General features: G+C 39.7%; 1 protein-coding gene across 1 annotated transcript; it reads left to right on the forward strand.

Moving 5' to 3' along the window:
* Window positions 1–25,568: 25,568 nt before the first annotated feature.
* Window positions 25,569–56,532, forward strand: MARCHF11 (membrane associated ring-CH-type finger 11). Its single transcript, XM_086741997.1, has 4 exons — window positions 25,569–25,937; window positions 27,090–27,245; window positions 48,899–49,091; window positions 56,111–56,532. The coding sequence occupies exons 1-4, from the start codon at window positions 25,671–25,673 to the stop codon at window positions 56,431–56,433; spliced, it is 939 nt and encodes a 312-aa protein (XP_086598123.1). The 5' UTR covers window positions 25,569–25,670; the 3' UTR covers window positions 56,434–56,532.
* Window positions 56,533–57,034: the final 502 nt, after the last annotated feature.

Raw genomic sequence — 57,034 nt, forward strand, 5'->3', positions numbered from 1 at the left:
CATGCAGCATGCCTGCAGATCTACCATTGCATCAGACCAAGGAAAACCTCCATTTTGTCTTTCTTTAACTCTCCTAACTGAGGGTCTGATGTGAAGTTCACAGAAATCAATAACAGACTTCCCCATGACTTCAGAATAATCTGTATTAGACCTCTGTTCTTTGTTAGGGGCTATTAGGTTGCACAGATACCCACTTCATTAAGAAAAATACTTTTCTAATCTGTCAAGAACTGTGTGGCATGCTACTGAAGGTCCAAAACTGTTAACTGCTTCTCTCAGCAGTTACATCCAAGCTTGTATATGATGGCATAGCTCCAGTGAAATTGCTAAGATTCAGTGGCTTTTTGACTTCTAGGGGCTTTGAGTACCTCTGGAGAGATTCACAAGGCCTGACTTGAAAAGGGAGCTAAATAGATTTCCTCAGTTCATGTACATCTCTCTAGGGATGCATGAACCACAAGAGATGTAGAGATACAGATCAACCTCAGTGTTGCAACTGAAGTTCTCACAATCAGGAAATCTAGCTGGCAGATTAAGAAATCTTACGATAGTCTTTCAGTTTTGAGTAGGCTGGTGATATCTGCATTTTCAAATCCCTGCTTGCACTTGAAATCAGATATAACATTGCTCTGAAATTCCACCCTCAGAGGGCTACCAGATTTCACCATATGTAGAGCATGAAGGACGAGGATGCCTTTCTTATTCGAACTGACTCATCTTTCCTTAACACAAGGCTCTGAAGGAGTTAAAATCTCAGTCTAGTAAAGACTGAGGTCTTGCCAATCTTTTTTTTTTTTTTTGTAAGGTGCCAGACATAAAAATAAAGGAGATGTATCAGCATACTTCCTTCGAAGCTGAGCTTCCTCATTAAGAATAAATGCAGGATATACAGTGTATTTCATGCTGAAATGCATTCCCTGCTAGAATTTCATGAATACAATTAGCCATTAGAAACCTCTCTATGCACAGAGAGGACTCCGATCAGGAAATAATAGAAACAGCCACATACTGCTAAAATGAGGAGGGGGAGAAAACCACAAAACAAAAGCCAATTGTTGAGTAAGTATTGTCCTGATGCCGCTCCATTTCTGTCTCCAGTCAGGCTGAGGAGGGTGAATGAGCGATCCTGTTGTAAAACACCCAGCGGGAACTACGATGCAGCGGTTTTGTGCTCATCATTATTACTGTGCAGTGGTGATGTTTAACCCTGGAGTGCTGCATTTTACCAGTTTAACCCAGGATATCTATACGTCTTGCTTTTTAGGAGTGCCTCAAACATCCATGAATGAGAATGATTTCAGTGACAGAATTATTTTTTTTTTTTTTTTAAGTCTTAGTGCTACAAATACTGGTGACAAGACTGTGCTCTTAAACGTGAAACTTATTCTGAAGGTTTCCTGCATTTGGTGCTGCTTGGGGCCATCTCAGCATAAAGGAGATTTTTTGTTTGTTCGTTTGTTTCTTTTGTGATTTATTTTCCCTTGCAACATTTTGCTTGTTGGGCATAGGAAAGATTTCTGTTGGGCTGGCAAGTACAGCATTTGCATGTGTGCCTGGTTCTGATCTTCCCTCACCTGTTGCCTGCAGTGCAAATAGGAAACGCTTACTGCCTTTGCAGAATATTTACATCTATGGTGTGTAGAGAACCTGGCTGCTACCAGGTTTAAGACACAGATTCAGGCAATTAAGTGTGCTACAACACTTCCTCGCCCTAAATTCCAAAGAAGCATCTCCCAATACACTTATGATTTTTTTTTTTAATTGATTTAATTGTCCATGTTTCAGTGCTACAGCTGGTTCTTATGGCTGAGGAATTGTTTTCTTCTCCCACTGAGTCTAATTTCCTTAAAACTGAAACAAGTCATCTAATTGTCTCCATGATTGTGCTGCAATGATGTTGTCATATTTATTTTTATCTTCTCTTGAACAAGCCATATTAAATAGTGAATATCGTAAGGTTATTTAATTTAGACTTAACTGGCAGTCTGAAACCTACTGACATTTTTTTAACATTCATCACAATGACTTTAAGGTGTAGGTGTACTCTGCCTAAATGCTGGGTCCAGTAAATCAGGAACAGGGCATAGCTCTATGAACAGAAAGAGGCCTAAGGAGGAAAGTAAAAGCTCTAGGTAGAACTCGCTTGAGATCCAGCCATGTTCCTACAGCGAGGCAAGACTGGGAAGTTCATTCCTGAGTAATAAATTGCAATTTTCAGTTCTGAAAAAATCTCTGGTGGAGAGATCAGCTGAACAGACATTGGAAAAGAGAGTTTGTGGCTCGTATCAAGAAGGGAAAAAAAAATATGTTGCTGAGCAGGACTGTAAGGCGACCATATATTCTTAATGTGTCTTTTCTTTCTGTTTTCCTTGGTGAATGGCAAAATCCAAAACCGTACCTCTGTTTTCGTAGCTCAGTTAGGCTCAAGAGAGCATAATTATGCCAGCTGAGCTGGTAAAGCTGTATACAGGCTGGTAGTGCCATGCCAATGTGCACAAGAAAGAAAAAAACATCAAACAGGATACAAATTCTTCCATGGAAAACCTCTGGTTTATGATTTGTGCCCTGTGTGCCAGAATTGCCCCTTTGGAGTCAGCTTTTCTGACTTCACACCAGAGCTGAATGCTGTGCTTCCTATGCCAGTTCCTACTCGGACCTCAAGCCTTTGACCACTGGGCTTTCATCCTGATGCTCTCTTCAGAAAAGTAAATGCAGAGCTCAAGGCTCGCTGTGTAAAGCAATCATGCTTGCATCTTGAACAGGCACATCTTCTTGTTTAAATGTTCAAGATATTGTATGAACATGCAAGGCACAGAAATTGTCTCTCTCCCACCCCCAACTGAGATCAATGCATACCAGACTGGAGAAAAAGACTGTTTTTCTGAAGTTGAGGATTAAAATTGAGGTTTACTTCCATGTCTTAGTTGTCCTGGACTTGAACTATCAGATCCTTCCTTGGTTTGTAATTGACCCTAACATAAGTTCTCCTTGAGGATTTCTGAACTATATATATATATATATATAAAATGCAGTACATACACATTCTTAAAAGGAAAGAGAGAGAGAGGGTTAAAATATCTGATTTAAGCTGGCCTAAAGGAAGGCCATTGTGCTACCTATAGATTAACTGATACAATGCCTATTTAAATTATATATTTCACGGTTTACTATAGGACCCTAAGGCTCACACCCTTATCAACAGACTCTTTTTCAACTTCCTTCAGCAAGCAGCTTTTGCTTTAGTTTACTCAAAATCTGAAAACAGCATCAGGGGTTAGAAAAATCTGAAATTCATCATCTACAGCTCCTCAAGTGTGAATTTAATATGAGAGTAAATCTGACAGTATTATTGCTGCCAGGGTGCATGGCTCTGAAACCATTCAGCAGGACCAGAATGAATTAGGTTTCTATCTGAAAAGGATGCCTATTGACAAAAATGCTTCAGCCCATTTCTCAAGGGAAAATCAAAACCATTCTTTTCCAGGATTCACACACAGAGCTTTGGAAAGCAATTATTTTACAAACAAAACCAGACACATTGCTTCCTCTCTGTGCTGCACTCATCATCTCAATACTCTAGTAGATTTAACAAGAAGCACTAATCGAAACCATAGTTTGAGCTGAGAAAATGATTTACAATGAATAACTTACAAACTAGATTAATTTAGCCTCATTTCCCTTAAAGCAACTGGCTTCCCTATGGTGAGGTTTCACCTTACTTTGTAGGCGGTCTCATTGCTAACAACGAAAAAGCTGCTTTTCAGAATGGCTATGAGTGACCAACTCCATCAGAGTCACATTTAGAGAGAGTTATTCATCACAGTGCTTCCTCCTTCTTCCTATCGCTCTTGGAGGAGTTGCCTTAAAGTACTTGAGATTTTATTATCTGAAGTATGAGATCAGTTATAATTCATGTGAAATTGTTTGCTTCCTGGCAGGATGATGCCACGTCTGGAGATGTGGGTAAACTGATTGTGATGACTCTGTTTCTCCCTTTGGATGAGGAAAAGTTGGAAGAAAAGCTGAGGAAGACACATATGCTTTTATTTCCTCAGTAAATCGTGGCAATTTAAAGCCAGGTAGCAGAGAGAGTTACAGAGCCTAAACTAATAATATTTATTTTCATTTCTGGAACACACAGCCCCTCTCCAGAACATTGTTCTGGTAAAAATATTAGGCACCTGTCCCTATAGCTGGGCTTAGCAGAAGTATATGTGTTACTCTTAGACTGAATTAAGCAGGGTGACCTATAGCAAATACCTAGCAATAATTATATGGTTTACTAATTTTCACCATCACCACAGTTTTTCTTGTAATCTTAGACTTACTGAAGTTGCAAAGATTTAGCAGAGGCCCTATTATTGTCTTTTAAGCTTTTAGAAGATACTCTTGCATATCTCAGAGAGCACGTTTACATAGTTACATATATATGTTCCTGTCCATATTTTTGTAACTAAAAATCTTTTTATGCATTTTAAAGAAGCTGGATGAAAAAAAAAAAGACTATAGTAAAAAAGAACAAATTTATTTCTCCATTTGTGGGACAACGTGGTCAGGATCTACTGAGCTGTAATATGGAGACAGATAACTGCTGATCAAAGCAGCTTCAAAATTGCATGTAAGCCAGGAATCACAGTCTCAAGGACTCTGATATCGTTCATCTTTTATCTCCTCTGGATAAGCTGAGTAGTACCCGGGAGAGCATACTCTCAGATTGTACCCTCAGCAAGTCTGCTGATGACACAAACTGGGAGGAGTGGCTGACACACCAGAGGGCTGTGCTGCCATCCAGAGGGACCTGGACAGGCTGGAGAAATGAGCTGACAGGAACATCATGAGGTTCGATAAGGAGAAGTGCAAAGTCCTTCACCTGGGGACGAACAATATGCTGGCAGTCACCCAACTGGAAAGCAGTGTTGCAGAAAAGGACCTGGGGGTGCTGGTGGGCACCAGGTTGAACACAAGCCAGCAATGTACCCTTACCACAAAAGTGGCTGTTGTAGTTCAGCCCTGATTGGGACCAGACTACGCAGTCTCTTTCTCATTCCCCCCCCACCCCCGCCTGTGAGAAAATAGGGAGAGATAATATAAGAAAAAGGCTCGAGGTTTGAGATAAGGACAAGGAGAAAATTCTTAATGTTACTGTTACGGGCAAAACAGACTTGACTTGGGGAAAACTATTCATTTATTACTAAAATCAAAGCAGGATAATGAGACAGAAAACAAGATAACCTCCCCCCACCCCTCCCTCTTCCCAGGCTTAACATTATCTCTACCACCTTCCCCCCACCAAGCGGCACAGGGGGGAAGAGGGAATGGGGGTTACGTTGTTTTATGCCGCTCCTTCATCATTGGGGGAAGAACTCCTCACATTCCTTCCCTGCTCCATCGTGGGGTCCCTCCCACGGGCCACAGTCCTTCGTGAAACTGCTCTGGCGTGGGTCATCTCTTCCACGGGGTGCAGTCCCTCCAGAACAGCTGCCCCAGCAGGCCCTCCACAGGCCACAGCCTCCTTCAGGCACCCACCTGCCCACCTGCCCCAGCGTGGGGTCCTCCACGGGCTGCAGGTGGATCTCTGCTCCTCCGTGGACCTCCATGGGCTGCAGGGGGACAACCTGCTCCACCATGGGCTGCACCACGGGCTGCAGGGGAATCTTGGCCAGGAGCCGCATTACTCCTCCCCCTCCTTCTGAACTGACCTTGGCGTCTGCAGCCGTTCCTCTCACAAGGAAAACTCTTCACAACAGGCTGGCAGACGCCTCTCAGGATCTTTTTGCATCTCACTCACATCTCATCTCCTCTCCACTTCTTGCAGCCAGGCCGGACCGAGTCAGGCCCAGTCGGCTGCCCAGCGGGAGGCCAGAGGGTGAGGCCTGCAAGGCCAATGAGGCTGGCGCCTTCCCCTCTCTGCCCCCGCTCAGCTTCTTCTCTCTCTTTTTTTTTTTTTTTCTATTTTTCCCCTTCTTAAATACGTTGTCTCAGAGGTGTTATCATGGAACATTCTGCTACCAATTTGCTCAGCCTTGACCAGCAGCGGGTCCGCCCTAGGCCTGGCCAAGTCCCCTGGAGAAAGGGGAGCGACTTCTAGCAGCTTCTTACAGAAGCTACCACCATAGCCCCCCATCACTAAATAAAACAGTAGCTAATGGTATCCTGGGCTGCATTAGGCAGGGAATCCTGGTGAGGTGACATTGATGAAGTGACACCTGGAATGCTGTGTCCAGGTCTGTGCCCCTCAGTACAATTGGTACATAGACATGCTGGAGAGAATCCAGTGAAGGGCCAGGAATATGATGAAGGGACTGGAGCATCTCTCCTGTAAGGAAAAGCTGAGAGAGCTGGGGTTGTTCAGCCTGGAAAAGAGAAAGCTCAAGGGAGGATTTTATTAATGTGTATAAGTATGTGATGGGAGAGTGCAAAGAGGACAGAGCCAGGCTCGCTTTTCAGTGGTGCCCAGTGACAGGCCCAGAGGCGATGGGCACATAAGGAAATACAGGAGCTTTTGCCTGAACATCAGGAAACACTTCTTTACTGTGAGCGTGACCAAGCACTGGCACAGGTCACCCAGGAAGGTTGTGGACTCTCCCTCCTTGGAGATATTCAAAAGCCATCTGGACACAGGCCTGGGCAACCACTCAAGGTGGTCCTGCTTGAGCAGGTGGGGTTAGACCAAACAACCTCCAGAGGCCCTTTCCCACCTCAGCCATTCTGTGATTCTGTGAGGATCACAGGCCAGACGAACCTAGTTAGGATGCCAAGACAGCCCCTTGGCTACCATCTCATTTAAGCAGGTGACTTCTACTTGTGGGCCCACGCATGAAGGCAGAACTGGAGGGAGAAGGAGATCTAGGTCAGCATGAATGTCTATGTGTTTGAGATGCTAAGTGACCTGGCTCTAGGAGTGAGAATGAAAAGAGAAGGATCCTGGGAGAGATAACTGCCACGATAACTGCCAGCAGCTCCAAAGAGCAGACAAAAAGAACTGGGTAGAGCCTGCCCACAAGGCCTGTTGCTAAACCATATTCTCTCATGCGGGTGGTTCGGTGAGATCAGACACCACTTCTCTGTACCTTCCCAAACAGCACCATCTTGATGCTTGAGTGATCTCCTGGGGCTCACTGCCTTTAGACTTGCCATTTCTTAACTGTATGGATTATGGGCAAGTAATAAAGGGAGCAGCAAGTGCCAGAGAAATGAAAGACTTGTAGGTCATGCTGTAGAAGCAGCACTTGAAGGAGAAGGTGACAGCAGCTCACAGATCTTGAAAACATGAATGGGAGAGCTACAAGATTGTCTTTTGATTAAAAAAATCCAGTGTTGTACTGAGGACAAAAAAGCAAATCCAGCCCCAGGATCCTTCAAGGCAGCTGTTTCATGCTGATCTGAAACCATATTTAACAACACCAAATTTCAAAGGGTCATTGATATACGGGTGTCATTAAAAAGGTTCTGCAAACACATGAGAAGACCACATTCCAGTTGGATGATTAGGAGGAGTAAAATGAGAGGAGAAAAATTAAGTTTTTTTTATTTTGTCAAGAATATGAAAAGAAATTTTGCTGCAGACTTTCACTGCATTGCACCTTATTCTGCTGAAGTTAGGCTTAGATGTCTGGTAAAAGCATTTGATTTTAATTTCCATACTAATTTCCAGTATTGCTACAACTGGGAGAGAACTTCCCTGGTGAAACTGTTATGAGTACTGACCAAGTTTACTTTAGTCATCGCTGCCTGTGTAAAACTCTCTGGTCAGAAAGGTGGCTTTTATATCCAATTCTCTTGATATAAATGTGCCAAATGGGAAGAACTCATCCTCGAACTTTGACATTCCAAGATCTGTGTTTCAATTAGAATGTAATTTGACAGCACAACGTTCTTCTAGCGTTAATAAATGTTGTACCTTTGGTGTAACGTGAGATGATATTGCTAGTCACAATATGAAGGTTCTGCAAGTCTTTCTCTAATTGACAGAACAGAAAACATGCCAGTAAAGGTTTTGCAGCCCATGAATTTTGGGAGAGAACTGAAGGGAATTGGAGAGGGCCTATGAACTGCCTTTGGCAATTACATGATTAAATGAAGACACATGTCTTAGTTCTATATAGATTTTGTCAGTGTACAGAATAGCCTAGCAGACTGCATTTTCCACATTTTCACCACTCTTGCACATCTTTTTGCAATTAACACATGGTTCAAAGACTGGAATAAGAAATCATTGATACGTTATGTTTGTGTCAGCTGGCATTCATCCATCACTTCTCACTGGGTTACTCCGTGTTGTCTGGGAACACCATTTAACAACAGCAGTCTTCAAAGGGTTAGTGCTGCAGGAGCTGCGTAAAGCAGATTCTGCAAACTCTTACATGGGTAGTCCTGGTTTAGTCAGATGCTGATTAACAAGGAGAGCTGATCCAAAACAATTACAGTAAGATGTAATGTCTTTTTAATGATTTCAAGCCACTAGGCTGAAATACATGAGGTTGTGAAGCTCAGTGATGCAATGCCTAAAGAGTTAGGGGTCCATCCAGCAAAGCAGGATCTACAGTGCTCCCAACAGCCATGTCACACGTGCAGGAAAAGCACTTCTAACTGTAAGGGACACTTCCACAAAACTGCAGTGCCTAAGGGCATGGGAACAATGTAAACTTCAATTTTTCTTAATGTCAGTTATATGTAGGTTTTTAGTGTGTATCATCTTTAGAGAAATTCCATCTTGATACCAAATCTTGATTTAATTTTTTTTTCTTGTGAGCTTAGGTTTCTGACCAATTATAGTATGCCAGGTTCTGATATTCCTATGCCTGTTGAGTAATTTTTTTCCTGTCAGTATTACCAAACAAAACCATGAGAATGAAACCAAAGAGGACCATTCTCAAAGAAGGAGCTACTGATTGAAATAGTGGCAAAATTTGGCTCCTCAAAAAGAAATAAGTATTATTTATGCATTATTGAATGTTGTTACGATCATTATAACATTGTATTCTTGCAAGCAGGAAGGAATTTCTGGAACTTAAGGATGAGGGGTAATGATTTTAAAATAGGAAGAGGTAGATTCAGACTAGGCCTCAGGAAAAAATTGTTTACAGTGAGGGTGGTGGAACACTGGAACAGGTTGCCCAGAGAGGTGGTGGATGCCACCACCAGGAATGTTTCCCTGGAAACATTCAAGGCCAGGTTGGACGGGGCTCTGAGCAACGTGATCAAGCTGAAGATGTCACTGCTCCTTGCAGGGGGGTTGGACTAGATGACCTTTGAAGGTCCCTTCCAACCCTAACCATTCTATGATTCTATGATTCTATGATTCTATGATTGGGATTTGTAGGGGCAAGACTCAATGCCTCATCACTATAACAGCAAGCCTGTGACAGAAAATAATATCTAATGCATTATTAGAAATGATCTTTGAACAAATCCAACAGTAGATTTATTTTCATGCTACTTAGTTCTTTACTTCTGTAACGATTTGCAGGAACAGAAACATGTATAAGGGGTCAGACCAAAGGTCCACCTATCCCCGTAGCCTCTCTGCTAGTGATCAAATGCAGATGCTTTGTGAGGAGTGTAAGAATTGCTACGCTTATATGATACTTCTTAGTATTACTTTCAGCCTCTAACCATTTAAGAATCAGGGACTCCTAAAGCCAAGTGTGGCTCCTGTGTATTTAGTTGTCCTCAAGGGATTTCTCTTCCATGAAATAGACTTATTCTCACTTAAAGCAGTGGAAAAGCTTTAGCACCTGCACAATCCTGCAGGATGGAGCTCCACAGCCAGTGTAAATACTTGGTGTGAAGAACCACTGCCTTTTGTTTGCTCTGAAACTGTTACCCACCATTTTAATCTGATATTCCTTAATGTCTACCACAGAAAAGACAATGAACAATTGATCCTCCTTGCTACACGTGACTCCATTACATGAGCTGCTCTAGTCAACAGGTGGTCTAGTTATATTGTAGATTGGGAGAGACTCACTTGTGAGACACAAGAGTAAGAAATGCAAAGAATGAGATTGAAAAAATTAAGGACAATTTTAGCTGATAGTATGACATTTGTCATCAGGTGTGCACTAATGTTTCTTGAGAGGCTGAACAAACACAACACAAAGGAGGTTCTTTTCTTGCCAATCTGGGGTAAGTAGCAGCAACTCCAGCACCTCTGCCTGAAGTAAGTCATGCCTCTTTTACTCACTGTTTATGACAAGGTTTAAATAACTTCAGTGAAAGTATCAAGCAATAGGTTTTAAATCAAACAAAAGGAAATACTTTTTTTCACACACGACTAAACCATAGATTTCAATAATTCTGCATGGTGTCAGGTCAAAACTACAAGCAGGTTGATGAGAGCTTTGGAAAATCCATTAATGCATTAGGAGCTACTAGCTCTAGATGTAACCTCCAGGCTGAGAAACTCTTAAACAGGCCATAAACTGCTAACAGAATTTGGGAAACTGCAACAGAGGCATATATATAGACTACGCATTAGTTTGTATTTGCCTTGTTTCTTACGGTTAGAGTCAGAGCATTAAGCTAAATGAACCTTTAAGAGGGTCTGAGATGTATTTGCTCAGGTTCCTGAGTACCAAAACAACCAGTTAAAATGGATGTTAAGAGAGGTTACGATACTCAGCTTCTTATCTGTGTAGTTTTCAACATCCTTATTTTCTAGTTCGTTATTGAAAAGCTCTGTTAATGAGAATGCCACTGTCTTGAGAGGCATTTTGTATCTTTATCCTTACCCTTACCAGGAAAGATTTCCCAAGGAACTAATCTGCAGTATCTTGCTGCAGAATATGTCTTGAATATCACTGGATCCTCATGGAACCCATTCAATACAAACTTCACATTGACTGTGCCCCTCAGTAGCCTCTCTGTCTCTGAGGCTCTCTGACATTGGCTTTTCCAATGTGGGTTGTGTGTGTTCTCTTCTAGACTCATCTACATCATATTTTCTAATTTGCTAAGGAGAGTGTCATGAACAACAGCATCAAAAGCCTTTCTGAAGTCAAGAAATAGGATAGCAATCGCTTTTCCCTTGTCTGCAGTGTCTGTTACCCATCAGAGAAGGAAAGTAGATTATTCTGATATAATCTATTCTCACAAAGGAGTGACATTGTTTTCTGCTCTTTCCTTGTTATCCCTGAGGAAGTCCGTCTAGTTACTTGTTCCAGTACTTCTGTTTCCAGAAACAGAAGCTTTGCTGACTGGGCACATTTTCTTCTCTTCTTTTTAAAGCTCACAACATGTTTACTCTTCCCATTATCTGAAATGCCACCCATTCTCCATGAATTGTCAATGGTAATTTTTAACAGTGCTGAAATTTTCTCAGCCAGTTCGGTATGTGTCATAGAACACAAAGGTGCTATACTTGCCTTGACACTGATCACTCAGCTAACAAAGCTAATTAGCAGTAGTAAGTCAATCAGCTGTCTGATGATGGCAGAGGTCTGGGGAGCTACAATGTGAGGCTCGTTTACTCACAGACTGGGGCACATCAAACAGCTGCCATTGAGAGAACCGGGGTTTTCAAACTCTGCTGGGAACATGACAGGACGTTCACGCCCTTTGTCTGAGCCCTTGAATGGGACTGAGAATATACTGCTGAGACCTTGTAGGGGCAGGTTCTTCAGTTCTCATATAAAATCCAGTGGTAAAGAGAATGCCACCAAGATGAGGAAGAGATGAGACACACACATACTTGGATAAAATCTGTTGTTTTCCTTCGCACCTTGTTGCAACAGGATGTAAGTAAGCATTGCGACTATTTTGTGGGATAAAAGCTATGAAATAAAACGTTGTATTGTGTTCCTATTTTCTGCTATCACCTATGTCAAAATCTTACTGCAGCACTGTAACACGCCCAGAAAATTTAATTACACTCTTAAAGTGACAGTAGAGTGCACATTTTGAAGGTTAAATGTAAGATGGTCGTGTTCCCAAAGTACCTGGGATGTAAATGTTACAAACACCATTTTTGTGTGTGTGGCCATCTGTGCTCTGTGCAACATCTGTAAAGTTGTAAGTTACTCTTTCCATACAGTGAAAGTTCTGGAGATCGACAGGCTAATTTGTACAACCAGAAAGTACTCATATAAATAACATTACACTAGGATCTGGGGGTCGAGGGAAATTTGCAGTGCCATATGTGTTCATTTCTGTGCCAGGTACAATGATTTTAATGAATAATCCACCATAATTGTATGTGCTTTGCCCGGGAAAATGATACTCTTGATACCTTATTCTCTCTGCTGCATTTCTTAACTTCTCAAATGATGAGAATGCTAATCTCTACTTGAACAAAATCTCATATATTATGTTAGTCTCCATGCTTGCTTGCTTGATTACACAGCATGCCACGAAAAAAACAGCAAATTGTAGTATTTGCACTTTTCCAACATTTGCCAAAGAGGGTAATGCCAAATTAATAATTTTGGAGGGATTTTTGGTATAATTGTTGGTGGAAGGCAATCATAGTTTTGTGTGGCTTGAATAATTTCCAGAAGGAAAGGAAAAGAACAAAGCAGACAAATCAGCCGGCTGCAAACAGTAATGAATTGTGCTTTTTACATAACTAAATGCAACCAAAACCAGAAGACCAGGAAAATCAGTGGTGCAGTGCTCTTTTAATTTTCATTCCGTAGTTGCTTCTCCTGTAGGAACTGTGCAGTGGGTAAGGTCTATGTCTGCCCACCAGCTGCTGGCGGAGTTGTCTCTCCTACAGAGCTAGAGGTAGTTCCAGCCACTGACTTGGCTACACACACCATAGCTGAGCAGTGAGCTGCAAAGTATGTTAGCCTCAGATAGACACTTGCAGAGAGGCTTGTAGTAACAAGGCTCTCATGCTTGCTTAGGGATCATCATCAAAGCTGACATCCAGAATTGTGGGACATCTGAGTGTCAGGACTCATTTAGGAGCATTGTTAGTAAGTACGAAGAATATCCTGCTCCCTCTCCATGGCCAACATAGCTCCCATTCTTTACATTCTTATCTCATTCTTTTTTAATTCAGTGCCATTCTCTGGCACCTTTCCAACAGCCTTATGTTTTCATCTCAGAAACAGTTTCTGGATGCACCGCTAAGTAGAATGGCTGGAATTCTGGATTGCAAAATACACATATAAACAAAGAAATGCTGGGCGTTCTTCCTCAGAAGATATTAAAACATATAAATATGCAAACCAAAATTCTATAATTCTCTTTAGCTAAATTAAAAAAAAAAAAAGAAACAAAACCCAAACCACCTTAAAGGATAACTCTAATGGGCATAGAAGTTTTATTTCAAAATTTCCAGTAGGTTTCTTTCACTTGCCTACATCCCTTTCTCATGTATGAAATGCAAATACAAGAGATATTTAGTAGCTTTATGATCTATATTAGTGTGGCCATGCTGTACAGTACAACAAAGACCTCATTTATTTGTATAATAATGAATTGTGAAGGCACAAAGAAGGGACTTCAAAAAACCTGTAGACGTGGCACTTCAGGATGTGGTTTAGTGGACGTGGTGGTGTTAGGTTGATGCTTGGACTTGATGATCTTGGAGGTCTTTTCCAACCTTAAAAATTCTATGATTCTATGGCTGTGAGAACTGTTTTGACTGAGGGAGGAGGGAATGTTACTTATAGGAGGACAATTCTTCTATTTCATTAAATTCTTACTGTAAGCCCCTTCCTGATAGCTGAGTAGATATATTATATTTAATAGCCACAGATATTTGGCTATTAGGTTTGACACGGAAGGACATGCAGAGTGACTAATCTGTACTCTACAAGTTCTGAGCATAGCATAATTTTGAACACGTCAGTGTCCCTGTTAAAGATTTGAAAGTATTCTTGAAGTCAAAGTGGGATTTGTGATTTATTTTCCCTTGAACAGACAGATGAAGAAGTCTTCACAAAGACTATTTTGGCAATGAGTATAAAAGTATCTAAAGTGAAGACTGTCAAGATGTCTGAGACCACCTGTAATTCATTGGTTTGGACACCTTTCTCTCCAGGTGGTCACCTTCAGAAACTCCTCAGCTTGAAACAATCATTTGATCAACATGTTGTTTCCAGACCTGATTTGTTTTTCAGTGTAGGTTCAAATACAATAAACTCAAGTAGAGTGAAATGAACTGGCACTTGAGATTAATGTCAACATCTGCATTCAAATACTCACCGTCACTGGTTAGCACTATTAGCTATATCTAGTTTATTTAGATAGCAGTATTTAGTACTGCGGATTTCTCTACATCACAGCTGTAGGCTATTAACCTAGAACATGACCTCTTTCAGTTATTAGTTAAGGCAGTATTAGTAGTGATACAGATTACAATGAAGAACCCTTGAGAAAAAGTACAGTAATTAAACTCCATGTCACTAGAATTTTTCATGTCCTATAATGAAGCCATCATATTAATGAAAAATAAATAAATAGAGGGAAATCATGTGGAAACACTTAACTAAAGGCACTTCATTTTTTTTTATTGACTTTTCTCCTAAGTATCAACGATGAGATTAAAGGAGTGTGGCAGAGAGCAATAAGAAGAGCAAACTCGTATTAGAATGACATAGGAAAGCAAACCTAGTGCTTTAGGGCACAAGCAGATCACCCATATGACTAGCATTTGAACATATGTTTTTACCCAGATAGGCTTGACCCAGTGTGGAAATAAGCCACGTAAGCTTTCTTCAAAAGATAATTAAAGACCATTGCCAGAGGCAGGACATTTCAACATTTAGACTGTTGCTATTTTCCGGCTTGTTGAAACCTACCTTCCTATGAATATCTGAAGTTACCCCAGGCTTCTGTTCATGTACTTGCTCTGGAATCCCTTAGAGATTTTTATCCTGCAGTTTCATGTTTATTCAGAACACAGGATCAAATCTGATTAGAAGTCAATAGTGGCATGCAGTTGGATAAGAACTATGTATGCACAATGGTTTTTGTTTGATATCAAAGTTACTAGTGAATATGTATAGGCACGAGAAGATAAAGTACATAAACAGGCAGAAAGATCAGTTAATCGTACTAGTGGACTTTGTTCCCAGGATCTACAGCTTTAAAACGCTAGTTAAGGTTAGCTGGTAACTCCTCATCTCTGTATCAGCTGTTGTAACTGATAATCATCGCAAATTGGGTATACATCTCAAGGGAGCAGTTTTATTAAAGATGCTAAAACTCATTTTCCCAGTGATTCAAGTGAACACGACCCTGACATAAAAAGATAAAAATCACTGGATATTATGATTTACTCTGGGCCAAACAGCCCAACTCTCTGAATGATTCATTGATTTACTCTGGGCCAAACTCCACTCTCTGAATGATTCATTGCAATATTAACAAGAGAGAGTTGGGAACGCTTATTACAAAAAAAAACAAGGACAGACCAATTTCAAAAGAGCCAATGCTGTCAGCAGAAGCATCTATGAGAAGAAAATAGATACAAGGCTGAAATATAAGGTAACATATTTCTTCAGCTTTTAATTAAACACGTAGGTTTATTTTTCAAGAAGTGCTGTGCTTCAAGCACTTGGCTGAGAAAAGAGAGCCTGGGACATGCAGAATTTGAAAAGCTCACAGCCAGTTGTATAACCTTGATAAAGGCTGCCCTATTTCACCTGAAGACAGACATAGCTGCTCATGCCTATTCAGGCATTCTAATTCAATAACAGATAGCAATTAGCTTCTAGCATGAACAGCTTAATGTTGCTTCCCTTCCTCTCTTGACTGTATAAGGTTCTTGAGTTAAACAAACGTGTCCATCCTTATTGTAAATGATAAAACAACCCTTTTAGTTAATCCTAAAGATCCTACAGATTGATTGCTTTGTAAGTATCCCTATCTCAGTAAAAAAAGAAATATATGGTATAACACTTCCACACTGTGTCATGCCTCCATAAATACATAATGCAGCTAGAGCAGCCTATGGCTGCCTTTCAAACTGGCAAGAAAGGGTAGCGATTTCTTTCGTGTATGTTGGCCAAAAGCCACTTTCTTTCCTGCCACAGGGAAAGTTGGAAAAGGAACACTTTTCTAGTTAATTCTGCACCTTTGTCATCACAACATGATTTGCTGCTTTCCAAAAAGTCAGGATGGTTCACTCAGAGTGATGGCCCTGCAGGGTCCTTCTACCCTTGGCAGTACAGCTCTTAAAGACGCTGTGCTGCTATTTGTGGCGTCCTACCACAGCTGCACATCAAATACACAAAGCAGAAGCCAGGCACGCTTGGCAGCAAAAATGAAATTATAATGTCAGGACTGGAAGAGAAGTGACTTGGGTTTTATTTTTCTGGTAAGAAATTAGTAATCAAACGTACAGAAGAAGGTAATTGCTTGTGGTTTCAAGAAATTGTTCCATAGAGAAGTGTTTGTTACCAGGAGAACAAGGGCCAAGTTCACTAATTGTAGATTCATGATTAGCAATAGGTTTAATCTGGGAACATTTTAAAGCTGTATCCAGGATCTGTTCCTCCAGTCTAGCATTGCCCATGATGATCACTCTCTACCATGGCCACCCCAGGATGGTAAATGACAGAGAGAAAAGGAACCGTGCCAAAACAGAAGTGGGAGTGGTAATGCTTTAGTTCTCAAGAAGTCTAGAGAAATAGTGAGAGGCTGAGATGTACTTAAGTGCAGTCTGACTTTGCCCCACTCCTATTTCTGTAGAGGAGATTTGATTCGGGGTTTAATTAGCTGCATGCACATAGGTATTTGGTGCCATTTTGAATGCCGTGAGGTATCCTGCTTGACCTCCAGACCTCCAGACACTGCCCCAGAAGGGCACAGTTTCTTACAGGTCCTGTGGCTTATGTACAAGCTCTGTGTGAATGTCTCAGAGGAATGCAATGACAGCTTGCACCCAAAGGACACGGATTTCAGATGCGCACACCTAAGGTTTTTGCTGAAGTGTCTGCCACTGGATTTGAAGCCACTCCTGTTCAGTGCCTCCACAACATCCGATATCACTCAGGCATGTTTCATTTTGCAGCTTCAGCAGTCAGGGAATGTTCAAACTGGTTGCAAGACTAACTTGCAGTCTATGATTTTCCTGCAGCTGTGCTTCAAAAGGGTCATACATGTAGTTAACACATGCCTTCATCTCTGCAGGAGATTTTATTCAATTCAGTGTTCAGGTTCAAGTTCAGGCTGGACAGTGCACAGTTCACAGTTCTGCAGATATTTTGCGTATTTTGTCCAATTTATCTTTGCAGCAGCCTCAGTAACCTTGCAGACTCTGAGTGTGAAGCTCCATCTGCTAGCAAGAACACTTGTCCCTAGCATGCCTTCCTGCAGTGAAAGAGAAAAGTGTGCAGTGGGGGAAGCAGGTATCCAACGGATTTGTGCCCTACCCTTAGTGTACTTGCTTTGTTGCGAGCACATGCGTGAAAAAGGTTCAGTGAAAGACAGTAACTCTTGCCACACGCCAGCTCCAGGTGTTACTGCACTGTAGGCATGTCCATGGTTCCCTTTCCTGGCCTTGCCCTGTCCTACCTTGCTTGCAAAGTATCACAGTGCCATAAATAAAGAATCTCTCCTGAAAACTATCCTGCACTTCTCTGTACAAACGCAGCTGTCATCTCCAGGACTGACCACCAGTGCACAGGGAATCCTACATTTCCTTTACTATAGATTTCAGGCCACAGACCTTAATTAAACACTCATGATCTTCCACCAAAACCAACCGTTTCCTTTTCTTTCCCACACCGGATTATACGCTCCTGCATTACCTCACATTTTCTGCAAGTGTCTTCAGAGGAAAAAAAATGCAGAAAAAAAAGCTAAAATAACAGATTTAGCTAACATCCCAGTTCAATAATGTAGTCATCTGGCTATGTGATCTGTGGGACCAGTGAGAATGAAGTATCTACTTTCCCTTTTAAGAACCATAAAAGGTGCCACTTCTTCTGGTTTATATAACTATCTTTCTGAAACAAGATTATTTATCTGGCAAATATAGTGGATTTTGTAAGAACTAGAAGACCCTCTTCAGTGATGTAACGTCTTCCTAATCTAATCCAGCACAGCCTGTGGTGACTATTATACATTTTTTTACAAATTTATCCTAAGAGGCAGAATTTTGGCTCCTAATACACATGGGCAATCTCACAAGACAGTACCTTCTTCTTTTTCTTTTTTTTTTTTTTCTTTTTGAGAGGGTTGGTGGGCAGCAAGATAAAGAGAAGAAAATATTATTTCACAGAAAAGCACACTCCAACTACAACCTTGACTTTATAAATTCTACCTCCAGCTTTTCTGTCAGCTGACATTAATGCTTTGGCATCCCTTAGGAGGCACAGGTTCCTATCTGCAGGAGCTGGTCTATTTTTTAGCAGCTATATAACAGGTAACTGACAACTTCCACAGGTCTTTTCTGATACAGCTGCAAAACTCAGTTCAACCAGAGGCAAACCTGGCAGTTTTTGGCTTTGCCACACAGTTTCTCAGAAAACACTTACTAGATTGGGTAATTCTGTAAGTTACGCTGATTCATCATAGCTGTGACACCTTCTGTGGCTTAGAACACACAGAGAAGTTTACATCTGCTGCTGCATCAAAGGTGGAAGATCTGATCTCTAGTCCAAATAACAGGGGCTCATATTTTTACTTCCAGAATGAGATTGAGCCCTTGGAGACAAAACAGTCAAGAATTGCCCATGGTGTGAGAAACAACCAGACCAATGCTTCCTCAGCCAGGAATGAGCACATCAGATCTGGATGCATGCCATTTTCCTTTCACCACAAAATTAGCACTAAAATATTTCAGCAGAATACGTATTTTGTTGCCCTTGGTGGTTTGGTTTATCAAGAAAGATATCCATTCTCGTGTAATGGGTATCTGATGTGAGTTTTGACACCACGGTGTTAAGTCTGATGAGCTCCAGCTCCCACCATCACACACCCACTGTTGTGTTTCCTTCTTGCCTGCAACTGCTTGGGGGAAGTTGCTCTCCTGTCTTCTGTGCACTGAAGTGCTGACCACACCAGGGTCGAGATCACGGTGGTATCCCCTAGAAGATGTTTCAGTAGTAGAAGCCCCTTTCACTGCCTTGCTACAAATGTTTGAGGGTTTGCCCCTTTTTAAGTTGTCAGACATACAGTGGAGATGTACAGAATGGACCAAAAGCCAGTGAGTAAGGATTTGGGAAGCTGTTACTTTATTTTTGATGTCTCACCACTACTTTTCAAGGTTTGAGGTTGCTTGTCCCGCATATTACAGCCATTCTGATGCTTATAGACAAGGAAATCCAAGGTAAATTCTTATTTTTAAAAAGTAGGGGGTTTTTTTCCTTTTTTTTTTTTTTTTTTGTAAACAGATAAAAAGGGATCTGTACAGCTGATACTAAAATAAATTTACTTTGGCCTTACACAGTAGCTTTTGTTCATATAACATGTAATGGAAAAGCTAATTGACATTCTGTCATTTCTGTTTCAATAAACTGAACTCTGTGATGCCGCCCTCTAGAATCCGTGACAGCTGATCTATTTCCAAAAAAAAACCAGGGAACTAAATTTATTTGCAAACAAAGATTACCTCATTCTAGAAGCCATGCTAAGCCTTTTTTCCCCCTCAACAACTGGTAGAAAGAAAAATGTTTAAAATATACTTCCAAACAGTTAAAGATCAAAAGGGAGACTATATTTCACAGGAAACTGCATTTCACGGTGCAGAAAAATTAATCATAGGTAGAATTAAAGGTTTTAAAAATAAATTAGCAGCTCTGAATAAAAGCAGCATGCTGGAAGATAAGACAGGAACTCAGTAAGTAAAACATAGTAAGTATGATTGAGATTATAATATTCCAAGGAGAAAAAATTATATTAAAATAAAAATTTGAAACTTTTATATCATCATCCATGTAAGTGTCTGAAAGCACATTAAAATAATTAGTGGATGCATGTTTTTGTAAGTCTCCTGTAAAAGGAAAAGGATGCCAACCACCATTTTTTAGACAATACAGCAGAAAAGGCGCGACAGAGAACTGTCAGGGCACCGTGGGCTCCTGTGTCGGGAGTGCCGGAGGCTCCCCGGGTGGGTGATGGCAGGGCCTGGCAGCCAGGGCCCATCCCAGCCCCAGCCAGGAGCAGGGCAGCTGGGGGCCACCAGGGCGGCCCCACTCCAGGCATCGGGCACCTCCCTGGGGGTGGGGATGAGGCCAGGGTGAGACATGGTCCTGCGGGTGGGCCCTGCTCGGTGTGGCCATGGCCAGGCATGGTCTACAACACAACAGGAGCTGTAGCTCAGGTAGGGGCCAAATGACAGAGGTTCAGCTTAAGAGCAGCTCCCATGGGCAGGGATTGGCTCTGACTGTGGTTCTCCCGCCATCCCCAGCCACAGAAAGAAGGAAAGAAGGAAGAAAGGAAGGAAGGAAGGGGACAGCCTGCGGCTGCCCTGGGCCTGAGCTAGCCTGGAGCCCCGGAAGCCAGCAGGAGGGATGCGCCAAGGGCCCCAATATGGATGGGAAATCCCTGTGAAGGTTTGAGGAAGAATCACTGGTAGCTGCTAAGACTGGATGCTTTTGCTATGTAGAGATCTATAATGTTGAGCAATACTGCGTTGGATAGGAACCTAGGTACACATTTCCAAAAAAGCAAGACAGAAATGTGAAATTAAAGATTCTCATTAGACAATAGGTTTCTGTCTGCATAAGATTTCAATTGGTTGACATAACTGTAAAAGCTTCGACTGCAGGATATGTGTGTGTTCGTAACAAAAATCAGGTGCTTCCAGTGACCCAGCAAATAATGCACAGCCACTAGCACAGCTATTACCCATCTGCGCAGACCTTTTAGTGCAATAACGGTGAACACGGAAATTTAACAGATGGGGATGTTGCTCAGAAGCACATTTTATGTTGCATTAAACATGTAAAGCGCATTTCAAATTAAACGGAAGTATTTGCTTACAGCCAAAATGCCTTATTTTTGTTTATAGGTAATTTCCACCAACCTGAGTTTTATTCTAAAAAGGATATATGTACATGCTACGCAGTACATAGAATAACAAAGTGTCTGTATTATTTAAGTAGATTTCACTTTCTACTATCTCCTTGGTATTTTGCTTTGAATGCAAGACACTGGCAATTACTCCTCCTACTCCTTTATTAATATTTTAAAACTATATCATATTGTACCTCAGAGGTACAGGAAGCAGCAAAATGGCACAAACTCATCAGTGATCTGTTCTGTTACTGTTTTTATGATACAGACCGATGCATTACAGAAACCTTTTGAGAAAAAAAGAAGAAGAGCAGGGGTTGGTTTCTGAATGTGCAGTAACACAGTGCTTCCATTGTTATAATATCCCCCGAGCAGTTTGTTACCTGCATACGCTATTCCTGTGCAACCTCTTCTGTACGTAAAACTTTACTTACAGTGTTTATCTTGATAGATATTTTTTTTAAAATCCCTGGTCTGTCCATTCTCTGAACATTTCCCCTCTGTTCAAATGCCTTCCTCTGTTTTTTCTTCCTGGATGTTCTACCTCCAGCTGATCGTACTCAGGCAAAAACTGGTCTTGAGTTTCCATTAGTTTATTTGGAGGAAAGAATTACACAGTGCTGAGCTGGCATAGTGGGAAAAAGAACATACCTGGAGCAGAACTGAGAGGAAAATAGAGGAGAGACAACTTCCATTCCCTCAGGGGTTGTACTTCTGCCTTTTCCATTGCCTGCTGAAAATGCAATTCATTTCACTGTCCCACAGTTTTATTACCTTGGTGTTATTTTTATCTCTATCATTGTTCCTTATTATTTGTCTTGTTATAATGCCTAGATACCTCAGCCAAGATCAAGACTGTACAAATATGGCCTGAATCTGCCAGTAAAATATTGTGAATTCTAATGGCAGAGGCAGGAACACGAACAGAGAAAGCAAACATTGTTTCAGTCTTTATGTCCAGAACAAGACAGGGAGAGACTAAGACAGATGTGCCTGCATCTGGGGGTCTGGTGGCAGTTTGGATGCTCCCCTGTTCCCAAAAGAGATGGCAGAGGTGAGAGTGAGGCTGTTGGACATTTGGCTCGGTGTACGGGTAGCTGCCGGTGCGTAGGTACCCGGATGCCTGTGTGCAGCCCATTCGAGGTCACTTGCTCAAAGTTGTTCAAGGAGTGCGTAGCAAAGCTGTGCTCAAACATAAATCCCATGATCACTGCCTTAATCACAAATTAATTCTCCCTGTTTTCAGCTCCTCTTTTTTCTTTCTCCCAACCACCTACACTACTGCTGTTACGAAGCAGAATATCCTTTCCTGCTTTAAATTTTCCTTCTTTCTGTTTCGATCTCTTGTTTTGGCTCCTGTCCCCCTCTCACTCAGCAGAAGGAAGGCTGAACGCTGCTTCGGCTGGAGGCTGTGTTATATAATGCTCTCCACCCCTTCTGCTCTTTTGTCGGCACCTCCTCCCACCCCCAGCACGCCAAACAACTCTAATGGGCTCCAAAATGTGGGGATCAATAGCCTCTGTAACTTTATTTTAGCTACTGTGCCAGTAGCTGTTGGTAGACTTGCAAACAGGTGATGTATTAAGAAACTCACGTCTATGAAATACCCCCTCGCTATCAGCTCTCCAAATTAATTACATATGTCTGAAATAAACATTCTTCTAATTCATATTAGATGTTTTCCTTTTAAGAGTCACGTTGTACATACGTTTTGGGCAAGATAAAGTAGGAAAGATCGACCTTCTTAACACACTCTCTTATTCTCTACAGTCACATTTTTCTTTCTTTCTTTTCCTGACATTAAGAAGTCATTCCATTTCTGTGTTGACATTTTTATCTTCTCTTTATATCCTTTCCAAAAGCTGTGTTATTTATTGAATTTTTGCTGACAAACAAATGATGATCAGAGGGCTGGAGCACCTCTCCTATGTGGACAGGCTGAGAGAGTTGGGGCTGTTCAGCCTGGAGAAGAGAAGACTCCAGGGCAACATTACAGTGGTCTTCCAGTACCTAAAGGTGGTGGGGGGGTATAGGAAAGATGGGGAGAAACTCTTCACCAGGGCCTGTTGTGAGAGGACGAGGGCTAATGGTTTTAAAATAGAGGGAGGTAGATTCAGATTAGACACCAGAAAAAAAAATTTTACAGTGAGGGTGGTGGAACACTGGAACAGGTTGCCCAGAGAGGTGGTGGATGCCCCATCCCTGGAAACGTTCAAGGCCAGGCTGGATGAGGCTCTGAGCAACCTGATCTGTTTCGAGATGTCCCTGCCCCTTGCAGGGGGGGTTGGACTAGATGACCTTTAAAGGTCACTTGCAACCTAAACTATTCTATGATTCTAAAAGGATGAGAAAGAAAAATGGCATAAACCCTCACATACAGCAAATGGCAAGGGCATGCTATATTCCTTTGATGTAGAGCAGTAACTTTTTAGCATTCATTTCTCACTTCACTACTTTAGTTCTACTGTCTTTTCCTTCCGCTTCTGCTTTAGTTCTCTTCTACCCAGTATTTTGGGCTCATTTGTTTGTTCTGACACTTCCTATTCTTTCATTGTTTGCAATCACCCCTTCTTTCCTTAGAATTACTCTATTTTATTAACTCTGTCTGCAGTTCCATTTAGTCTCTCTGGCAACCCCTTCAGGCATCACTTTACTATGAAGAAAATTATATGTAGAAGAATTTCTTAACTCCACAGAGTCTGTAGTTCATCAAAATGTCACTGTCAATGTGACATTTTTTGCTTTACATTACCAAACCTGGAGAAATCCATGCTACTTACCTACTTAACAACCACCTTGTGAACAAAATTTTAGGGTTGGAGTATCTCGTGCGAACGGCAAGCTGAACAGAACAGAGATTTTCATGAGAATGGGCACTAGTGGATGATGAGAAAAGGTACAATGATACCTCTTACTCCACTATAGGAAGACAACCTCTGAATATGCACCTTTTTTAGAGCAATGCTGTAAGCAGCCGGTGTTGTTCTTTGTCCTTAATGTACCTGTCTCATGGCCTCCATAATAGATACAGGCTGCAGGAGAACTGAAAGGGCTTTAACTGCATCTCGCCCCAACTAGTTTGACTATCACTCTCCTGCACTACAGGGCTGCTGCGTTTTTGCAGATGGCATATTGCCTGAGCTGGTCTCCAGCGTGGCCGAAAGGTGGGACCAGGCGTTTGGTGTGTACTCAGCCAGCCTCTCCAGAGAGCTTGACAGCCGCGCAGCCACGGGCCAAGCAGTGCCATTCTGGTTCTCTGTACTTCTTTGGTCTTCTGATCCAACGTCCATGCCGAGAAAGCCACTGGTATCAAAACACGGCTGGTGAAGGCAGTGGCTGAGTTCATCCGGGTACATCCTCATCTCGGGAGGAGGTATGAAGCAGCCAGTGAAAACGATGGGTGATTTCATCACACTTTGAATCTAAATGCGGCTATGGGAGAGCATATGGCTTCACAATTGTTAGGTTTGTTTTTTTTTTTCCCCTTCTCTTTCCCCGCACCAACAGTTGCTGTCACTTTCACGAGATGAAACGCACACTGGTGTTATACTTGATGCTGAAATTCACACATACTTTCCTTCAGCAGCCCCAGCCAAACTTTAAAGAATTTCTAACCACTGCGGGGTTTGTTTTTAGAAGATATTTGATCATGATGCTTTTAGCAGATTTAATTTTGAAAATGAGGTGATGTAATGAATTTGAAAATTAAAAAAAAAAGCCAGCCACAAAAGACTAGGAGGACTTCTGTTTCACACCCAAAGAGCAACTGTTGAATATTTGTTCTGCTGAGCTTTTACAAGTGCAGTCTTTTGCAACGAAATGGCCAATAAAGTAAAAAGATCTGTGGGCGTCCCTTAAAGGGTCGGGTTCTGCGCGGGGGTGCCGGGCCGAGGAGCCCCTTCAGCCATGTCAGACAGGTCGGTGATCGGCTGCGGAATCCGGGTGTGTGCGGGGCCAAGGAGAGGTGAACAACCTGCCACGACTCACGGCTGGGCCTGTCCCCGGGCGGAGGGGGCGGCCGTGGAGGGAAGGACGGTGCCCAACGCTAAGGCGTCCCCGTGGGGGCCGGGGGGGACGGCTGAGGGCGGCAGCCGTTGGAGTGTGGGGGGAGGGCGGCAAGGCAGGTGAGGCTCCGGCCTCCGGGCCAGGCAAAGGGTTTTCTTCCGCCCGGGCGGGCGCCGGGGTGCTGGCGAAGGTGGCGGTATTCCCGCCGCGCCCGCCAGCCCGGGAGCGGGGCTGACCGTGCCGGAGCGGGGGAGGCGGGAAGGCGCCCGCGGCGGTTTGCGGTGACGGGCTCGCGCGGCCTCCCCCTTCCTCTCCCCCCCCCATCCCCCCGCCCGCCGCGGCTCGCGCCGGGTAACGGCCCCTCGCTCGCGCTCTCCCTGGCGTGCGGGGGCGGCAGTTGGCGCCTGGCCCCCACCCGGCGCGTGCCGGACCGGCCCCTCCTTCCCTCTTACCCGCCCCGCCGCCCCCCGACCCACGCGCGCGCAGACACACACACACACGCACACACACACACACGCACACACGCACACACACACACGCACACACAAACAGACACTCACGCTCGCTCACGCGCACACGCCGCCGGGGCGGCTCCGCAGCCGGCTGGCGGAGCGCGGCGGAGGGAGGGAGGGAGGCGGCCGCGCCGGGTCACCTTCCCGGCCGTTGGCAGCCAGAAGGGCGCCCTCGCCGCTCTCTCCTCTCGGGCAGTCCCCGTCCCGGGTAAGCAGATAACCCGGGCCGACGCGGGCATGAGCTGCGCCGGAGGGACCGTCGTCCTCCCTCCCGGGGAGCCGCAGCGAGACCCCGCCGTCCCGCTGGAGCTGCCGGCCGGAGCGGGGGAGGCGAGCGGGGACACCCCAGAGGAGGTAGAGAGCGGCTCGGAGAGCGGCCGCGCCGAGGCGGGAGCCGCCGTCGGCGACAAACCCGAGACCCGCTCTGTCTGCAGCAGCGAGAGCGGCAGCCACCCCGGCGGGGCCGGCCCCATCTGCAAGATCTGCTTCCAGGGCTCGGAGCAGGTAAGGAGAGCGGGGAGGGCGGCCGGGCCGTCCCCCCGCGCCCAGCGCGGCCCGACCGACCCTTCTCACCCGGACACGCACGGGGCGGCGGCGGGGGCCGGGGGCGGCGGCGGGGAGCGATCAGCACCAGGGACAGCGCTCGGCTCCGCCCGGCCCCGCCGCCGCTCCCGCGGCCGCCCGGCGGAGAAGCGGCTGAGGGCTGCCGCCCGCTACCGCTGGGGAGGGACCCGGCTTCCCCTCGCAGAGCGGCCCGGTGAGCGGCGTCCGGCGCCCTGGCAGGCACAGCCCGCCTCTGTGCCGGCAGCGAGCCTGGGCTGCTGTGGCAAACGCTTGAGGTGATTGTGAGGCGGCGCAGAGCTTTGGAAACAACCCGGAGATTTGCTGTGGCTGGCTGGCACACTGCACATCTTCTTGCCGTCACGCTCGCTGGCTCTCCCCTCAGGGACTTTAAACAATGCGAATTTCTCAGGTTTCTGTTAGACTTTAAAATGAGAGTGTTGGCTTACAGGTAACGTTGAGAAGACCTCCAAGGATCTTCCATGTCACGACATTACTGGGCATAGTAATAGCAATGGATCCGTGACCAGCATTTTACAGCTTGTCTTGTAGTTTAGCTAAAAAAAATAAAACTTTTCAAGGAAAGAAGAGAATAGCCTATTTATAAAACAGAAATACGTGAACTACTGGGGTGAGTGTTTAGTCACATTATTTGAGATCCTGCCTGAGAGCTGACTGGCTGGAGAGCGCACAACCCTGCTTCAAGAGCACGGTTCTCTGTGACGTCACCCGTTTCTTTCCTAGTGATGACTGCAAATAACTGTTGGAGAAATGCCTCTAGCCACTTTCGGTACCATTCAAGGTATTTGAGAGGGCTAGTACTACTGTTGTTTGCTGCATGGTAATCTTTCACTTGTTTCACATATGTACATATTCATGCATAGACCGTTATCTGGCTTTGACTCATTAGAACCACTTAGATGTTTTTAAGACAGCTTAATTTTTGATATTTTTTTGGTAGCCAAAAATACATATTTTTTCACATATTGAAACTGAGACCAGTTCACTGATACAGACCTGTAAATATTTTGGTATTGAGTATATGTGTACATAAAAGATTCCTTTAAAATTCATGTTTCTGTGCTGCCTTTTCAGGGTGAATTGTTAAATCCTTGCCGCTGTGATGGGTCAGTACGATATACGCATCAGCTTTGCCTATTAAAGTGGATAAGTGAAAGAGGGTCATGGACCTGTGAACTCTGCTGTTACAGATACCATGTTATAGCAATTAAAATGAAGAAGCCTTGCCAGGTAATTTGTTTGTTTGTTTGTTTTAAAAAATATGTCTTTCCAGTAATTTTTAAAACCAAAATGATACTTGTGTCTATTTCAAAGTTTTTGGAAAATAGAGCAGAAAAGCCTATATGCTTCACCAGTTAGCACTTGCACCCACTTGATTTTAGTTTTTAAGACGAGTTACATATTAAAACATGCAGTCATTTGATTGTGTTACAATCTTCTAGCTCTTGGCTTGCCATAGAAATGGTTTTCAGAGGTTGTTAAATTCTGTAATTAGATAAGTCATACTGAGACATGACAGAACAACTTGATTCACTCCCTGATTCACTTTCTAAACTTTAAATGTGTCTTTATAGTTTGTTAAAGACTCAGTCAAAGGTTGATTTCATTCATCCTTGAAGCCTGGCGTCCAGAGGGGAGATGCAAACAAAACTTCTGTTGCCTGTGTATTCATATGCTATAAAAAAAAGTAAAAGGAGGTGACTTTTCAGTCTTGGCACAATCCAGAGTAGCAGAATGCTCTAAGTTTTGTTCAACAATAATTGTTTCAGAAGCTGAAATGTGCAGTAACATTTTTCACAGCTCCCTTGTAACAGCATCACAACATGCAGCTGAAAGATAGACTATTATAGTGGTAGCGTGTTCAGGGAGCGGGGAGGGGAAACTCAAAGCTTTAGCAGATCTGTTAGGGAAGCCTTAATACCACTTTGCATATCAGGATTCTTTAGAGGCTTAAAATTCTGTCCTAGAAATTGTATTTCATACATCTGAGGAATGCATTTAGTAAGATAATAGTATCTTTTTTTTTTAAGTTTTGATCCTATGAGCTCAGAGATGATGGAGCTCTCAAAGGCCAGAGCACTTGGGTCATTTTTCTGTGCCTGAGTTTGATTGGAGTTTTATGGAAAAGACATGCTTGGATGGTAATGGCAATTGCCTGAGCGTGATAAGCTCGGATGTAGGATATCTGGAGTATTTGCTTACAACCATTCAGATTAGGTGCAAGTACTTTCAGAACCATCAACTTGTGACTTCAAGGTTATGAAACCAGAAAGGAAACTTTCTGATTAGCTTTTCTGGATAGAACCTTTATGATATAAAAAAGTAATGGATTTGTAAAATGCTCCAGAAAATTAAGGTGGTAGATTTTGTTTCTACATAGACTTTATCTGATGGTTTGGTGTGGGATTCTGTTTGATCCTTTTGGCTTTTTTTAACCTTAAAAAAAATCTTTATTTCCTGTATATCCACAGCAATCTCATCCTTTTTCTAGCGAAGGTTACATCATTATCAACAGTTTGCAATGATAGGCTCTGGGAATAGTTGTTGTACAGCAACGACATGACACAGTTGCCTCCAAAGAGGCATCTAGTAGTATTTGAGATGTCCCAAGGTAGCCAAAATATCTACACAGATAGCAGATTGGTGACAGGTTACAAGAGACTTTGGAACTGCAGGTGGAGGCCAAGTGGGATATTAGAGGACATCTGAAATGTCATTAGACACCTATCTGTGGGCAACAGAATCAAGCCCCAGTTTGAAGAACAAGTATTCAATTTACGTGGAAAACAGAAGCAAAGAAGAAAGAAAGTGTCAGTAGGTGACACAGTAGACAACGTTTGGTCAGGTTACAAATGAAGTAGAAAGAAACTGGAGAGCTGAAAGTTAAATGCCACTCTCTTCATGAGTTATGGCACATTTTTGTGGGAAGAGGCAGAATTTTAGATTCATGTTTCTCCTTCGATAGCTTAAAAAAGATTTGGTTTATTCTTAATCCTGTCTTCCATTTTTAATGTAAATTATTTGTCTATTCTTTTTTTATTCTCGACAAAATAGCATACAAAAAGATTTCGTGGAGTTACATATTCAAATAATAAGTTAGACATACATTCCTAGGGTCAAACTCCTGACATGCATCTCTTTGGAGGGAGTCAGTGGTACCTTTGTCATTATCCTACACTGAATATTCCTTTTGTTGATACAGAATCTAAAAGGAACTCTCAAAACTGCGGTTGTCTGTTTATCTTTGTAAGGGTGATCAGTCTTAAAATGCCCTCACTCCTCTCTCATATTCTTGACTAAAATAGTATTGACCGTTTTTAACAACTATCTTGATTTAAGCTTTTGGACAGGTTCTAAATCATTTGCTTGACTACACAAAAGCCTTTTAAAGGTATTTTTTTTTTGTCAGGTTTGGTAAAAAGCTAAGGGTTAGGCCATTTCAGTATAAAAGTAGTTTACAACATCTTAATTGAGGTAGCTAATGTACTTAAAAGTTCCCAAGCAAGCAAGTCTTCTTACATACAATATTTGGACAGGAGTAGTTCACTCTGTCTGCAGGTAGTAGTCTGCCTCTGGCCATGTTCTCAGAATTGCCTCTACCAGTCTTTTACTTATTAGATCTGTGTAGGCAGTGTTATAAGAGAGAAGAAGGATGCTATTTACCAAAATAATTTTTTTTCAAGTGAATTATCTATGCAGATTTACACCAGCTCCTTAAGTTTACTTTTATCTCAAGTATTTATGGAATGTAAACTTAAGGAGTTAGGAAGTAGGAGATTTTTCCTATGTTTTCTTCCAGTACATTGGAATGGATGTAAACATTCCATTTAAAATCTAATATTTTCTGTGGTTTCTGTTGCTTCATGGCAGGGAAAGTAATCCCAAAGGGGAGCCTCTTTGGAGGCAGTACATTCAAGGAACAAAATTTACTATGGTAAGTGGCTATTCCAATAGAAATTTTTCCAGTGTCACTTTGTATATTTCAGCAGCTACTACTTAAAACACTTTTAAGCACCGAATCCTGGAAACACATGCACTCTTAATATAGGAATAAATCTTAAACAATAAAAAATAACAAATTAACCAGTGGGCCAACAGTGGAAGATGAGAATACAAATTTATGACATCTGATATAGTGTTTCACAGAGAAATGAAATTTGAGCAATTTTTTTTCAATATCCTTCTCAGGATCATATCAGAAAGACATGTTTAACCTTGCACTAGTCCATGAATGAAAGCACATGTTAATGTTGCTGGGCTTGCTCTTTACAGTGGAGGGTGGAATTTGATTCAATAATAGACAAGGTTAGGTTAAGAATAACTAGAAAAAACTCCAGACTGTAATGAGGGGAGATGGAACAAATATTGGTTTGGGCAGGGAGTTTTGGAAGGTTTTTGAAACAACTTAAAAAGGAGAAACTTTAAATGTCTGACTTCGAAAATAAACCCACTTAGAACTACATTTTAGACTAACAAAGAGAAAGAAAGCACAAGCAGAAACTGGGTTTTTTTTATATTGCTTTGTTAAGCTTTATAATTTGTATAGATTTTCTTCCTAAAGGAAATATGAACAGATTGCTTTATTTTTATTTATGCTATTTAATTAATAAGCTATTAGTTAATTAGTTCACTAGATGTGCAGCTAAACATGAATATATATCAAAGAATGTCAGTTTTCTTGTAAGTTTCAGAAGTTTTGTAAGTTTCAGTTTAAAAGAGGAATATAGTTACGCAGAGGTTCAGAAAATATACTTTAGTGCTAAAACCCATCGTTTCTATAGAAGTCAGCAATAAATATATTTAGAGAATAGCCTTTTCTAGATTGTTATTGTAGCCTGTTGTCGTAGTTCAACCCCGATCAGGACCAGACTACGCAGCTTCTCTCTCACTCCCCCAACCCTCCGAGAAAATAGGGAGAGATAATATAAGGAAAAATGGCTCGAGGTTTGAGATAAGGATGGGGAGAAATCCTTAAAGTTACCATTAGGGGCAAACCAGACTCAACTTGGGGAAAACTATTCATTTATTACTACAAACAGCAGGAGAATGAGACAGAGAACAAGATAACCTCCCCCCACCCCTCCCTTTTCCCAGGCTTAACATGATCTCTACTACCTCCCCCGCCGAGCGGCACAGGGGTGAAGAGGGAATGGGGGTTGTGGTCAGTTCATCACGCATTGTTTTATGCCGCTGCTTCATGGTTGGGGGAAGAACTCCTCACATTCCTCCCCTGCTCTGTTGTGGGGTCCCACCCATACGCCACAGTCCTTTGTGAAACTGCTCTGGCGTGGGTCATCTCTTCCACGGAGTTCAGTCCCTCCAGAATGGCTGTCCCAGCGGGCCCTCCACGGGCCACAGCCTCCTTCAGGCATCTGCCTGCTCTGCCATGGTGTCCTCCATGGGCTCCAAGTGGATCTCTGCTCCTCCATGAACCTCTGTGGGCTGCAGGGGGACAACCTGCTCCACCATGGTCGTCACCACAGGCTGCAGGGGAATCTTGGCCAGGAGCCGCATTACTCCTCCCCCTCCTTCTTCACTGACCTTGGCGTCTGCAGCTGTTTCTCTCACAAGAAAAGTTCTCCACAACAGGCTGGCAGACGCCTCTCAGAATCTCTTCACATCATCCATCTCATCTCCTCTCCACGTCTTGCAGCTGTGCCATGCTGAGTTGGGCCCAGTCGGCCACCTGGCAAGAGGCCAGAGGGTGAGGCCTGCAAGGCCCATGAGGCCTGTGCCTCCCCCTCTGCGCCTCTGCCCCCGCTTAGCTTCTTCACATCTTCTCTTTTTTCCTGTTTTCCCCTTCTTAAATACATTATCGCAGAAGCGTTATCAGGGAACATTCTGCTATCAATCGGCTCGGCCTTGGCCAGGAGCAGGTCCGCCCTAGGCCCGGCCGAGTCCACTGAACAAGGGGGAGCAACTTCTAGCAGTTTCCTACAGAAGCTACCACCTTAGGACCCTCCTTACTAAACAAAACCACACCTGTCATAAAACAGCATTATGTTAGATGTTTAATATAACCTGCACTTCTGTTCATTAAAATGGTGTATTCTGGTACTTTAGGTGAATTAGACTTGTTCCAAAAGTAATACAGTATGTTGGCTTGCTAATTTATAAGCTACTTGCATGGCAATTCAACACCTTTTCTGACAACAGGAAAATCATGAAACAAACAGTTACTTTAAAAAGTCAATTCTTAATTGTTAGGTCTGATTTTTGAATATAGACAAAACAATAAAGATTGTACTTAGTATTATTTAAGCAAGTATCTGGTTACTGGAGGTGGAATGTAGCTCATGAGCTCAGCGGCCAGAATTGTGATTATTGACATCTGAGATATTCATCGTAAAAATTACTATGCTCAACAGTTTTCATGTATTATAGGTTCAATTTTTCAAGTCTTATTGATGTGAGTAGTCCTCACTGCTTTGAGTAATCTCACTGGCATCAATTAGATAAGCATGAGCAGGACTTTGTAGCACATACGTATGTATATGCATGCTATATTAAAAAGTGTAAAAGTCAAGGTCTTCAGATCCTTCAATATGGAGGCAAGTGTCCAGAAAGAATGTAGTAAATAGTTAGTAAAAGTTATTGCTAATAACCATGCTCAGCTGGGTGAAAGCATTTACTTTTTGTAGGTGTAACTAAGAGGGGGAAAGGGAGAAGGCTCAAATCTCCAGTTGTGCTTTTTAAACCACGCTATGTACGAACAACAATCTACTAGTGTTGCTCCTGTTACACTGCCTGCAATGAAGACCCAGGAGGATATATTGTGCTATTCTGTATGTCAAGACAAAGAACAAAGAGGATTGTCTCAATCTTGGACAATTTACAAAGAAGTTTCAACAAGAGACAAATGCCAAGTCTATGGGTATATATAAAACCAGTGGTCTCCGTACACTAACAATTTTTAATTATCATTTGCCATCTCAAATGGGATAAGTTTTAAGGTGCCTCTTGAAAAGAAAATAATGAAGCACACTTTGAATGCAAAAGCAGTATGAAAGGGCTGTTAGAAAATAAAATACTCGGCTGAGACAGGTAACATGAACTGAACAGAGATGAGATTCAATGTCTGAGTAGTCATTAGAAGGTAATTAACATGTCAGTAAAAGCCTGGAAGGACTTTAAAAATCAAATCAAGTCTTTTTTATTTGATGTGATGAGGAAGAGAGGAACCAGCTTAGCACGGAAAGAAAGGCAGTAATATGGTCAAAGTAGTGGACTAAAAAAAAAAATGGTTTTGAAGCAGTCTTGTGGTCACTGAGAAAACTGCATTTGTCTTGAGCTTAAAAGCTGTGTTACAGTAATGGAGACAAAAGATTAAAGTGTTGATGAGAAATTAATTTTTTATATATGAATAGTCTTAGATATGCTACATAGAAAGCACTCACAAGTTTTAGAAATATTGTGAACAGGAAGATCCAAACAGATATTTAAATTTAACATAATTCCTGGGTTACATAACAGATTAATGGCTTGGAGGATGAATCCATACTGCTTGAAGAAGGCTGGGACATGAAAATCATAGAGATTTTAATAAAATTAAATGTGTGGTAAGATCCGTACAAAAGGTGCTAGAAACGGATGAATATTTTCATTTTGACAGTAAAGAGAAGTCTGAAACAAAAAAAAAGTAGACGTGTCAGTCACCAGTATAGATATAGTAGTTGTACTACTCACAGTCTTTCTTTTCCTAAGCATCTACTTTTGGCCACTCTAGGGAGAAGTTACTAAACTGGATAGACCTTTTGATTTGATACACTCTGAGTTGTCTCAGTGACATGCGCTGGGTAGAAGCTTGTGATTATGATCCGTTCTAAGTAGTGTGCTTAATGAGTTTCGAAACAGAAGGATAGCAGGGCTATTGGAAAGGCCAGTGGTGTCAAAGTTGTGGTTTTTTTCTGTGGTAGGAAAGGCATTATATATTTCCTGTATACTTTCTGGGAAAGATCTGAAGGTGAATGAGAGGCTGAAAAAGAGAATAGGGGTAAGCAAGTGGATCAGGAGGAATGACAAAATGATGTCACTAGTGCAAAGGACAGAGATTAGAGAAGAGACGACAGTAAAAATTTCAACATTGATGGAAAGGACAGAACTGCAAAAATAGAAGGCATCAGAGAGCAAATGCTAAGGCGATAATGAATTTCATGTTGTATTATGTTTTCTTGTAATTAATGCACAGAGAGACTCAGAGATAAAAGGAGCAGAGAGCTGGAAAATAAAGGCAGCAAAAAGATTTGGAGACAAAAGTCAGTTAAGCTTGAGAAATACACTTGGTTAGCCATTCAGATGAGAGAACGAATTTGTCATAGAGCAAGTGAGCATCGTAGGAGCAAAATATGTGGCTGTTAGTATACAGAGCTGAAGGACTGCAAGATGGACATTACAGTGGAAAGGAAGAACAAAACTAGAAGTTTTAGAAGGGTGGAGACAATTTGTAAATAATGACAGGTAAGAGGCAACAGGGGATAGAAGAGACATCAATACCAATGATCTGAAAGTCAAGAAATAGTGAAGAATAATATGTGAACAAATGAGCTGATTCTATCACAGTCATATCAGTGATAGTTTGGAAGGGATAAAGAAGGGATAAAGAAGATAAAGGGATAAAGAAGAATTAATAACAAAAGACTAGATGTAGTCCTAGGTGAAAAGCTAATCAAAGCAATGAATGGCTGTTTTGTTGACTATGAACACTGAATCATATTTGTAAGTCCAGTGAGGAGAGATAGTATTCATCTAAGAGGTCAGAGCAATCATCAACATGGGAGCTGAAACCATCAGGAAGGAACATGGGAGATTATAAAGACAATTAAGAATTGAAATTGGAAGGATCAAGTAGAAAGGAGTTAAGTTCACAGAAAATAGAAATTTGAAAGAGAGGAAGGAGATTGATTTTGTTTCAGAGAGTCCTGTGAAAGAACTGAGAGTGAGGAAGCTGGGGGGAGATTGAGGTCAGAACTGCTAAAAATTGGAAACCAAATGTTTGAAACCTATGATTCAGTTCAGAAACTTGGATATTCTTGGTCTAGTGAGGTTTTTAACATCATATGGCAAAAATTATGCTTTCTCACTGGTTGGAATGGATGAAGGTTGAAGAGATGATCTAGAAGGTGTAGTTAATATTTGGGATTTAGCTATAGCGACTGGAGTGCCACCAGCAAACACCTGAGATCTGCTTTCCTGATTCTCTGTGTGCTCACGCTTTGTTAGATGGAGCATTTGGTCAAAATTGGCATCTCAACTGATAGAACTCAGGAAATCTGTTATTCTTGTCAGAGCATCAGCTACAGCATGCAGGGAGCTAGACAAGACACTCTGGTGCTCACGTATGTCTATTTAAGAGAGGGGATTATCAGGAAAAAAATGGATTAGGCAAGGAAATGATGATTATAGTATAGAGAACAATTTTGTACTAACATATTGATAGTGATATTAAACTAGTTCTCTTGTGTTCACTTAGGCAGTTCTGTTGGACTTCTAAAGTGTATACTAAGATAATCAAATACCTGCATAAAATAAATAAAATAGAGCTTGTTTTAATAAAAGAATAGCATTAAAGGTACATAAGTGTGTGCCCCTCATACCTTATTCTCTTATTTCCTGTAGCTTATTAAAAAAAAAAACAATTGCTTTCTTGTTTTATTTTGCAAATTGCAAATTTTTGCAAATTGTGCTCAGGGCAGTTTGACTGCTTGAATGGTGAGAGACAAGTTAGCAAGATGTAAACTGTGAACTGTAGTTGGAAATAAAGTTTTAATTACAGTTGTCATCCTCATCTAGTGGTAAGATATATAGGTGTAGGTGTAGGTGTAGGTGTGGGTGTAGGTGTAGATATAGATATAGATATAGATATAGATATAGATATAGATATAGATATAGATATAGATATAGATATAGATATAGATATAAAAAGTGTCATTATCTTGATGTATTAAATAGTGGATTAACTACTTCAGGGGCAAAATGTGGATTCCTTTGAGCCTAAGATTTTCATGGGGCAAAATGACTAGCGTGAGACATGGTGTCAGGTTGATTTTTATAGGAAATGTCTTGAATAAAAGTTATTACGGGAATTATAAGCATAAATTACATATTTTAAACAGATTAATTAGAAAAATACACCCAAAATTTAAGGACACTGTGAATGGGAATCAAGGTTGCTACATATACATGGTTACTGTCATTTTAAATGCTTAAGATATCTAAGTAAACAATGCAAGGCTTACCATATGGTGTGGAACTTGCATTCAGGAACCTTTACTGGTTTTTGTCTTTTTTTTTTTTTCTGTTTGATTGGATATTTTCCCAATAGCTTGATTTTCTAGCCTAAAATTGATGAAATTTATTTAGCGATGAAAGATTTGTGAGTTTTTAAAATACAAGTTTTTGTCTTTTTGTCTTATGTTCAAAATCTTGGTTATTCAGGTCTTTAGTTCCTATCAACAGAGATTAGTGAAAAACATTGCAACCAAGTACTGATTTTTTCAGCAGACGACTTCTATTTCGTAACATGAACACTTGTTAATAAATGATAGGGTACTACTTTTTTACCTCTTGTCCATGAGTCTTTAGCTCATGCTTATTTTGCAATATGAGTAGCCTGCCCTGGGCACCAAATACTGTCATAATCTCCTGGCTTCTCTACCAGTCATACTGTATCAGCTGTGAAATGCCACTGTAGTTTTTTCCACAACTGAAATTTGTCAAAGAAAGATGGCTGTATTGAATTAATTTTGAAACATCATTTTAATGCTTCTTGCTTTTGAATGTTGGTCAGTTTGCACTGAAGGCTTCAGTGCTTCATCCACCTGACTGGCAGTCATGCTAAGTTACTTCTTTCTAAAATTGTTCAATTGAGGAGACAGCTTCTCAACCTATTGCACTTACTTTTTTTTTTTTTTAATTTTTGCCCCATATGTAGATTCAGATTGGATGCTTGGTATTCAGACTGAAGACTTTTTCTTACTCTTCAGCAATGTGCAGAGGACAGCCCCTGCCTCCTTTCATGCCAGTAGTGCAACAATGAAAGAACAATTTGACCTCAGTTCTTTTGAAGTACTTGTCTGAGTCAGAGCACTCTCTTTGCATTGTGAGTTTTGCCTGCATGACTCTTCCCATAGGGTTCTTCAGGTTTTGTTTTAATTTATTTAATTTTTCTTTTTTTTTAATTTTCCTTATTTCTGCATTTCTTTTTCCTGCTACTTTTGTTTACATTTCAGTGAAGCTGATGGAGAATGAGTATTCCAGTTTTAGCCACATGCTGTTTCCTTTCCCTGTATTTCCCCCTCCCCCCTATATTTTTGCACATTTTGCTGGCAGTGTCTGCCTTCCACGACAGTATTAAACTTTGCCATTTCTGTGACAAGCATATTCCCAGTACAGGAGCATACCATATTGATACCTACACAAACTATATTATTGTATGAAGGCCATTTCCTGAGCTAAGGCTCTTTTTTTTTTTTTTTTTCCCTGGTCTTTTATGCCCAAACAACAGATATAATTAAAAAAAAAATTCCTTAGTAGTTTCAGAAAGTAATGAACCTTACCATCAAGACTAAATACTTGCTAGCTTCATATGTATTAAGATACTCTGTTGACATGGGAAGATTACTCCAAGCACTACAAGGATCTTGAAAAAGGCAAATTATGTAAAATTGGCATGCAGGAAACTATAGCTGGAGAAAATGAGAGTAAACTTCAGAGTGGTTTGGATTGGAAGGGACCTTAAAGATGATCTAGTTTAAACTTCCCTGCCATGGGCAGAGATATCTTCTCCTAGACCAGGTTACTCAAAGCCCTGTCCAACCTGGCCTTGAACACTTTTGGGGATGGGGCATCCAAAACTTCTCCAGGCAATTTGTTCCAGTGTCTCACAGTAAAAAATGTCTTAATATCTAATCTAAATCTACCCTCTTTGAGTTTAAAACTGTTAAACCTTAAACTGTTAAACCTCAAACTGTTAAACCTCACTACACTCCCTGATAAAGAGTCCCTCCCCATCTTTCCTGTAGACCCTCTTAAGAGGGAAGAGGGTTTTGTAGAATATTTTTTATGATATGAAAAAGAAAATTACTTTAGAAAGTTAAATAACTTTATTTATGAACTCTAATTCATGTGGGAATTTGCATTGCTCCAAAGGGGCATTTATTTTCATTAATAAAGCAAAGCACTTTCTGAAAATTTCTGTATGTGCTATAAAGCTTCAATCCTACTGCTCAGTCAGTCTGTGTCACACAGCATCTCTGCAGGGTGTTGTGGGTCCAAAGTAGCAGCTGCTTAGCTGCCTGCTGAAGTGTTCCACTACTGGACTCAGTTAACGTGTTGGCTGAGAGCCTGAGCTGCTTCACTTTGGTGGACCGTGGGTAGACATTCAAAAGTGACATTCTAAAAGCTGTTCTTCTGTTGGAAAGTTGCCGAGGCTTGTTTTCATTGTCACAAAAATACCAGCCTTTCTCCTTCAGCACTGAGGTTGCCCACTCATTCCCAGTTCTGTGACTGGAGAAATGATACCAAATGATTCCTTCCTTTGATCTCTCTTCTCCTTTAGAATCCTCTGTGAGTTAAGGCAAATACAGCAGAAATGGCCTTCTTCACTACAGCATAGCAAAAGCTGTCTGGTGTCAGTGTCAGAATACCGTCCATTTATTTTTTTCATATAGTTTTTTAGGATATTGAGCCATAGTTGATATTCTCTATTTCAGAGTTGGATGCTGGATAAGTTACTAAGTCAGTCAGGTCTAACTGGGCAAACCTACCAGAAGAGGGGGATTAGGTCCTCACCTTACGAGATGTTTGAGCCAGTTATCTCTTGCTTTGAGTCATGAGGCCGTATACTAGGTATTTCACAGTGTTGAGACATGGTCCATTATCTCTGTCTGCAGTCACCAGTCTTAGATGCTCTGTGTTTTCTCAGCTTACAGTCTTGATGTTTCTCATAGTGAGTGGGTGAGAATTCTGTCTCAGATGGAGGAACCTTCCCTGCTTTCTTCATTAGGCATCATCCTTGTAAGCATGATTTGCTCACAAACTTTGGATATCAATAATTTTTTTTCTTACTACAATGGCAGAACCAGGGCCATTTGAAGATCTCCTTGCCTGTTTCTATCCATTCCAGAGAGATCAAAAAGAGGAGCAGTCTATGTGCAAAAAATTTTCTGAGTGGGTGTTGTAGTTCAGCCCCGATCGGGACCAGACACGCAGTCTCTCTCTCACCCCCTCCAAGTTTTTTCAGGACTTACATCCTATAGGACAGCTAGGGTGTTTTTCCAAGAGTGCCCTAAACCAGTTTCGTCAAAGCTCAAGTGTTATTGTTAATATTGTTAAGGAATCCAGAAATAGTGCTGACTGTAGGACAGAACAATCTGAGAGCTGCTGTTCTGAAAAGAAGACTAATACCTCCATTGTACGTAATTAGTGAATGTAAAGAGGGAACTATTGTCTAAAGACAAAAAATTGTGACCATGTTTATAGACATCAACTTTTGAAAAGCGACAATTTGCAGAAGAGTAAGTGGTTCTTTGATAAGCATTTTTTCCATATGGACAGTGTGTACTTACCTTTAATTTTCTTAGGTGCTTCTTATATTTCAGATAAACTGAGGGTATTTTTATTTTTATGTCTGTATTTGTACTGGAAGAGATGGTACATAGATTATGTGTAAGTCATATAATCTCCATTAAGCCAAGAACAATTTCTAGTTTAGGGATTTTTCAAACACAACCATACGAATGGATATTACAGTTTTTGGTATTAAAACCATTACGTCTTGCAGTACTATGAATGCTGATGGACAATATAACAAGTCAGAAAGCCAGGTATTTTCAGTGTTCAAAAGTATCAGTTATATTGTGCAATTTGATGCAATTACTCCAAGGGGTTTCAGACATATTCATGATACGGTTAGAGAGAAATACAGAGTTTCTGGTGTAGGGTATATTATAAAGGGAACAATTTTCTTTTTTTTTTACAGATAGAGATATCATATTTACTGGTAGTTGGTAGCTAAATTGCTACTTTCTGTAATTAAGCACTACATCTTACGTGTTTTCAGATCTTAAAAATGGATTCTTATAAGCAACTGGGCGATCAAAACCACAGCTACTCCAAACTATTAGAAAAAATTCCATTACTGATTCAAACATCAGTACCTACTAGTTTGTAGTTGTGATTATGTAGGAGTACCTGAAAAAACTAAGGCAATTGACTTTTTAAATTTTGCTGCTTATTAGATTTTTAATTAATAACTTAGTAATTAAAATAATTATTAATAATTATAGTTAGCATGCATTATATTCTTATCATTATAAATGTATTGTCCATCTTTTTATATCAAGTTTTAATTATTATACATAATGCATAATATATAAAACAATTATAATGAATAAATAAGTTTTCTTCCATTAGACCAAATTTTCAAGCAGTATGTATTTACTATATTCATTTGCACAGTTTAAAATTTTATAATTATGACTAAATTGTCTTCAAGTGAAGATTTATTGCTGATTTAATTGATTACAGAATAAATCTGATTGATTTGCTAATCTAATAAATTACACTCTAATTGACTTTTAGAGCAGGTTCTGCCAGGTTTTGTACAAGCCAGAACCCAGGACTGTTGTCTTCATTATTACATGCTAGTGGATAATACCTTGGTGTTCTTATCATCCTGCCTTTTAACCGTTGCCCAAGATACACATCATCTTGCTTAGGGATTAGACAAGGCAACAACCTTACCTCTGAACTCAGGATATGTTTCTTTAGTAATTTCGTTGCCCTCAAAGTCTGAAGTTTCCTTTGTTTTATATCTCACAAAGAAGAACGTGAAATAAGCATTGTCTCTTCCCTCATGTTGTGCATCTTCCAGATTTTTCTACATAAAAATTCGGGTCTCATTCTGTGAATTAGTTTTTGTTCAGGGTCAAAAAGGCCAGAGGCCAATATTTGTACGCAGTTGTTTTCTGTTCAGGTTGTACCCTTCACTGCTGAAACACATAATTGCCATATAGCAATGGGAATACAGGACAGTTGAAGGAGTTTCTTCAGATCCTGTGCCTAACCAAGGCTATAGAGTTGTTCTGTGCCAGAACTATTATGAAAGTTCCTGATTCTCAGCTGTGAATAATGTTGTTGCAGGATGCAGGGGAATCCCATGACAATAGATGGTGATGCACTACTTGAGTTCATGTCTTTGGATTCATAGACTGTCTAGAAGCAGTTAGTGGAAAGCAGTAAATACTGTGTACTTTAAACAAAATGTTGGTAATTGATGCTTTACAACTTCTTATCTGTGCTTATCCAATTGAATTTATTTGTACATCTACATTCTTTGGCTCCATCATCTAACCATCACTTTGTGTTGTGCCTGGATTGGAAAAACACATTCATACTTAGCATTTTCTATCCCTTTTACTGTACTTAAATGCTTTAGAAGAGTCCTCTTTCAGTCTGCTTTCAGTAAACTGGGAACTTTAAACTTTAAAATTCCAATTATATGGCATTTCTTCCACTTTCACATCATTTATATGGTCCTTTTCCAGGACAGGCCTTTCCGTGGCCTCTTTTTCAGCATCGAGAACCCACTGAAACAGGCCAGTGTCAGAAATATTCCTGATGCTTTGTATCATACTAAAACCATCTCCCTACTCATCCCTATGGAGGTGATGTGAATAGAGGAATCGATTTCATTTGCTTTCTCTTTGGTTCAGTGAACATTTATGTATTGTATGGGAACTGGAAGTGTTCCAATAAATTACTTGGAAGGAGTTCTACTATTGAATATCCTGAATACCATGTATATCTCAGTTATTAAACTAGTATCTTTAGAAGTGAAAGTTTAAAGCCTTGCTTTAACTCAGGTGAACAATGGGTTTGAGTCAAGGTCTCTCACAAGGGAATGCATCAACCATTACAGTGTAGAATATTCTTAGATAAATCCTCTGTATTTCCTCTTTTATGAGTTGTAAGAAATGTTTAATTATTCATAGTCAAAAAGACAGAGAAAGAGTAGCCAGCACTTTCAGAAAGTCCAACTAGCAGTTGAAATGTGAGTTTCAGTAAATGAAATGGAATTAATACTTGAGTACTTTCAATAAGATAGACAAGAAAACATCAACAGAAACAATCAAGGCCAGATGATACCTCTATATACTGACTGGTAGCCAGGGCATTTTTGTGGAAGAGTCTTGTTCTGTCTCTCCATACTGAGCAATTTTTACACATTTTTGGTGAGTGCATTAGTATCATAACGAGCTGCACAATATTAGCCTCATGCTCAGCATTTTTTCAGTTAAAAGTATTCAACAATTTTAGCTGGAATTTACAAACAGTTCTTTTCCCATGAGAGAAGGAAAAAGCAACTCCAGAACCCTTTTTGATACCATCTGTTTGTGTCCAAAGAGAAGTACAGAGTTATATGGGCAAAACATGGTTAACTCTTGTATGTGACTAGATGTCATGAAAATTGTTAATAACTCCTTCATAAAGCTGGTTTATAATCTTGCTGAGACTTGCTTCCTCTGCGTAATTAGAATAAATGTGGTTTTTTTTTTTCTCAGTGTTACTGCAGGAATCCATAACATGACAGTCTATGCTTGAGCTAAGTTTTCAATTTAACTTTGCAGATCATCTTTAAGTTGCAGACAATTCAACAACCATGGCATGCTTTCATTTCCTCCATTCACTCATATTTAATTTTCAGATAATGCTATCAAGAGTACAGCTAGGTTGCAATGAAACTCAATATTTCTGATAAAGCTGCAACAGAAATTGAACAGTTCCTACTTTACAGCAGGACTAGTATTTATTCACAGAGAGTGGTAATTTTCATTCACTGTCTTTCACCAAATACACACATGTCCATGGAATGTTCTAAATACTGATAAACTAAGCCTCTAAGCTAAACTTAATTGGTTAGGGTCTCATACGAGTTAAAAGCTGACTTAAGGATAATTCACTTTAACCTTACATATTTCTCAGATACATCTTTAAAACATACCGTGACACTTAAGTATTCCATGATACATATTTTGGGCAGAATTTGATTCTGGTATACTGACAGGTGATTCTTAATGAAAAGCAGAAATCAGGAATTAGAAAAAAATACTACTTGATACAAATAGGACATTTAGCAGGTTTCACATTTTTGTTTCATATGCTTTTAGGTGTTGAGAATACTGTATGAGTTACTGTGGAGTGATTCCTGGATCAAGCATGCTCGTTAGTAAAGAGCCAGCCTTTCTTTTGAGACTGGATAAAATTACAAGCCTTATTTTAATAGAAGGATTAACACAAAGGATTAATATCCTTATTTTAATCAACAGGAGTTGTTTTTTTCCAGAAATTCTGAATGCCTCAAAATGGAGAGGGAGTTCACCTCTATGTACTGTTAAAATTAAATACCCACTTTCTGTCTCTAAGAGAGTGAAAATGGTCACACAGTCTTACAGTCTTGTCTCATCCCTTTTGGTTTTTGGCCAGCAGGAAAAGATAACGACTAATAATTTCTTAGAGAAAAAATAATGTAAGAAAAATACAGTTTTCATCACAGCTCTGTGGTCACAGATCTCGATTCTAACATAATTTTTAAGATCATGAGATACAATGTTAAACTGTTCTGCTTAATAAATGGTAAGATTTTGAAAGGTGAAAGTAATAGAATGTGAAGATTTTGTACATTGCTCAGGATGTCCAGGCTTCTGGGCACTCAGATGAGATGCATCCACTGTAGGTGCAGATGTTCTACTCAGTCATGCACATGCAGTAAGCCAACACTTCCAGGAAATAACTGGATTGCTTGTGTGGTGCATGGATGGACAGGATCTCCACAGTAAATGTAATCCTTTCAGAATGTCCCAAGTGAAATATTGGTACAACCTTCCAAGCAGATGGAGAAATTACATACAAGCCAAACTATCTGTACTCCTGAGCTCCCTGAGACACGAAAAGATAATGGGCATTATGACTACAGGCACTCTATATGTTCATAATTTATCAAAGTAGGTGAGCGTTAATGGTGAGCTGCAATTTTGTGGCATTGGTTCTTTTTTAAAAAAACCCATAAAAATAGAATCCCTATAGCCAAAACCAACATTTTAAATGTGTGTGTGTGTGTGTGTACAAGCACAGTGTCAGTCAGTACTTTTCAGATCACTTTTCTGACATGTATTTTACAATAATCAATGGGCTTTTACAAGACACTATTAAAAAAAAGCAAAGATAATAGTGATTTATCTCAAAGATGACAGATCTTTGAATCTTTGAATCTCCATCTTTATGTTAGTAAAGACATGCATATAACTGTATTAACTTTAACACTTAGTCCATCAAAGCAATATATTTCTTGGAACTTCTGGAAGTCTCAACCTCAAAATACAAGACATTATGCAGTACTTCTGCTTGACAGAGCCTTTGGAAGAAAAGAGAAGCAATGTTTCTGCATTAGAACCATAGTGTACCATTAATGTACTAGACTCCCAAATGATTCATGAAAGGAAGACTACTGGTAAACAAAAGATTAGAAGAGCCAAACATAATGAAGTGTTAGTAGAAGTAAAATTGTAGGAAGTTTTCAAGGGCCAGGCAGTATTACATTAAAATTAGAAGCATGAATTGTATTTTGCTTATGAAGGCACCGTTTTCAAAAGAAGATTTCATCATCATTGTATATTAAAGTAAAATGCACTGTTTTCATGGGCAACACAGATGGCATGGTATACCATAACACTACAGATATGGTGGGAAGGAGTATAAAGAACTGTTACTGATTATGAAATGTATAGTCAGCAAATGACAAAAACAAATTAGGAAGTCATAATATAATTTATAATCATGAGCAATTAAGAGTTGTGAGAAGTTATATGAAGAAAATGAGAAATACTTTTATAGAAATAATGGATTTAAATTATGACACAGTAATAATGAGATCATTCAATCTAGAATGTTAAATAATTGAGTCTGTTAAAATCTAAATGTAATTTCTCAACACTATCACTGAATTATTTTTACATCATTTTTGTGACCTCTTTATTGTAAGCTGTTAATTTGACATTAAAGACTGAAGTTATTATAACAACATGTAACAGGGCATACAATCAGATGAATGTTTGCGAGAAATCAAATAAAGTTTAACTGGCTTTTGATAACTATGAAAACAATCTTACTCTTAGAAAAAGAGTCTTCTGTTCTCGGGTGTCTGTCAGAGTGTATACTCACACATATTAGCTGTTCTGTAGGACTTGAGGTATAAGAAAACAGTGTGACCACAACTCCAGTTCCTCTTCACAAGCCTTGTTATGAAATGCAATGCCACCAAACAATAGAGTCCAATGTAGTTCCTCCCATTGCCTAATGGCTAATACTGGCCATGGCTAAGTAAAGGAATGAACCTTCCAGACTTATTTACATGTGAATAATGTCATAACTGCAGAATACCTTCTTCATTATGTGAAAAATATGCCTATTTCAGTAAGATCTGCTTGCTTTTTATAATTTGTACCCAAACTCAGTAAAACTTATAGGGAAGAAATCAAGACATGCATTTCCCAAGAGGCAATCTCAGACTGTTCTGAACCAAAACTGATTGGAGGGGGGAAAGGAGGAAGAAGTTTCAGTTTTCAGTAAGTTAGCCATCAAGAACATCCACAATCTTCTTGCCATTAGCACTAAGGAGAGACATACACAGAAACCAAGGTCCCCAAACCAATCACATGTTAAAGCTTAATACCAAACCATCCCACCCTATCACTCTTATGGTGCTGGATTCTAATGGCAGACTGCCTAGCACTAGGAGGCAGGTTAGCAGTCTTGCATAAAACTTTCTGAGCCTCTTGATGCCTTCCGTCTTACACATACAGTCCCTCCTCCTCTATCTACTGTGGGATCTCATCAATTAGTTTAACTTGCAGATAACACTAATTAATAGGAAGGTAACTTTCTTGAAATGTTTAAATTGCTTGTTTATTGCTGACCTTCATATTGAGGAAGGTGGAGGACTCCAGTTTCTTTTGTAGAAGGCGGTGAATACCACAAAGGCCAAAGTAGATGAGTAATAGAAGAAAACATCCAATCCCTTTTTGGAGTTCCCGGTTGTTTTGTTTTGTTGGATGGTGGGTTTGTTTTTTTTTTTTTTTTTGTAACTGTTCTTTCATTTTTAAAGGCAAAGGATTTAGGAACTACAACCTGTGGAATGCCTAAGCATTTTCTCAGTAACTGAAATGGCTCTTCTTCCTGGTTGATCACATGCTAATATGCTGAGTCTTTGGAATTACTGAATTTGTTGAGGTTGAGGTGTTCAATTGCTTGCATTCCTGATCAGGAGAACAGCAAAATAACTAGAATATATTCTTGAGGAGATGCCAGGAGGAGGTGAGGATCATATCTGTGTTTCTTAGGACTTTTCAAGGTCAAGCTTTTCCCTCAGGAGCTGGAAAAAAGATGGTAGGAGTGATTATTCTGGTTGGGAGTGGGAGATAGGAATAGAAATCAGCTGTCAGACAACACCAGAATAAGGGATGGGCTTTATATCTAGATTGCATACCACATTACTTATCCCAAATGTTTGGACTACTTTTCCTTCTGTTGAGTGCTATCTTTGCAGAGTAATACAAATAATCTAAGTTTTTTTTTAAAAAAAAAAGAAAATCAAAATAACCTGAAGTGAGCTTAGGGACTTCTGCATTGCTGAAATTGTGCTGTGAAAGATCTGCTGTTTATTTCAGTGATATAACAGTTTTTTCAATTTATTGCCAGCTTCTTCCATGAATTTGACAGTTTAATATTTTATGACAGTTAAAGCTTTACTTCATGTAAATGTACTTTGATTTCAGGCATTCTGAACAAATTTGTTACAGGTCTGTCTCACACTGATAATGAAAGATAGATACATAACCAACAACATTTTTTAGTTTTTTGCCAAGTCACACTGTGTAACTTCGGCTGAGGAATGAAAAATAATTTTGTTGAACATAACCCTACAGAGCCTAAGGAGAGTTCTATGAATTCCAATCCTGACATTTAAATTATGTATACAAGTAAGATCTGAGTCATGAGAAGCTCACACCATTATCTTATGCATCATTTGTTAATGACCTTCCTTGACCTTATAAAAAACATTTCTAACAAAGGAAATGAGTAGTTGCTTTACCATGAAAAAGGTATTGATTAATATGACTAGCCCCTTTCCAAACCTTGAAGTTCAATGAAATAGCTAGTATGAGTTTAATAAGTTCATTATAAAATCATAGTATTTCAAGACAGACAATTTACAAATTGTTATACAGCTATGTTTTTGTACTATTATATTCAGAAGGCTGCAACAAGAAAAGGCATGCAGCACCAGAAGTGCAAATTAGGCAACAGTAGAAAAGTTAATGGAAAAAAGTTGAAAGAGAGTAAAGGGATGGAGGACCTCATTGCTCACCCAGGCTCTTCACAGTGTTACTTGATGTGAAGAAGAGCGCATAAGTTGGAACAAAAGAGGATCAGCTTGGATATAAGAAAAATATTTTAAGAAAAGCATTTTTCAACCTGAAGATAGTCAAAAGTGGAAAAAGTTGCCCAGAGAGGCTGAACAGTTTGCATGCTTGGAGGTTTTCAAGGTGTTACTGAATAAAGCCCTGAGCAGCCTGGTCTGATCTCATCACTGACCCTGTTTTGAGCAGGAAGTTGAACTAGACACCTCCCACAGCCCTTTGCCACCTGAATTATTCCAGCATCCTACACTTATACCGTACTGGGTACCCAACTGCTGGTGAAAATAGAAAACTTTCATAAAGTAACAGTAAAAAAGAAAAATTATTAACAGATGGGAAAAGAGTTAATAGAGCCCTCACTTCAGGAACTCTTCCTCCACTTTTTCACTATTGCAATCAAATAAGGGGGCAGATACGTTCAAAGTTAGGAACAGGAAAGATGGCAGTTTACAAAGTCTGCGTATTCGTGCTGGAATAGAAATAGAATAGTGCTGGAATAGAAATTAGTGCTGAGGCTAGAGTGGGGAGTCTGCAAAGCTAATTTAGACAGTTATGGCCAAGAAAGACCATATATGTTAAGGGTAATTCAGAATGCTTTTTTTTCCTTATGCCATGTTTTGATTTTGTGACTCTTTGTTTTAATAAAATTTTATTTCTATTCTTATTTTGACAGAATTCAGTAAGCATACTCCTTTATGTCTAAATATTGTCACATTATATATCTAAGTCACCTCACATACACAGGATACAGCTTTCCCTGGAGAGTCAGACATAATTGAGGTGTACTGAAATGAAATGTTCATACTACCTATATTCAGGGCTCCTCCTCAGTCTTCAGGTTGCTTCCATACTAGGCTGCAGGTGTCTCTTTGTAGTATTAACACTTATTAACCCAACTCACTTGATATGTCTGGAGATAGCCAGTAACTTCTTTGATGAGCAGCAGGAAAGTGGAAAATGGCTTCAGACTTGCAGGGAGTGGGATGGAAAGGAAAGTTGTCGCTTTCAACTTGTCACACTAACATAAAACATACTTAAGATTATCTTCCCAACTTTTTAAAAATTGTCTTAATTAGCCTACAAATATGAAAGACTGAGTTCCATTCCTAAGACTATTTTTTTTTTGCCTACGTATTTAAAAGAGAAGTAAAACTATTAACTCTTCTGAAGTTCAAAGCTAGATGGTGGTGATAGAGACGCTGGAGAGGGTGGGGAAGCAACTATTAGTTTCACTTTAACTAAAAGTGAAATAGGTTAAAAAATGTCAGTGTCAAGGGTATTACTACAGATCTATGAAGATATGTATAAATACTAAAATAATTTATTATTTCAGGAAAAAAAGTGGGGTTGAATGTACATACACAGAAAATAACATTTTTATCTTATACAACTTTGTTTCTTTTTTAGTGGCAAAGCATTACTATAACACTGGTTGAGAAAGTGCAGATGGTTGCTGTAATCCTAGGATCTCTGTTCTTAGTAGCAAGTGTGACTTGGCTTCTATGGTCAGCCTTCAGCCCTTATGCAGTATGGCAAAGAAAGGACATCCTTTTTCAAATCTGCTATGGAATGTATGGTTTTATGGATCTAGTATGCATAGGTAAGCTTAAAATCTTTAAACAGAACAGACTGTGGTTTAAGACTGTGACTATATCTATTTTTCTAATTGGTCACTCTGATTGATCACTCCAGTTCTTTGCAGATTTATTCTCGGCTGGTACCTTTGGCAAATACTGCTTTTTACAGTGTTACAAATACTGCAAAGAGAAAAGAACCAAATAAATTTTACTCTCAGATTCATCAGAGTCTTTGCCTAGGATCTTAGTGGTGAGAACAGAATCAGTTTCAATTTCTTTAAAAAATAGACAGCTAGCAAAGTTCAGGAAGTTAAATAGTTGAAAATAACAAAGACATTATTAAAATAATTAGTAAAATTATGGGCTGGCAAGTCTTCTACTGATACCACCTTGCCTTAGATTTTCCATCCTTGAGGATGTTGTCAAACTACCTATCCAAAATTAAGTTGCACAGACCTGTATAGGTCACTGTGCTAGTGATAGAAAAGAACAAAGACAGACATGAGTCCTTTGTACATCATAAACAGTTATGGAACACTATAATAGTGCTAACTATAATAGCTTACTATATATATTATTAAAAAGTCTCAAGTCATTTAACTCTAGCTGAAATCTTATACAAGAAAATGCAATTTACTGCAAAGCTGTTTTAACCAGTTTTGAAATTTCTGAAAATATAGTGGACCTTGAAATATTAAATAGAAATCCCTTTAGTATATGATAAAACAATCTTGAACTGATTGTTAGAATAGCTGCGATTATTCGCAGAGAAAATTCAATAACTGCATTAAACATTAAACCACATTCTTAGAATTGCAATTCCAAGAAAATCCATAACTCAAACGCTATCTGATGTTTGCTTTGCGATTTCTGAGTGATAATTGTTGAAGTTATTCCAATCTCATATATGGGAATTCAGAAGGACGGTGCTGAATTCTGCTTAATAAGGTGCAAAGAAACAGAGTGATTCCTAACATCAAGGCTTTTTCGCCAACCATAAAGCTGTATCATCTTTTACTGAAACCATTCCATTACTGTAAGAGTATTTATATTTCAGCTGGATCAGCAGTTCTGTTTATTTTGTAATTTTAAGAGAAGCCCACTCTGGAATATTTTAGAACACAGACTTTCCTCTGTGAACCAAAAACTTCTCCGACAGAAAAATGAACAGAGTCTAGGTCTCTAACACTCTGGACAAGAGCTCAGCTTTTAAATGAAAAAATGACTGAGCTGCATGTCCTCCTACATGTTGATTCCTGAATACCACTTTTTCTGGCTTAACACTTTTGCTTTTGTTTAAAAAAACACTAAGTGAAGACAAAATGTGCTTCAGGCATTCTAAAATTTTATTTATATGGAATTTTGTTTTTTCACAAAGATTACAATTGTAAAAAATTTACCTTGGTATACATGGACTAGTTGGAATAAATGGTTATTTGAAACTATTTCCACTTCTTCTTGTTTGACTGTTAAGAACACCTAAACCAAATTAATCTCAAAATCAACTGAGAACATCTCTGGGTGATCAGAAATGTTAGCATATTTATCTGTAGAAGTAAACTATTATAAGACAAGCCTTCAGTATATTGGTACATGCAGTTATGCAGCTGCCTTTCAAGCCAGCCAGGCTCAAGCCACTGGACTGGAAGCTGCTGAACTAGCATGTACCTCAGATGGCTGTGGAGCTTCGAGCCTAACTGGCACCGTGCAGGAGCAAAGCAGCTGGCTTCACCCACCAGATAAACTGACTTGCCTGTAATTACATAAATGTATATTTTATAGTCCTATCAGAAATAATACGTGGAAATTTTAATGTAAAACTGACTATAATTAAGCATATTTGGACACTGGTTTGTAATTATGAAGTTCAGTGCAGGTATGACTTAACAGTTTCCTAAACTGTACCTGGAATTCAGAAAGCTGTATAAAGGAACTTTGGTTGTTGTAGAATTATGATGATCCAGATTCATTCAGCCCACTTATTCTGCATATAATTTAAAATAATCTGCGTTCTGTAAGCTTGTAAGACCAGGAGTTCTAGTAACTCTTTAAAATATCTATTAATATATTCAACTTCATTCTACTTTATTTTTTTCTTTCATCGTAAAGTGAGGGATTTCAGATTGATGGCTTTAATTTAAAACATCCAAATAAAGTTCTCTAATAGATGGATGCAATTATTGCTCATGAATTATTTTTTAAAAAAAAATAACACTCTCTATTATGTTGATGACTTCCCAAAGGCATTAACATACTATTTTACCATTGTGTATTATATAACATGTCTTATATCGTAAAGCTTGTAATGCTTCCAGCCAGCCACAGTTCTCACTTAGTATCTCCTCTCCTCTCATTTGTGTTTAGTCATCCACGGCATTCTCTTAGTTTTCAACAGGATCTGCAGTGAGTGAATACCCATACTCTGACTGGAATCACTCTTTATTTCCATGAAAAATCTATGCAGTCATACGGCTTTTCCTGTGCAGCACATATTTCAAGACAAGTGCTTGAGTTACTGACCAAGACTTACTCCAGATGTCTTCAGTTATGCCTCCCTATAGCTTTCCATAAACCATATGAATATTTTTGGTCATTTGTGAAGTGTAAATAATTGTACTTTTTGAAATGTTTTGTTATCATCATTTTTAAAAGCAATTTTCCCAAAGGTGATGACATATTTATATGACATCTTTGAAAACTTGCTCATATTCATTTGTTTTCCCAGTGAGTGATTTATATACCATAGGTAGCACACCACCCACTTTCTTATCAAGTAAATGACATGCAGGTTGTGTTTTAATTCTTGGTCTTAATTATCTTTTCACCATAAGAAATATCGCAAAGATTACAGATCACCAATATAATATGTTCTATTCATTCCAGTGTACGTATTTTATTGGTATCCATTGTTTTTCTTGTTCCACTCTGAATTTTTCTAGAATTCTGATTTCTTCCTAACAGGATAATCTTTTTACCTATCAGAGTTAATTTCAGTCCTACCACTCACTAGTTTGGACATTTCTGCATCTAAGCTGAGCATAAAGCTGTTCTCTCTGAAACTTCCTGATGGTAGAAGTTTTCCTAAGGCAAACCTTGAACATTTTGATCAAGCAGACCTACTGCTTGTGAAACCCAGAGCTATTGCAGTGATAGTGCCAAGATCAGACCATCTAGGTAGGGATTACCAAAGTGAATGAGTTCATGAGGTCATATGAAAGAAAAACTTAATAAACTCTTATTTAGGCACCAAAGGACAGTACACCAAGTCTTTGCCATTCTGATTTGTAGATATAGCAATTATTTTCTGTATATAATTTTATGTATTTTTCACTGGCATATAGTCATAACTACAAGTCATAAATGGTTCTAACATGAACAAAACCACTCACAAATAATAACAGCTCACTTGCAATCCCAGAACAACAGTGCAGCTCCTTTACAGCATGAAAAGCACTGGAAACATGAGTGGTGGCAGTACTGCTCCATGGGTGTACGAGATGGAAGCCCATGTGAGGTGTGAATAGCCCTCTGAAAGCCTCTTTCTTCCCCACCAAGGGACTTGATGCCTAGCAAGAAGTGTTTAGTTGTAAAAATGTACAAGCTGAAGATATTTATAACGAACACATCTAGCTGCACTTAATATTTCTCTACTCAGAAAGCCAGTCTTTCAGTAATTCTAAATAGTTTAGAGAGAGTTCTATTGCTGTTTTCAGAGTGGACATGTTTCACTAGTGCTTTAAGCACTTTATTGCTTTTTTTTTTTTTTTGTATCTATGGACACTAGAATAGAATTAGGAGATGTCATTTTGTCCAGTGGTAAAGTCTGTTTCTGAAAATGGTCTTTTTATTCCCTGTGAAGTTTCTGGGAGGATCATTCCTAAATGACTATAACTGAGATTAGTGTGATAAATAAGGCAACATTGGAACCTAATACCACATCTGAACTAAGAGGAGTTGCCTTCTTGTAAAGACATTCAGTATGAAAAATTTCAAGTGTTCCTGTGACTCAGAGTAAGAAATCCTTTGGATGGAGTGAAAGAATCTCATAGTACTCAGCAATAAAAGAAAAGAAAATTATGATGTCCCCATAATTTTATTGTCTGGATCCCACTGCAATCGCTACATCTTACAAATAAATCCTGAAGGTAAAGTCTTCTTAGAGCCTTTAGGACATTTTGCCAGGTCCATCATCCCCAAACTCATTTTCTTGTAGATATTAATCGGACAGAACAACTAACGGTAGTGAATTCTAACACTTCCTCTTGGGATTATCGGGGTCAAACAAGTATTTTTTTTTTTCCCTAGGACTGTGCAACTATGACCTCTATGCTGTTGAAACCACAGTATTTGGAACAAGTCAATATTATTAATGGATTTATCCTTGTTTTCGCTCTCATATCCTCGTTCATTGCTGTGGAACTCTTAGGAAAAAGAAGATTCTTTGCCATTTTCTTACAGCTTCACTTTAGTGACTGCTTATATTTTGAGCATCAGAATTTCTTTGGAACTGGAAAATCTGCAGCATTTAAACCTTACGCAGATTTCCCCTTGTTTGTGGTCTTGGAACTGTTAGTGCTGAGAACTTCCCCCCACCTCGGCCCCTGGAAAATATCTTTCAGAGAGGCAAAAGATCTACTGGAATTCTTCTGCCTCTTCTACATGGGTCTTTTTTAATCTGTAGTTTTATCAGATGGAAACTAAAGCTTTTTATGGGAGGAAATATGAAAGTACTCCTTTTCTCCTTCAGCATTGCCAAATGTGACAACTTTATTTCAAGCGTTGTGATATTTGATCCTTTGTTCCTTAGCTCTTTTAGAGAATATGTGAATAACAGCTTTCATTTTAAAGAAAACTTCTCTTCCTTGCCATTATTGAGAAAACTTTGAAAACATAATTTCTGTAAATCCTGAAAGCTCAAAAACAGTAAAAAAAAAAAAAGCTTCTTAAATAAGCAGTCCTATGACTTTTTCTGTCATAATTTTGAGAGGATACGTTAGACTGTTTAAATGTACTTCATGTGCCTCAATGATCCTTTCTCAACTGCTTCCTTCTATTCTGCAATATGTTGTTCAGGTTCCAGTGAAGAGCAGGCAGGTATCAAAAATCTTTACACTGGGTTAAATAGGCTTTGCTTCATCACAGTCTTGGGAGAAATTGGCCAAAGAGTACTATGATCCAATGACACGTTGAGGGAAAATTATGCTCATCTTCCTTATCATTCTAGAGGAAATCCAACAGCCAAAAAAAAAAAAAAAAGAGGAGGATCTTTGCACAGAAATAAAACTATGGCTTATTTGGTTTGTAGATTTTGTATGTGATCAAATGCATTTATTCTTTTTAAGACAATAGAGCCAGTCTTAAGAGTGCATTTATGTATTAACATGGCTACTAAATTTTAGGACAAGTTGCTATATATATATATATCTCAGTGAAGATGAAGATAGATATTTTGCAATCAAGAAAATTTTCCACTAAAATGCTATGCTGATACAAAATACATTTAGGATATTTAACATCTAATTAAGTTTTTATGGTGTTAGTTTTGCTGTATCAGATGCTTCCACAAATTCTAGGAAACTTGAAAGCCTTACAGAGATGCTACATTTGCTATCATGTCCTTCTGAAAGTAATCTTTGTGTTTCTCCATCTTTCAGTGCAATGATCTTTAAAAATGTGTTAGAGCAGGCATTGCTATCAGCAAATCATTGCATTTGAATCTAAGGTTTGCTGTTCTTAAAAATGTTTTTGTTGTCCTTTCTGCTTGTATCTTCTTTCTTCGAATGTCTCCTTTCTGGTATCGGTTAAACCTGCTAAGAGATCTCAGACACTTAAATCACAATTTCATTGTGTAGGAACAGGTGATAAACAATGCCTTGGGATAAAGGACTAGAGTCTGTGACACTGCACATCATATTATAGATGTGGCTATGTATAGGAAAATTTTAGGCTGGAATACACTGGACAAATATGTTTGGCTAGGCAGATTGCTCTCCTACCAAAGCAGGGAGTCAGAGGAAACGTGGCATTGCTCAGAACCATCTAAGTTGCCAGGCTGGTTGAGGAACAGAGGAATAACCTAATGACGAGGCTGAAGCCCCATGCGCCTCCTGATTAAATCTGTACTTGAAATACTTACACATAAAGGATGTGTGTATAAATACATACATACAGAAAATGAAGAGTTTCATTTAAGTAAATAAATTGCTTGCATGCATACAATAAGCATAAATATTAGCTACATGGAAGCTCATAAGCAGATTGGTCTGCTGAGGACTCCAAATACTCTGTATTTCCCATGAAGGATCTTTTAAAAGATTTCCTGGGTCTCAACAAAACAGATGTTTTTCAACTTTTGTCTACTGAATTTTGAAGAGAAAGAAGAAAGGCTGTCATCCCTGCCATGCTCATCATAGTTAATAATAACATTTAATTTCTTCTTGCTCCACTGAAGCAAGACAGGAAAGTCATTATACTTAGAGCTGTTTCAGGTTTTCATAAATTTTCTGTGCTCCCAAGTTGAACTAGGAGTGTGAAAACAATGAAATTTGTTTCTGTCTGTACTGAATTATAGAAAACACTCTTCAACAAATTTAAGCCCATTCTGTTCATTACAGAAGGTCTAACTTACTTAAAGATGTACTTAAACCAGTACAAATATCAGTAAATAGTACTTACCATGAACAAGGATAACACTAGCATAAACAGTAAATTTACAAATGAGTCTGTCAGGTTCTTTTATATTGGTTTACTTAAACCTAAATCCTTTCTTTAGTTAGACATGCTCAGATTTTTCCAGTATTGATTATGTTCTTTCATTCAGAATAATTTTATTTCCTCTCCATGTTCCCACCTCCCAATCTTAAAAACACGAATAAGGAGTTACATTGCATATATACAATTTATTTGAATTATCAGAATTACAAGTAATTGAATAGGCTTTGGCAATTGCCAGTTTCATTACAATGTGTTACATCTGTATTTGCTCGCAAAATGGTATCCAGTGACATTTTGTGCAAACTAATTTTTTTTTTCTTGGTTTCAGGACTGATAGTACATGAAGGTGCATCTGTTTATCGAGTGTTTAAGCGATGGAGGGCTGTGAATCTGCACTGGGATGTGTTAAATTATGATAAAGCCACAGACATAGAAGAGAGCAATCGAGGAGAATCCTCAGCAGGAAGGACATTGTGGTTACCACTGACTGCATTTAGAAACAGAAGTTTAGTTCATCCAACACAGTTAACCTCACCAAGATTTCAGTGTGGCTATGTATTGTTACATCTGTTCAACCGCATGAGACCTCAGGAAGATTCATCAGAAGATAACGGCTCTGGGGAAGTAGTGATGAGAGTGACCTCAGTGTAAAGATGATGCTCACTGTGCTACACAGATAAGGATAATATGCCCTGGTGTTACAGGACTTTGGAATGTAGTTACCATGAAGGGTGAAACCATTAACACTTGAAAAAAATATATACACATTTTTTTAAAAACTTAATGCTTTTTATATGATCAGCTAAAACACAAATACATTTTTCTGGGAAAAAAAAAAGTCTCTTGCTTTTTATATAGTCTGGTTTATTAGATCTTTTGTCACTTTGTACCTGAGATGTATACAATATAGTTTAACTCTTAGGTCTTTGAATAACAAGGAAATTCATTTTTAAGTAAAATAATATATTTAAATGTATTTTCTTAAACTCTGGCTTTAATCCCCTACTGTTACTTTTCCCACCTTCATGAGGATTAAACTGAACAACCTTCTTCCAAAAAGAAAAAGAATGTTGACACAAGTCAAGCATTCTTCCTTTTCTGTCTTTATTTTGTCGTTGTTTGTAGCTCAGTTCAGGTATATGAAAGTAAGTAAAGATTATATTGTCCCTTGCCTTTAAGCAGAGGTCTCATGGGTGTTCTACAGAACATGAGGGAAGATGCCAACTCTTCTTTTACCTCTCCCACATGGACA

Source organism: Chlamydotis macqueenii, chromosome 2 (genome assembly GCF_036417535.1).
Source record: "Chlamydotis macqueenii isolate bChlMac1 chromosome 2, bChlMac1.mat, whole genome shotgun sequence".
Classification (NCBI taxonomy): Eukaryota; Metazoa; Chordata; class Aves; order Otidiformes; family Otididae; genus Chlamydotis; species Chlamydotis macqueenii.

Excerpts from the sequence above, each read along its gene's own strand:
- MARCHF11 (XM_086741997.1), top strand. The coding sequence starts at position 25,671 with ATGAGCTGCGCCGGAGGGACCGTCGTCCTCCCTCCCGGGGAGCCGCAG. Across the intron at positions 27,246-48,898 it reads AAATGAAGAAGCCTTGCCAG|TGGCAAAGCATTACTATAAC; the intron begins GTAATTTGTTTG and ends TTTCTTTTTTAG. Across the intron at positions 49,092-56,110 it reads TATGGATCTAGTATGCATAG|GACTGATAGTACATGAAGGT; the intron begins GTAAGCTTAAAA and ends TCTTGGTTTCAG.